The 72,089-nt window shown below is 36.6% G+C and overlaps 1 protein-coding gene across 1 annotated transcript; it reads right to left on the reverse strand.

The window, feature by feature from the left end:
- Positions 1-2,404: 2,404 nt before the first annotated feature.
- Positions 2,405-40,897, reverse strand: FAM169A (family with sequence similarity 169 member A). Its single transcript, XM_090276388.1, has 12 exons — positions 40,766-40,897; positions 39,638-39,737; positions 39,231-39,316; positions 37,107-37,278; positions 25,403-25,582; positions 15,646-15,774; positions 15,028-15,140; positions 12,270-12,309; positions 11,607-11,757; positions 8,897-9,053; positions 4,043-4,246; positions 2,405-3,179 (listed from the first exon to the last, which is right to left on the reverse strand). Exons 1-12 carry the CDS (start codon positions 40,895-40,897, stop codon positions 2,631-2,633), a joined length of 2,013 nt encoding a protein of 670 aa, XP_090132514.1. The 3' UTR covers positions 2,405-2,630.
- Between the last annotated feature and the right edge of the window lie 31,192 nt (positions 40,898-72,089).

Genomic DNA, 72,089 nt, shown 5'->3' on the forward strand with positions numbered 1-72,089 from the left:
ACACCATGATACAAGACACAATTTAAGCAGATGACTGATATTCTGTCATGCTATTTGATTTTATAAAAAAATCATAATAGACCCTCTCACCTAGAAAAGTTGTAGAGGAGCTTTATAATAAATTCTTAAATATACGTGTTTTTGTGATGTCTAGCAATTGAATAAACTTTAGAACTAAAATTTTGATAACTCCTTTATATTACACAAGGAAGTATATACGTATTTACACAAACTGAAGTGAACTCCTTTCTCCACAAATAAGACTTCTGAACAGAAAACTGCTCACAAAGGACTACAGACACTCAACAACTGGACTAGCTGGCTGAAGTCAGTTTTCTGTCCTCTTTAATTCTGGAAGTTTCTAATGCCTTGTAAAACTAAGTACCTTATTAAATCTTATTTAGTTTCATTGTTGATACATTTTGATATAAATTCTATACTCACTGAGTATAGAACTCATTTACTGAAAATGAACATGTTCCTGAATGGGAAAGTCAGGTTTTTCAAGGTGACCCAACTTTTTCTCCTCCAGCTTCTATGAATGCCAGAATAACATTCTCTGTTAGAGATAACATGTAACAAGGTTTCTTGAGTGCTGAAAAAGTTTTAAAATTGCTCCAAATGCACTTTTTTAAAGAATTAACCAAACAAGTTTTAACAAGCGTTAAGCTTATACTATTAGTTCCTAGTGATCATGTATGAATAACTAGACATTTTTTGTAAACTCACCAACTATATATTCATACATCAAGAATTGTCAGTGAGCCCTACTTAAATTACACGTTTTTAAAGAAAACAATGAATAATCCAAGTAAAAAAGTAAAATATCTAAGTGTTAGATTTTTATCTGTTATAAAAATGGAAAGGTTAAGAATTAAAGAACTTTCTAAATTTTAATCTTCAATTCCCTATTTGTGGTTTTAACAGAAATTCACAAAGTATATAAGACAAGATAAACATTTGTTAGCTGACTGGTATTACTCATACTTTTTCTTTCACTTACTTATTTAGCATTTTTTGAGAAAACAAATAGCCAAAGTGCTGTAATTTCCATTTAGCATGAAATCTGGCTTACCTTAACCAAGAATTAAAGAAAATTTGGGGATACAAGTACTCAAAATTGCAAAATGAATAGGAGGGTTTGCTATTTTGCCTGCTTGAAGATTTTAACAGGAATTTCTAAAACACCAACATCTCAAAATAAAACTTAGTAACATCACCTGACTGTGGACTAAAAAGCCTTTTAATATCAATCCTTAGCACCTCAAATAACAACAAAAAGTCCTAACATTTTTTTCATTAACGACCAAGCTTGTTCTAAAAACGATCTAAATGGTCTCAAAGCATTCTTCAACTTAAGTACACATCTGAGTACACCTAATACTTCAAAGAGTAGTATTGTTTTGAGATTCTCTTTGGATTCTAAGAACAACCATTTTGTTCATTTCTAAATAAATTACAAAAATTAACAGCTGAGGGATCTTTTTATAGCCTTTTCCTAGGCAAAGGCCTTTGCTACAGTAACACAAGTGAGCAGGCCGGCTTGTAGCCAGTCCTCAGAACAGCAAGAGAAAGCAAGACCAAAAGGACAACTAATGCCTCCAATGTTATTCAGCTCTGGTAGCTACAGGTCCTAGGGCAGCTTCTCTCCTGCCACGAAGGTCTGAGTATGGGGTGCAGTTTCGTACCTACCCGGAAATGGATGCCAAGGGCATAAGCTGAGAGGCAGGCAGTAAGGTCTTTTGACAGGAATCACTCCGTGTGTTAGGAAAATGGATGAAAGCTGAGGGGAATATAAGATTCTAGAATAAAGGCATTGGCAGGATTAAAGAGGTGTTAGGAAGGGTTCTCATACTTCTGAAGTATTCATGTTAAATAGGTGAGGATAAAAGTATAGGCCCCAACTTCAAAAAGTTTTTAAAATAATTATATTAGTACCTACATGCCAGAGTTAAATCCCTAGCAATCCTGTTAATATTAGATGTTGTGAAGAGTGAGTTGGGAAGTTTGTACCTATTCTGATATTGAGGTCAAAGGAAGAAACTGCATCTATGCAACAATGAATTCAGAGGCCACAATACCACCCTCATAAACCTTTGACCATAAATTTCTGTATTTGTGCTCTGATTTAGCTGAAAGTATATTTATTCTAATTTACTGACATTTTTGTTTAGGCATGCCTACATTGTAAAAAATGGTGATTAGTTTTGATATTTAAGCTAAAACTTCTAGAACCCTCACCAAGTTTACTATTTAAAACCCTTAGTGTAAAAGATTTCTGTGATCCTCACACAAGTAATGGAAAGCCTACTACTTTCAGGTTTTTAATTTACATTTCCTGAAATATTAATGATCAGCTATGCCCAACTACTAAAGAAAATATAGTATGATCTGATTTCCCAAAATTGAAACATGATTAATAAAAATAAAAAACTGTCATTACACAAAATAGCCTGAAAAATTAAAAACAATGGTGAATCTCAGGTCCTAAGGGGGAGAGAAAAACTGCATCATAAATAAGCTCAAATTGAAATTTTGGAATTTTTGTCCTGTGCCCCGTGCTACTTATTACCATACTTTAAAAACAACTACGTTACAAAGGAGAGGATTTATCATTTATGTTTCTTCATTCAGGCAAGCTTGGCCTTCTTCTTACCAGGTCCTTTATGCCCTTTGGCCTTTCTTCTTAAATTCCGCCTGTCTACAACAGGCACTTCCACTTCTATTTCCTCTGAGCTGCTATCCACAGTTTTTTCTGCTGATTGTGTAAACTGATCCAGTTGCTCAGAAGATGCTTCAGACTGCTCCTCTGACTGGTTTTTCTGTCCTGCATTCTGTGAAAATGGCACATCTTCAAGTTCAACCTCTATCAAAGAACTCTGAGGAAGAGCTGTAGATGTTTCCTGGGGTTCAGGTAGCCCCTCCTCACCCTGGTCTTCCAATGAGGAAGTAGTGTTGGGTGATAAATTTTCAGAGATCGATTCTTCAGAAAATTCAGCTATCACCGAGTTTGGAAAACCACTGTCAGATCGCTCTTCATTTGGGATAGTAGCAACACTGTCTGAACTCCCAAAGTGTGCCTTCTTTCTTGGAACTAGTGGCAGCTTCTCTTCTGTGTGCCCCTTTTCATCAGATGGGCCTTCGTCTAGCAACATTTCTGAGTCAGTTATATGTGAGGTCTAAAAATAAAAAACCTGGTGAACAAACTTTTGCAATATAGTTCTTATCTAAATTATTCTTAGAAACTAATATGTAATGACAATGAACTGCCTTTTAATCATTACTCATAATTTAGTCATGTATATATTCTGAATACAACCCAATTTCTTCAACATTGTCTTTTTGATAATTTGGCTACATAAAGTTCTTGTTTTAAAGATATAGTAAAAGGAACAATTTTACCTCAGAAAGTACTTTAGATATTTTGATCTTCATATCAAGATTCTTCAAAGTCAAGATTCAACTCAAAGGTTTTTACATTCTTCTTGTTACTGGAGCCAAAACCAAGAGTCCCCTGGGACTTAGACACTGCCACCCCACTAAGTGTGACTGGTTTTGTTAGATGACAAGTAAGAGCAATGGAAATTTTATTTATTTATGTAAGATGCTAATAAAATAATGCTATACATTTTTAGCCTTAAATTGAAATACTCAAAATAAAAATTAAATTTCTTTTAAAATACTCCATCAAGTTTTTCCCACTAATCTTATCTGTCTCCCTAATTAAAACATTAAAATTACTGTAAGCAATAGGTATTCAAATAGTTGGTAAATACTTTTTATCCATTTTTCTAAGCTTTTCCCTCTACAAAGTAAAACTCATTTTGTTACCATAAATCAGGTAAAAATGAATAAGGTTACAAAGATCTGAATTTATGGGATACTACTGATTGCATCTTTGTAAAATACCAATCTAGTATAAAATTTAATTTTCCTAAAGGACTGTACTTTTTAAGATGGAGGAAAATATACATACTCTACTGTCCCTGCCATGTCACCAACACTGGAATATATTAATTATAAAAAGTTATTTCCCTCTTACCTTATCCTGTGCAATAGCCTCAGAGGGTTTTGAAGATTCTACCACCAGTGGAACAAGATTTGTAGGGTCTTCGCTGGAATTAAAAGACTGCAATTTTAATTCTTCATCTAAAACTTCGCTAGTGGAGTCTTCCTCTTCAGTTATAAGAGAGGTTTTAAGACTATCATCCATTATCTCACCATTCATAGGCTCTAATTCAGATTCCTACATGATTGGGGAGGAAAAATAAGTCAGGACACAATTATGGACTAACATATTTGTTGTGCAAGGTGGATCCATTCTCAGTACCTATCTGTCATACACCAGGACTCAAGATAAATTCAACCCTATTACAGGGCAGGGGTTAAAGAACAGCCTTATTAGGCGAAAGGGGAAACTAGAGGAACCTTTTCAGTAATAAGGCACCAGAGAGAGTCTAGATGTGGTACCACCTCTTTAGAGAACACCAGCTGTCCAGCACTTGGTACCTCTGGGGTGTGTGGGAAGTTACAGTTTACCCTGCCAGAGGGAAGACACACTAGCAATCTTGTGTGAAGCTGAGTCTGCCTACAGCTTCTTGCAGGGAGACAAGAGTCCCCAATCTCAGTTCATTGTCTAGTCAACCCGGGTCATTTCTGAATAAGCCTGCTCCTTAAAACATAAAAAAGTAATCTGGTAACACAAGCCCCAATTTCTGAAAATCTTCCAATGTTTATCAATTTACAACACTTTTATTTAATGCTAATATTTCTAGTCCTAGTGATAGTCTAATAATTAGAGGTCATTTTATTACCATTTTAAAAATAAGAAAACTGATGCACTCAAGTGTACAGAAATAGAGTTGTCTGGATTATTTAGAACCCCTAAAATCATAAATAATCTATTGCATAGGGAAATTGAAATCAGGAACTTAGAAAAATTAATCTGGCCAAATAGTATTAAGAATAGTTTGCACACAGAAGATAATTATAATAAAACTCATAAACAGGACCAACTGGGGTAGGAGAAATGTTAGGAAGGAAGGAAAAAAGTAAATGAGAAAGAGCAGAAGCTTAAAAAAATATTAATTTTGGTAACTAAAAGTGAGAAGCAACAGAAGAGAAAAACTCAGTCCAGCCAGTTTTAGTTTTGCGAACATAATGAAAGATAAGAAACAAGAAAAAAGGCTCAATACAGCAGTGATAAGAATACAGATTATATTGAATTTAAAAGACATCACTCTGAACATAAATATTGAGAAGGCAAGTAGCATTATGAGACTATACTCTGCATAAATATTGAAAGTCCAGAGTTACTGGTCATCTCCTTATTGAGCCATTAGATTGGATGCATTATCAAAAGAGAGAGCATGAAAACAAAAAGAGCAGAAAGTCAAGAACTGAGTCTTTTAGAATGTCCCAAAATAAAGGGGAAAAAAGTAGAAAGCAGAACAGTCAAAATATAACTAAAACCTGAACAAAACTGCAGATAGGAGAACCAAGAAACCAAAATGCAGTAGTGTTATAAAGCCAGGGGACTAAAGACTTGAGGAAAATAGAGCAATCTAGGTGAGGAAATCCAGTGGAACTGAATCCAAGTGTCACTGGTGACCTGCAACAGTTAGTGCGCAATGCACTGCTGGACAAATGAACCAGTTACATGAAGTGTGTGCAGTCTAATAGTGTAATAAAAAAACATATATATGCTGATAAGCATCCAGGTGCACATAAATCTTTTTATTTTTAAAATGTTTTAGTTACAGTTTACATTCAATATTATTCCCAATTAGTTTCAGATGTACAGCAAAGTAGTTTTTAATCCCAGGCGAGCTGGACCCAGAGGGGACCACACCAAGACACATCATAATTAAAATGCCAAATGTGAAAGAGAATCCTAAAAGCAGCAAGAGAGAAGCGGAGAGTTGCCTACAAAGGGGTACCTATAGGACTATCAGCTGATTTCTCAAAAGATACTGCAGGCAGGAAGGGACAGGCAAGCAGTATTCAATGTGATGAAAAGCAACCTACAACCGAGATTACTCTATCCAGCAAAGTTATCATTTAGAATAGAAGGGCAGATGAAGTGCTTCCCAGACAAGGTAAAGCTAAAGGAATTCATCATCACCAAGCCATTATTACATGAAATGTCAAAGGGACTTACTTAAGAAAGAGAAGATCAAAACTAGGAACACTAAAATGACAACAAACTCTCAACTATCAACAACTGAATCTAAAAAATAAAAACAAAATCCAACTAAGCAAACCAGAATAGGAACAGAATCATAGGTATGGGGATCATTTGGAGGGTCATCAGCTGGGAGCGGGGAGGGAGAGAAATGGGGAAATGGTGCAGGGATTAAGAAGCATAATTGGTTGGTACAAAATAGACGGGGAAGTTAAGTATAATATAGGAAAGGGTGAAGCTAACGAACTTATACGCATGACCCATGGACATGAACTAATGGGGGTGGGATTGCTGGAGGGAAGTGTGGTACTGGGCAGAGGGGAGAAAAGGGGTAAAAAATTGGAACTACTGTAACAACATAATAAAATATACTTTAAAAAAAACGTGGTTTTAAACATCATGTACTTTACAGAGTGGTCCCCCTGCTGCTTCAACTACCCACCTGGCCCCATACATATTTATCACAATATTATTGACTATATTTCATATGCTATAATCTACATCTCTGTGACTATTCAGTAAGTACAAATTTGTACTGCTTAATTCATTCATCATTTTTACTTACTCCTCCTAACCCCCTCTCCTCTGGTAACTGTCAGTCTATTCTCTGTATCTATGAGTCTATCTTTATTTTGTTCATTAGATTCCACTATAAAAAAGCAATAAGTTGGTATCTGTCTTTCTCTGTTTGAATTATTTCACTTGGCACATTACCCTCTAGAACCATCCATGCTGTCGCAAAAAGATTTCATTAGTTTTTACAACCAAGTAGTACTCCATTGTGTAAACGTACCACAGCTTTTTTGTCCACTTACCTACTGACGGACACTTGGGTTGCTAAACCACCTCCTTATACCATATACAAGAATAAACACAAAATGGATTACAGACTTAAATGTAAGACCCAAAACCATTATAAAACCCCTAGAAGAAAACATAGGCAGTAAAATCTCACACATTTCTCTTAGCAATATGTTTTTTGCTATATCTCCTCAGGCAAGGGAAACAAGAAAAAATAAATGGGACTACATGAAACTAAAAAGGTTTTGCACAGCAAGGGAAACCATGAACAAAACAAAAAGACAATGCAGTGCATGGGAAAAGATATCTGCCAATGATACATCTGATGAGGGGTTAATATTCAAAATTTATAAAGAACTCAGACAACTTAATACCAAAAAACAAATACTCAATTTAAAAGTGGGCAGAAGGCCCTGGCTGCTGTGGCTCAGTGGATTAAGCGTCAGCCTGCGAGCCAAGTGTCGCTGGTTCGATTCCCAGTCAGGGCACATTACTAGGTTGCATGCCAGGTCCCCAGTTGGGGGCACGAGTGAGAGGCAACCACACAGTGATGTTTCTCTCCCTCTCTTTCTCCTTTCCCCTCTCTGATAAAAAATAAAATAAACAAAAAAATTTTTTTTAAATGGGCAGAAGACCTGAATAGATACTCCTCCAATGAAGACACACAGATTGCCAATAGACATATGAAAAGTTGCTTAATATCACTAGTCATCAGAGAAATACGAATCAAAAGTATAATAAGATACCCCCTCACACCTGTCAGAATGGCTATCATCAATAATCAACAAACAACAAGTCCTGGCAACGATGTAGAGAAAAGGGAAACCTAGTTCACTGCTGGTGGGAATGCAGACTGGTGCAGCCACTGTGGAAAAGAGTAGAGAATTTCCCAAAAAATTAAAAAGAAAACTGCTAAAACCCAGCGATTCCAGTTCTAGGACTATATCCAAAGAACCCCAAAACACTACTTTGAAAGAACGTAAGTACCCCTATGTTCATTGCAGTGTCATTTACAATAGCCAAGATACGGAAGCAACCCATAAATCTCTTTTTTTAAATATGTGCTTTATTTTCCCAGTTTTCTACAAGAAAAGAAAAAAATGCCATTTAAAAATATAGTTTCAAGAAGTAGAGGAAGCTAAATTGGTGTAAGTTAAGAAAATAAAATTGGTAATGTAGTTTCTTTAGCTACTGGCTGGACTGGGCCAACAGGTAAAGAGTTTTTAAAGAAACTTAAGCACATATGAAAGAAAAAAGAAGAAATCTGGAAAAAAGGAAAATATTAAAGATACTAAAGAAAAGGAAGAGAATGACAGGAAACAAGTAGAGAAGATAAAAGAAGACAGAGACAAATACTTGAGAAGCTGAAAAAAAATCAAGCCAGATATTCTAGTGTTTAAAAAAAAATGAAAATGAAAATTCTTTTTTCTCCAGGAATTTGTTAATCATCTATAGTCAAATATAGCTTTTTTTTTTCCCCCTGGAAACTCATTCATAAACATCTAACCAAACTTGGGTTGAAACTGATTACCTGTTGGAACTTAAGGCATTCTAACTGATTCTATAAGGTAGGCATCATTTGTTATGACTTCTTAAGTATGTTTAATTCCCAAAGCCAATTTATATTTTAAATGTACTGACTACCTTACTAAATAAACAATGTTTATTTTATCTTTGTTGTGAGGCAAACTTTTATAAACTGTTTGAAATATAAAATTATACCTGTAACGTTAGCTTCTCCTCAATTTCAGTACCTGAATTCGCTTAATATAGATATATGCTTTTTAACATTTAAATACAATTTCTACTGAGATTCTAAAGTACTTAAGTATTTTTGTCGAACAATATATGATTAAGAAAGTTACCATTTCATTTACTTCCACTCATTTTACTTAGTACGTGATCTCCTACCTTTTCACCATCTTGCTTCTCTAGGTGTGGCTGAGTTTCTGGTGCCGAACGAGCATCTTTATCACTACTTCCATCCTCAAATTCAATCATACTCTGTTCATGTTCTTCTTCCAGGAATTCTTCTGAGCTCTCTGATGTGTGTGCAGTCGACTCTAATCTAGAAAATAAAGCCATTCTTACTTGCTTTTTGAAAGATAAATATGAATTTCAAAAATCTGTTAATAAAGTTAATACTTTAGAAAATCACTAAGTTCAGTCAACAACTTTAAATTTTACGGGTACAAAACCAGTCTCTTCATCCTACAAATCTGTTCTCTGTCCTACCTTGTTCTCCATTCAATGAATAATATCACCATCTTTTAAACCATGTAAACCAGACCTTCGTTTTCCTCTGTCCACACCTGATCGCATCTCATTCTATCAGAATGTCCTAGTTTACCACAGATAGTCCAGTTTACAGCTTTTATCCCAGTACTGGCATATTATAATGCCCCTTTCTTTCTCAAAAATATGTTTGGACCATAAATGATATGGTTTAGTTCTACCTCCGAAATGTCCTTCAAATATATCCCTAACTTACTATTCCCATTTTCAGGCCCAATTCTCTCTAGAGAATTCTCATTGTACTTTCTTCCCAAATTCATCTTAATATTTGTTCATTAGTAAGGTTTTCGGAGCTGGGTTTCTAATAAACATATCTGTACTTGGGACAGCCCAGCTCAAAAAATTCTGATGGTTTTCTATAACTTAGAGAATAAAGTGTACCTCCTTTCAAAGCCTAGCATGACCAGACCCTTATATTTTTATCTCCTAGTGAATGCTATCATTTACCTTGTGTCACAGTTACCGTATCAACATTCCTCCTATCTCTGTGCATTTGCTCATGTTATTCCTGTAGTCTAGATCTGCACAATGCAATGCAGTAGGCACAAGACACATGAAATTAAAAATTCAGTTCCTCAGCTGCCCCAGCCACACTTCAAGTGCTCAATGGGCCTACTGAGTAGTGGCTGCTATAGTGGGTAGATCAGACACAGAACATTTCCTTCATTGCAGAAAGTTCTTTGGTTATTCCTGGTATAGATTCAGGTCAGCAAACTGTTCCTTTATGTTTCATGAGCCGTATGATCTCTGAATAACTACTCAACTCTGTCACTGTAAAGCAAAAGCAACCAAAATAAACATGCAAACTAATGAGGATGGATGTGTTACAATAAAATTTTATTTACAACAATAGGTGGTGAGCCAGATCTCGTCTATGGACCATAGCTTTGGACTAGAAAGTCTTCTTTTCCAACTCGACTCGTTAAGCTTCTACTTATTTTTGAAGCCCTAGCCCAAATACCAAGTATCTCCATCCTCTCAATTAGAATCAATCACACTCTTGCCTACATCCACAGCATATTGCACTTCTATTATTGCACCATCACAATCTACCTTGCAGTGCTCTCTTAACCTGTGCCACAGACAGATAGGTGTATTAGAAACCACTAGGCACTCTTCAAGGGCAAAGATGAAATTATGTTCTTTGTAGTGTCTGAGTAAGCATTCAAGCATTTACCCTTACTGTTCTGTTCTGTTTATGAAAAGCAAACAAAATGCCACATCATTCTGAGATGTTCAGTTGAAATGCAGCCCTGACCAGCGTGGCTCACTTGGTTTAGCATCAGACTGCAAAGTGAAAGGTCGCTGGTTCGATTCCTGGTCAGGGCACATGCTTGGGTTGCACCCTGGTCCCTGGTTGGGGCATGTGCAAGAGGCAGCCAATCAATGTTTCTCTCTCCTGTTGATGTTTCTCTCCCTTTCTTTCTCCTTCTCCCTTTCCCCTATCTCTAAAAATAAATAAATCTTAAAAAATAAAAATAAATAAAATGCATTGTTACATTTCCTGCTTAAAAGGATACTACATCAAAATGTTGCTTAATGAGAAAACCATAATTATCTAAACTCTTCTTATTCTTTTCACAAATTACTAGATTTAAATATTTATACTTGCCTTTAACATGAATTTTTCACAAAATAAAACATTTATATACTTAATTACACAAATGTAAAATTATTTACATAACAAAGTTAGCACAGTTACAAAATTATCTACCTAAGTAAAATAATTTCACAGCTAAAATGAAAAAGTTATGAATGGCTGACTCAGGAACAGATGGTAGGACAAGTAGGGCAAGTGTAATTTTACTATAAAATTAAGAATTTTGCTTTCTTTAAGAATGAAAGGAAGGTAAAGAATAAAGTTTTGACCCAAGTGTTCTGTTGATTAAAAGGAGCTGATTGCACTATTTATGGTTATTACTGATTTATTTTATTGCAATGACCCAGTGAAATGAATCAGTTATAATGTAAAATTGAGGGTTTTTCAATTTGATCACACCTCAGCATTTATTTGAACCTATAACTGCTGTCAAGTTCAAGGTTGGTGATAACGACACATTTGGGATAATCAATCAATTGAATATGCTCCTGGATTTTCACACCTGGGAGATTAAATCATGAGCAACTTCTCCCTACAACATTGTCAAAATGATGTCATTGGTAAGTGTAATCAATAATCTTGTAAAAGAATTCAAATACAAACTCCTACACCAAGGTCATTTGTTACACAAATACTAAATAATAGCTTCCACCTTAAATACTAAATACTAACGATATAAAAAGGAGAATAAACAAAATAACGAGAGCAAAATAAACAAGACTTTACTTGTTTACTGAAGATGTAGGTGAAGTCTGAGGCGTCTTTTCATCTTCGCCTTGAGAACTAGTAAACTCAGAATCCTGAAACCGCTTTCCGATTTTCGGCCGTTTCAGATGGCTACTTCGAGTTCGAGTGGAAACTGGTGTTTTATCGTGACCTGAGGAAAAACAGCAAAGCTACAATTAATTGATTACGTACTCAAAGGACTGCCTACTAAAATTCACAGAAATGCAAGAACTATGCTATTCACGTATATCCCCACGATTACACACTTCCTTTCTCTCACATTAGACCTAGAAACAATGTCAGTTATCTTTCTCTAAATTATGAAATAACTTTGTCAATATTCATTCCTTACATTTCCATATTACCTTGAGCTCTGTAAACTGTTTTTGTATTTTCATTTATATTCTCTCCCAATAATCTTGGGGTGTAAACAAGGTAGATGTGACTGTCCCTATTTTACAGGTAAGGAAAAGAGAAAACAGAGGCACCAAAGCTCGCCCTGTTCACACAGCAACATCAGTGTTAGTAGGTGCATTAGAACTCGCCTGCAGAGCTGGATAAGCCTTCACTTACTCTTAAGGAATACTCATACACACACACACACACACACACCTAATTCTAAGTATCTCAAACACTTCATGATAGATCAGCTGAATTTCTTACCTTCAGAAGTGCTGGCAAAGGCATCTTTCAGAGAATCAATCTAAAATAGATACAGATTAAAACCAAAAGTTTTAGATCTTTTTTTTTTCTTTCTATGGATCTACTTCATTCAATCCCAAAAGAAATATTTTAAAACGTTTTTCGAACAGTACTCTTTGCGCTCACTACTCAAGAAATAAAAAAACTGTTATAGCCTCAGTTTATTATGAGCCTAAGAACTTATCAAGCCATCTCATGTTCTAGTGGTAAACACTAGAGTTGCTGGATTCTGTCTTCAGCCACCTTCTCTTTTCAGTCAACATGCTTTCCCTTTAATTGTACCTACTACCTTCACTTCAACATCTATCTTCTGATGAATCCAAACACACAACTTAATCTCCCCAATTGCTTTCCCGATTTCCAAAGCTCTATTTCCAATGAAGTATCTCCCCAGTGGATGCTCCATCCAATTTCACATCCAACCTGTCCCAAAATGAACAATATTATTTTAATAATCTTTTCCCAATATTATTCCCTATCTTGGTTAAATGTCAGTAACAGTCAGCCATTCTAACCAGAACCATGTGATGCAGTAATGAGTTCTTCCTAAACCTCATTCAATCAACCAACCAACCACAAGGCCTGTCAATTTTGACTTTGAAGAATCTCTCAAAATTGCCCCCAAAACTAAAGCATTGGCAATCTATACTGCCAATGCTTTAGTTCAGGCCTTTATCATCTTTAACATGAACTGTTCTTACAGCCTCCTCACTGATATCCCTCGCTCTAATCACACGTCCCGTAATCCTCTCCAACCTGACGACAGTGATGCTTCCAAATTGTAAACTGCACTGCTCCTTTACTTTAATAATAATAATAATAATAATAATAATAATAATAATAATAATAATAATAATGGTTTATCACTGCCTAAAATACAAACTCTCAACCTCTCCAATACCAAATAATCTTCCATATCAAACGTGCATTTCTTTTACGTTTTATGTTTTCCCACATGCCATCCCTTGGAATGCCCTAGCAATACCTGGACAGAACTCTCACCCACACTTTAATAAGTCAGCTCAGCTCAGTTACTACTTCACTCATTCCAGTCCTTGGATAGTTATTCACTCTTTTATGTACCTGCAACCAGTACTATGTGCTCTATTAAGGCAATTATTGTCCTATAGGATATTTGGTTATTTATCTGTTCCCAATAACGAACCATCTACTTCTCTCACGCTTAACAGACCCATAATTTGTATGTCCAGCGCTTGCCACAGTACCTGTTTTATTATATAAACTGCTATTTAGTCATACACTTATCAAAACCCTACAATAACTTACACATCAAAGTGTGTTTACAGGACAAAAATAAGGGAGCAACTGTGATGAAAAAGATAAAAATCCTATGTTTGAGAAGCCTGTAGGTCAACTAGGCAAGGTTAAGATATAAATATAAAGAAAAGGTACAAAACCGAACTACATGTAATGTTTTATGTCTACAACTAGGAAAAACCAAAGAGAAATGCCATCACTTAAAGAATGAATCATGTAGTGATAATCATTTCACAATGTATATTGAAACAAAGTTGTATACCTTAAAGATATACTATTTTATCAATAATACCTCAATAAAGCTAAAAAAATACAGCATGTAGCAAAAATAAACAAAACCACTTCCTCGTGTCATTACTGACAAAGATATATTTTCCTTGAACTATTAAAATATTAAGAATACGAATTTCTTAAATGAAAGAAAATGTAACTGATGCTGCCAACCTTATGACATGGTGAGATTTTAATATATTCTCTCTAAAATGACACATTGAAAATTATTTGGCTTAATATTAAAATAAATCATTGGCCTCACTGCATGTATGGGAAGAGTAATTTTTCTACTTTCCCTGGTTTTATGCTATCTAACCAAAACTAAATGAATATGAGTATGACTGAGGAATGTGGACTGCAATATAATAGAACTGGGGTTTATTTTTAAGCCTGAAGTTCCCAATGTAGAAAAAAACTTAAAACCTCTAATATCTTACACGAGGTATATAGTTATTACTTATATTATCCTTAAAAATGTTCTAAAATTTTTCACTCACATAGTCAACAGTCATGCTAATTAAAACAGGAAATAAGAGGAACAAATAATTCCCCAAAGCACTTCTCTCTAAATGGCACATGCATTTATCATAGACATACTCAACACTCGCTAAAAATATACTCAGAAACCCATGTAAAAAACAAATATGACTGTGACAAGCACCACCACAACAAAACATCGTATTAAAATTGACTTCTAGAATTCCATCAGCAGATCTATATTTTAAGTAATATCAAATAAGTTCTAGGAAAAAGTACCCAGAAAGTCCAGTAATGGAACCTGCCCTTTTAATTACAGGTTACCTAGTATTTGCAAAATGCATTTCATTCTACAGAGGCCTAGCACACACTTATTTAAACTTAGCTTCAAACTTCCCACAATAATTTCATACATAACATCTTTGGCCTACCACTAATTCCACTTCTAGAAACTTACCTGTGCAAGGAAATAATTACATATGCAAAATGATGCATTTATAAACGTGTTCATTGCTGGACCTTTACAAATGTGAAACTTAGTAACCAATTAAAAGATGGCAGAAAACTAATACAGTAGAAATTACCTAAGTTGGTTGAATGAACAGTAACATTTGAAAAATTAAATATTGGCTAAATCTATTTTAAAGACACAGGAGAATTATTTCCTATAATAAACATACAGTGTACCTACAGTTAGCTGCATCTCACTAGACTGACTGTCTTCAGTTCTTGCTTCAAATTCTGCAACAGATGCAAGACCATATTCTCCAGACACAGGTCTTTTAGCTTCATTTGGAGAAACTGCTGTGTGTAGAAGAATTTTAAAAATTGTAACCCAATCATTAATTGGTTTTAACTATAACACTGGTCTGATTTTCACAGAAGTCCTGAAGAGCAACCTGAATGGAAGGGTGTTGAAAATCTAGATGTGGGATATCCCTTCACCAATATCTTATAATGAAACCTTGCAATTAAAAATAATCTTAAATAGTTATCTGCATTTTGTGACTCTGAGAAGAAGTGCATGAGACTGAGGACGATCTTTGATCCCAATGCCTTTTCTACGTTGTTTCAGGAATCTGTTTTTGTCTTACCCACCAATTCCTACTGGACTATTACATGCTGTTAAGACTATTCTTAGTGACTCAAATGTTCATAACTAACAAAAAAAATCATACTTTAGAAAAGAGGGTCTGTTACTAGAGGGATCACACTAGCAACCTCCACTACTATGGACTGGAAGACACACCCATCATCAGGCACTGCTATTTTTAAGCAGGACATCTGTTAAAACCACAAACATTCTTACCTGTAATTTTAAGCGTTTCTCTCTGTAATGCTCTGGTGACAGGTATTCGCTGGCACCAGTGTCCAACACCCTCAACTTCCCACAGGAGTTCATGGTCTCCTGGATATTTTTCAAAGTATTGCTTGCAAGCTGAAAAACACATTTAGAATTTTCTAGAAATCTCAGATATCAATTGCTTCAGAAAACAGAAAGAAGATGGAAAACTGCCAACTCACTTAATGGGCTAGCATAACTGATACCAAAACACCAAGGCAACTCAAGGAAAGAAAATTATATAGCCATCTCATCTACATAAAAAAAATCTAAATAGAATTCCATATTAAAGCTTTAACATTACCAAGCAATAAAAATCTTAATAAAATATGTGTTTAACCTTTTAGAGAGAAAATTACTAAATTTTATTGAGGACATTAAAAAAAACTGAATAAAAGGACTGCTAGACTTAATAGTGTAAAAACACCAATTTTCTCCAAATTATTTTGTAAATTTGATGCACTCCTAAACAAAATCCCAACACAGTTTCTTTTTCAATGGAACTTCACAAAACTTGATCCCAAATTCAAAATGAAAGAACAAAGGTTTAAGAAAGAATACTGAGATGAAGGGAAGTTCCCTTTCATCTCCTTTGTCCATTCTTCAGTTGGACTATTTGTCTCATCAATTTGTAGGCACTCTTCATATAGTAGAGATGTGAGCTCTATTAATAGCCATGATGTTACAAATGCTTTTTACAGTCTATTTCTTGGGTATGGCATTATGCTATCTTTGACACATAAATCTTTTTTTATTTTTTCAAATAAAGTTGAATGTCATTTCCTTTTTTAATAAAAGATGTATATCAAGGCCAATTTTGAAGAAAAAAATAAGAAGGACTTAGCCTAGTAGGTATCAAAAATCATTATAAAGGCACAGTAATTAGAACAAGCTGGTATTGATATAAGAATATGGCAGAAAAGGAGGAAGAAAGAGGAGGAAGTAAATGAGGAAGAAGAAAAATTAAAATACCAGGAAAGGACCACACATACACTAAAAACTTGGCATATGACAGAGGAGGTATTATATCTCATCAGAGAATAAATAAACTATTAAAATATTGATGCTAGAATAAAAATCCATATAGAAAAAAAACAGATCTTGACCTCACATCAAAATTATTCGTAAAAGTAAATTCTGGATGGATTCTAAGACCTATTATGAAAAGCAAAATATTTAAAAGGAAACATAAGAGAATACTTGTGGAACATTAAGAGTACTAAAGAATTTCTTATAAAAGATATAAAAACCATAATTCATAATAATATACTTGACTGCTAAAGTTTAAAACTTTATCAGGACTATGCAACAGAACTTTGTACAATGATGAAAAGGTCCTATACCAGCACTGTCCAAAACAACAGCCACTTAGCTACATACGGTTCCTGAGGAACTGAATTTATCATTTCTTTTAACTTTAATTACCTTAAACTTTTACCTAATTTATATTAGTGGCTGTTGCATTGGACTGGCTAGTTTTAAATTAAAAAGACACCATAAAGACACAAATTAGGAGATATTCAGAAAAAAACAAAGGATTTGTATTCCAATCATAAAAAATTCCTACAATTGAAATAGAAAGACAACAATCCTCCCTCCCCCAAACTGGCAGAGGCTATGAACAAGAAATCCACACATAATGAAACTTGAATGGTCACTAAATGATGATAAAGATGATTCAAACCTCAATAGCTGCCAAGAAAATATAAGATGAAGAAGCAAGATATCACTTTCATACCCATAATATAACAAATAACAACCAGGAGAAAAATAAGGGAAATGGACTCTACTGGTCTGAGAACAATTTTGCAACAATTAGTGAAGTAGAAAAGACATGTTATATTGATCCAATTCTACTTCTAGGCATACCCTAATGACATACATATACATAAAAACGTATTTATAATGTTCATTATAGGATCATATTTTAATAGGGTAGGGGGTACAACCTAAGTGACTATCATTAAGGTATATATGAGTAAATCATAATGTGTATACAATAAAATACTGTACAGCAGCTATAAATAAACTATAGCTATATATATATCAACATTGATAAATCTAAAAAAAAGGTCAGTAAAAAAGCATGTCAGTATATGTTCAAAATGATGTTATTTATGTAAAGTTAAAAAACCCATTAAACAAAATGATGCAGCCGCTGTAGAAAACAGTTGAACACAGAATTACCCTGTAACCCAGCAATCCCACTCTCAGGTATACAACCAAAGAATTGAAAGCAGGTGCTCAAACAGTTAGCTATCTGCACACCAATGTCCATAGCAGGATTATTCATAATAGCCAAAAGGTAAAACAACCCAAGCATCTATCAATAGATAAATGAATAATGAAATGTGATGTGCACACAATAAAAATCTACTCAGCCATAAAAAGGAATGAAACTTTGATATATGCTACAACAAGAGTGGACTTTAAACATTATGCTAAGTGAAATTAGACACTGAAGGACAAATATTCCACTTATATAAGGTACTTGAAATAGGCAATCACAGAGACAGAGAGCAGAAAAGAAGCTACCAGAGAACAGGGCAAGGGGAGAACAGAGCTTTTGCTTAAAGGATGCGGAGTTTATGTTGGGGGTGATGAAAAATTTGAGGTATAGATAGTGGCGATGGGTACACGGTATTGTGAATGTGACTAATGCCACGAATTATACATCTACAAATGATTTAAATGATAAGTACTACATTATGTATATTAATAACAAAAACATGTTTTAAAATTTTTAAATGAAAAAACATATGAAATGATGTTTTACAGCATTTATGTACATAGACATAAGTATAAAACCACTGGCAGGAAGGCTATATACCAACTTCAGGAATACAATTACCTCTGACGAAGTAAGAAGGGGAATGGGACTAGAGAGGAGCCCAAAGAGAACCTCCAATGTAACTACATTGTTTCATTTTATTTAGTTCTCCCAGAAATAAATGAAAACAAATATGGCAAAATCCCAGTGTTTGTTCATCTGTATAATGGATACATGGACATGAAGATACCATTCTCTCATATTTTCCTATATGTTTAAAACCATTTCTCATGTTTCCTGATTTTAGTTTTCATAACTATTAGGAAGGGAAAAGTTAGAGAAAAACCAACACAACAGGCCAAACTGAGTCCTCTGTCTGAATCAAAATTACTATAATAGTAGAGAATTCCTTACATAAGTCGTCTGAGGTCCAAAGCAAGTACTTAACAAAAGAGGACACAAGTTGAAAGTCCTAATTCAAATGTGTCTAGCTGGAGAGTCAGTCAGAAAAAGAGACCTCTTACACCTATACCTGTAACAGCTAAGTGATACAGACGGTGATGTGCCCACAATAAAGAACATCCATCAACTAGGCAGCACTGGCTATTGGAGACTTCTTTCATTTCCGACATTTTACATGCAGCACTAAGACATTCACCCTTGCCATGTAATTCTTTTAAAGCCGAAGTTTTACTAGTATCTTCTCCGTAGATACTCCCCAATGCTAACAGTATCCAAACGATTTTAACATTCTTTGCCTCCGAGAATCTTCTGACAGCCAGACTAAGAGGTGAGCCAGACTGAGGACTGTGACAGCAAAAATATTCACAGAATTTATCCACAAGGAACCCAGTCAGAAATGGTGTTAAAATAAAAACCTAAAGAAATATAATGTAAGGTATAAAGTAGTTAAGTAGCAAAAGAACACTAGAGGTACAGCACTACAACATTTAGAGAAGAAAAAATAAATTTTGCTGGGCAGAGATCAAGCAAGGCTTTCAGTCTAGGCCCTGACAAAGGGGCAGATTCTAGGAAACTCAAGAAAATTAACTACAGAGTTATGACACACGTAGTGATGCAGCTGGGTACAAAATTTATATATACCTCAATACCCTTCATGTATATAATTAACCACCACGTAAAGGAAATAATGAAAGAATATATCACATTTACAATGGAAACACAAAATGATAAAATTCCCAAAAATACTCATTTTTTTTCCTTAAGTTAACTTTAGGAACTGTATGGAGAAAATGTACATGCTAACTGATTTGATCATATAATTATACACATTATACATACAATTATAATACTGTTGGACAGAAAAAAGTAATCTTGAAAGTGGATTCTGAAGGCCATACTAGAAAATACACAAAGTCAAAAATATTAAATGAAAAGACTAGTCTTTCCAGATATTCAAAAGCTAAAATAAATAAAGCACTTAAGTATGTTACCAAACAGCAATTGAGATCCTGCTGCCTGCTGCCACCCTCCAGGTAAAATTCCAGAGGTAAAGCTTTGGTGATGAAGAAAAAAAGTGTCTTTATTCAAAAGCAGTCAAGTACTTAAGTCTATCAAGTCACAGCTTTCATCACTTAAGCCTATCAATTAAGGCTAAACTCTTAACACCTGAGTTCTCCGAGCATTCCCGTTAGTTTCCATAGCGTTAGTTTACAAACTAAAACAACATAATACACAAAAGCTCCACAATTTTGGAAGAACAGCATGCTTCTGCTTCAGAGCCTGTTCCCTTTAGAACACCCAAAGAATAAACCCTGCCATCCTCTGCCAGGCCAGCCCGATCGTGGGCAGTGCCTGGAGTTCCTTCCCACCCAAAATACTGTCTGTTGGGAAATGCAGGCAGCTGCAGCACAATCAATCATCCAGGCATCATGGAGGAAGAGAAGCCCGAGAGCGGGCTTGAGAGCAACCTGACAGAGGACCAGCTCAGGAACCAGAAAAGCTCGTGAGCCAAAGAGCCAGTCAGCTTCTCCGCCAATCCTGTCCTTGACTGCTTTCCACTGCCTGGACAAACTCCTCCTAGGGCCCCTCCTTCTTCTCCCCAGCGATCTTAATCAGATCTCTCTGTACCAGTACGGAACTTAAAGAAAAAATTAATAGAAATAAACAAGATGAAAAACATATACAAATATAAATACACACAAATTTAATGTATGATATATTAATAGATTAAGGGTTAGCAAACTTTTTCTTAAAGGGACAGATAATATATGCTTGCAGGCCATATGGACACTGTCAAAACTAACCAACTCTAACATTTCAGTGCAAAAGAAGCCATAAACAGTATGTAAATGAATGAGCATGGCTGTGTTCCAATAAAACTTTATTTACTAAAAATGTTAACAGACCAGTGGACCATGGTTTACTGACTCCTGATATAGATACAAATTCAAATCAATGCAAACTAATTATTCAAAAAAATCATATCATGGCAACAAGATGTCAGATAAAATAAACCTGGATCTATACTTCACATGGTACACACCAGGATAAACTACAAATAAGATTCACAAGATCTTATTTGTTCCATGTCTCTAGGTATGCATTCTATAGTTCTGTGTAAATCAACTTCCCATAGTTAGCTAAGCATCTACCTTAGGCTGAGGCCAAGCCCAAACATACTTGGCACTCATTACCCATCTGTGGAACGAACAAATTATCTATTTCTTAAAAAGGCTTACAATGTAGAACACTATTATCGCTCCTAAAACATTAAAAAATTTTCATGGAAACAAGTGAAGGTCATCAAAGAACTTTTGGACAGATCACAATATCACAGAACTATTAATTAACTAAGTTGAGAGCGAAAATCAAATGGAAATCCAAGCCCTTCAAATATAATAAGCATTGCACAGGAGAAAGAAGAGCAAAAAAACAGAAAATGATGGAAAAGCCACATAAGTCTAAAAATTTCTATTCTCAACATATTCCTTTATTTTCACATTTCAAAGGGTATTCACAAAATTATACAAATACATCAATAAATCACTGTCAGAAAAGTTCCTAACTGAAGGAAAAGAGTTGACTTCAAGGCTTTATGCAAAGACAGAGATTAGCTGACATGCGCCTGCAATTCATGTACTTTTCAATTTATTTATGATTAGGATCCTAGAAAAGAGTAAGTATTAAGAGACTCTTCCTGCAGTGGATATGTTTACATTCCTCCCCAAATTTAGTAAAGCAATAATTAGACTTTAAGGAAAAAATCTATTTTCAGATTATCAAAGGGCATACGGGGTTCATTTCATTCTCATGTATGGGTCTAGAGAAAAACTATGATTCAAAATGGGGATGCCATGCTTGGCTCTTGTTTTCTAGATTTTTAAATATTAAAAAGAGGGAGGAAGCTTAGAAAATATAGTTTTAGTGGAAATAAACACCTGTCATTAAAGTAAAATCAATAGTACATTGTATTTTATAAAAGCTTTCAAATAAATTACTTTCTAGGATTAAATTTTTCTACATTAAGAAAAAAGTAGGAGGACTTCCGGCCAAGATGGAGGCTTAGACGGACACGCTAGGTCTCCCTCTACAACTATAGAGGAATACAACTACTTCAAAACAAAGGATAACTAGAAATTCCAGAAAATAAAACTACACGGTAGTCCAACATATGAAGTTATAAACCAGCGGTGCCATTTGGGCAGGTAAGAGTTAAAGTGGGCAGTGCTGTTTGCGGTGGCACCCCGAGCGGCGGGCGGCAAGGAGTCCCGGTGGCCAAGCCCCTGGCGGTGCGCGACTCCGGAGCTGGGGAGAGCGGCCGCCGCATCGCCTTGAACAGTGAGGCCCAGGGGGGCGGGAGGACGGATCCCGGTCTCCTAGCTGAATAACTGTGTGAATCCATCTTGGACCCCCGCCCCCAAAGAAAGCACCACAGGGCTGCGAAATAGGTCGCAGACAGGCGCCGGTCGCTGACTTGTGACGCGTACACAGGCACTGCCCCCGACAGCCGGCCCAAGAAAACAAAAAGTATCTGTCAAAATGAGGCAGGCAACTTTAGAAATACCGGTAACACAACTCACCAGACAGCAGATAGAGAACCTGACAGATGAACAGATAAGAAACCTGTCAGAGGCTCAGTTCTGGGCCATTGTTATCAGGTGGCTTACAGAATTCACAAAAGAGCAGGAAAAAGATATGAAAGAAGCGAAAAACTTTCATAACGAAAGGAACAAAACCACATACGAGACAGAAGGAAAGGAAATAAAATCCAGAGTTCATTTCAACAAACTGGAATATGGAGAAGGAACAAGCAGTCAACCAATGCAGCGAGAGGTAATGGGAAGCAACAATGAAAGGATCAGAAACCTCTGGGACAGCTATAAAAGGCCCAACATAAGAATCATTGGTTTGCCAGAGAATGAGGAAGATGAACTAGAACTTGAAAAATTGAGTGAAAATATAATAAAGGAGAACTTCCCAGACTTGGGAAAGGGAATAGACCTGCAGGTCCAGGAAGCAAGGAGAGTTCCCAAGAAACTGGACCCAGGGAGAACCACTCCAAGACACATTATAATCAAAATGTCAAAAATTAAAGATAAAGAGAGAATCTTAAAAGCAGCAAGAGAGAAGAAAAGAATTATGTACAAAGGGGTCCCAATTAGACTATCAGCTGACTTCTCAAGGGAAACCCTACAGGCAAGAAGGGACTGGCAAGAAATATTCAAAGTAATGAAAATCCAAAACCTACAACCACGAATACTCTATCCAGCGAAATTGTCATTCAGAATAGAAGGACAGAGAAAGTGTTTCCAGGACAAAATAAAACTGAAAGAGTTCATTAGATCCAAACCACTGTTATATGAGATGTTAAAGGGACTGGTTTAAAAAAAAAACAGAAGCTAGGGAGATGAAACAAAGGCAAACTAAATAGGCAACGAGAGGGGAAGAGGAACTGTGGGTACGGGAAGCATATTGGGGGGAGGTCAACAGGGAGGGGGAATGGGGAAAGGGAGGGAGATGATATAGGAATTGGGGATCAAGGTAGGAGGGAATGGAATAGACGGAGAGAGGTTGGGAGGAACTGTATGCACAACTAATGGACATAATCTAAAAGGGGGGGACAACTGGAGGGAGGGGGGCCACCGGGTGGAGGGGAGCAGAGGGAAGGGAAATTGGCACAAATGTAATAATTTAATCAATAAAACACATTAAATCTGAAAAAAAAAAAAAAAAAGAAAAAAGTAGTTGTATGGACTTTATAAAAGTTCAAATATAAATCCACTAATAGTTTTTAAAACATCTCCACATGGTATAGCCATACAATGGAATACTAGACAGCATTCAAAATGGATAGAGCTATGTGAATCCAAACTAATGAAACTCATAAACATAAAGATGAGTAAAGCAAGCAAACTACAGAAGAATTCATATAGTACCTTTCATTTACATAGTTTTTAAATATTTAAAATAATGACACATTGTTGGAAAATATATACATATGTATTAAAAGTCTAAGAAATGCATTAAGAAAATAAATGTGAGCTCTTCTACAGATAAGAGTGACCTGCCAAACTTCTCTAAATGTGACCACTTATTCATTGACTCGACAATTATTAACTGAATGCCTATAATGTTCTAAGTTTTGTACTAAATATTAGAGATACATTCAAAACATGCATATCATTATTTTTAAAAAGCTGTCTCCAGTTATTAAGAACCTCGCATATATATAGTCTTATAAAAATTAAAACACACACAAAAAAGAAAACACATGACAATTGAGGACCATGCTTACTTCTAGGAAGGGAATAAGCTAACGGGGTAGGAGTACAGCTGCGCTGGCAATGATCCATTTCTCATGGATGGTACATGCTGGTAGTACCTGAGTATTAACCGTACTTTTTATACCTTTGTGTATGTCTAAAAAATATATATATTTTTAATGTAAAAGCTACCACAAATAACCCAAATCAAAAGTGGTCAAATAACCTAAATAGACATTTCTTCAAAAAACATGTACAAATGGCCAATAAGCACATGAAAATATGTTCAACATCAAATGCAAATTAACCCTATGACAGGCCATTTCTCATCCACTTGGATGACTATTATAAAAAAGGTAGATAATAACAAGTGTTAGTGAGGATATGGAGAAACTGTAACCCTCATACATTGATTATGGGAGTGTAAAATGGTGCAGGTGCTTTGGAAAACAGTTTGGCAATTCCTCAAAATGTTAAACATAGTCACCATATGACCCAACAATTCCACCCAAATCTAGGTAGACGAGTACACCAAGCGGATGTCCACACAAAAACTACACAAATGTTCAAAGCAGCATTATTCATAATAACTAAAATGTAGAAACAACTTAAAAGTCCATCAGTTGATGATGGATAAACAAAATATGGCATATCCATACAATGGAATGTTATTCAGCCATAAAAAGGAATGAAACACTGATTCATGCTACAACATACATGAATCTTGAAAACATGCAAAATGGAAGAAGCTAGACACAAAGGGCTTATAACATAATCAAATCACATGAGTCCACTTATATGAAATATCCAGAACAGATAAATCTAAACAGACAGAAAACAAGAGAAGTGGCTGCCGGGGAATGGAGAAATGGGGGAGTGGAGACTGACTGCTAGTTGGTGCGGTTTCTTTCTGGGATGATGAAAATGTTCTGAAATTAGATAGTGGTTACAGTTGCAGAACTATGAATACACTCCACTTCACAGAACTGTACACTTTAAAAGGGTGAATTTTACAGTATATAAATTATAGTTGAATTTTTTTAAAGCTACCATATCTCCTAAAAAGCCTGTATACTTGAAATAAGGACATATTTTCTAAACTAAGCCTTAGGGTGTCAAAGAATCAAAATTTATTTAACACTGACACAGGCACACTTAAAATATTCTGCAGAAATAAGTCAAAAGCGATACTGAGACAAGTTTTGCATTTTTAACTTAATCCATTTACCTGTGTACATTAGCGAGGACAGCGGATACCGCAAACCAAGTGCATCTTCTGTAAAGGAATCAACAAAGTCCTCCAGCATATGCAGCCCAAAATCTTTGCCTTGATATTTCTTTCTTATGAACATTGTATCAAGAACTGGCAGTTGATAGCTTTGGGTAACAAATGAGGTACATACGCTTCCTGTAATCATAACAACAGAAAGCCAACAATTTTTTACATGAAAAGACCATTTATGTATATACTTTTAGAAAACATGAGTGAACAGTCTTTCTAAAAATGGTTGGTTTTTTCAATGGACAAAAAAAACGGTGCTGAAATAAAACTAACCAAAAGTAACTTCACATGGTGATCTGATCATATATTCCACACTGGACAGGTCATGGTGGGTAGTCACACCCAATACATACACTTCCTTAGTAAAAGGTCTATCTTTGCCTTAACCAAGCCCTATCCATTGTTTTTGTGCATCTTCATTAACATAGCTTTTTAAAAAATATGTTTATTGATTTTAGAGGGAGAAGAAGAGAGAAACACTGGTAAAAGAGAAAAACATCGATGCCTCCCGTATGCACCCCAACCAGGGATCAAACCTGCCTCAAACCTGCCCTGACTGGGAAGCGAACCCCAAACCTTTTGGTGAACGGAATGACGCTCCAACCAACTAAGCCACACTGGCAAGGGCATTAACATACCCATTCTTTTAAATACCTCATTTTGAGAATCCTTGGGAGCCTAACCACCCTCAAGAGAGCACATAATCTTAACCATCCTATAACCCAATCCCCACCTTGCTTTTTACCATCTTCTTTTAATCTTCCTTACATTACCACCTTAATTCCAAATGCATAAAAGAAGCTGACAACTGTCATTCTGGGACACATTACTCTCTGCTGAGATCTTGCTTCCCTGCCTTGTCATCAGTTTGGTTCAAATAAACTCTCATAAAAAGAATTCTCTACAGGCTGGGACGTTTCTTATGTCAACGTTTACTACATCAAGAATAATGTTTAAGAAATGAATAAATGTTATAATATAAAATGCTTTCCAGCTGCCATAACACATCATTATGTACATGTGATAACGAGAAGAGCTATGTATTTTGTTTGCCAACAATATAATCTACTACATGACAAATAATTACAAGCATTTTATGAGCTATATACTTGTACATGCATCACTGTCTATAGACTTGTACAACTCTAAAACTAATCAACTATTACATTTTCAAATTAAAAGAGTATTTGATGATTGTACATAGTTAATAATACACGAAGTAATTCCAATTTTAGTACCTGAACATTCATCTTTTCTCTTTACTTTTCCCCTCATGAGTACTGTCTCATTTTTATCTACTTAATGATGGCAAAAAAGTGAATTAGTTCTCTTAATTTTTAAGGACTCTGAATTAGGACTGATTGGAAACATCTGTCTTAGAAATGTCTAAGTCAGCAATCTTTTTGTTGTGAATATACTTTTCAAAATATCCTGTATGTTTAAGGTTAAATAGGAGAAATAATTAGAAGTAGTATTTAAATAGACTTCTCTTCATTACAGAGCTGTACTGATCTGTCTTTTAAGAACCTTGAATGGGGTTCTGACCCTCCAAATAGATGTCTTAAATTGTTTAATATGTCTTAAGATAGTTTATAAATTGAGGGCAACATGGTGGGGCATCTCACTTTCTATTAATTTTAGTATTAATTCACAATTAGTTATTAGTCAATATTCTACTCTTTGTGCCTCAAATAATTATTTTTCTCAGATTATTCATGATTTTGGACAATTCTAATAATGTAATTTAAGGAATAAACAAAACTCCAGGTAACAAACACCTCACAAATTGACATATCATTTGATAAGCTGGTTGATACAACAGAACTTTTTTTTAGTTCAACCAAGTAAACTGAACTATTTGTGATTAAGTGGGAGAATTTCAAAAAATGCTTGCAATGGTCTCCATTATCATCAGGTAATTTAAATTTAGAATAAGTAAACACAAATATATATACATAGAGCTTAACTGCTGACATTCAGTTATGATATTTCTAAGGGTCAAAATATTTTATATAGTAACTATCAAAGGTAGATCTTAAGTGTTATCACCACAAAAGAGAGAAAATTAGCTTGATTTTGGCAACTACTTCACAATGTACACCAAATCATCAAGTTGTACACCTTAGATACAATTTTTAATTGTCAATTATACTCAATAAAGCTAAAATAAATTTCAAGTATGAGTCTAATAGTCTCACCAACAAGCTACTGTGACCATATCAGTTTTAAATGCCTTGAAATCAGGGGTTTCTCACAGTTGCAGCTAGTAGTGATCATGAAATCAAAAGACATTAAGTAGTAGGGACAAAGCAAAGATGAAGAGAAAGCACTATCTAGTTCTCATTCTCAATACAAAATCTGAGGATCTCTGGCTGTTTACGATGATGCATGCTTCAGGTTCCTTACAAAAATATACTAATTATATAAAGAAAGTTTCCCACAAGTTTATTTTTTTCTGTTTTCACACAAACATTTCTTCTAGTAGAAAAAAGGTAATTTCCAGCATCTAGCAGTGTTAAAGCGGTCAATTTATGGAACTATTCAATACACAGTAATGTTCACAAAGTTTAAAATTTTTGTACTATTTACTCACAATACACAATATACAGAGTGAGGCAAAAGTAAGTTTACAGTTGTTCATATGGAAACTATTACAATAATTAATAAGTAATAATACAAGAATAAACTCTGATTTTCATGTACTCACAACTGTAAACCTACTTTTGCCCCACCCTGTACATATTCATTTCCAAAAACTATACTAATTCTCTTCCTTTGCCTGCACCTTAAATATTTATACTTTGTATAAGGGTTATCCAAAGGCAATCAAACAAAGGGCAAAACTTTCCATGTTATCAGAGATCTTCAGACACATCAACAGCTATAGACAAGAGCACAATTACCTAGTACAGCAAAACTACAACCGCTGCCTTAGGTGAAGTTTTCATTAAATTAAATTAATTAAATGAAATTAAATTTAGCATTGCACATGGTAATTGAATATTTGTACTTCTCAAAGTTCCATCTTTGACCACCTTTTCTTTCTATCTACTCTCTGTAGCTAATTCCACCTACTCCCAAGGCATCTACCATTTATCCAAATGCTGATGATCACTAATCCTTAATATCTGTAATGCCTGAGACTCACTCCAAGATCAAGAATGGAAGAGCTCATATAAACATAACAAAAACTACACAATCATCTCAATAAATAGAGAAAATGTATTTGATAAAATACAACACCTTTCATGACAAAAATAGTGTCCTCAAGGCGATAGAGCTCTATAAAAAACCCAAAGCTAACAACACAACGGTGAAAGGCTGGATGTTTCACCCTAAGATTAGGAACAAGACAAAAATGTTCACTCTTCTCTTCTCACTTCTATTGAACATAGTACTGGAGCTTCTACCCAGGGTAATTAGCCAAGAAAAGAAAACAGAAGATACCAATTTGCAAAGAAAAAAGTAAAATTATTTTCACAGATGACATGACCTTATATATAGAAAACCTTAAGGAATCTACTTAAAATTATTAAAAGTGATATAGAAGTTTAGCAAGGTTGCAGGATCAATACACAAAAATCAACTGTATTTATACACATCAGCAACGAACAATCTGAAAATGAAATTAAAACAATTCTATTCACAATACCATAAACAGATAATAAAATGCTTAGGAGTAAATTTAACAAAAGATGTGCAAAACTTGTACACTGAACTACAAACATTGTTAAGAGCAATTAAGGAACACCTTATCAAATGAAAAAAATCCCATATTCATCAATCAGAATACTTAACATTGTACAGATTCAAAATCCCAGATGGATTTTTTGCAGAAGTTGAGAAGGTAATCATAAAATTGATATGGAAATACAAAGGACTACAACAGGAACTCAGTCAGGTTCCTTCTATCTTATGGCTTCCCCATCCCCTAGGTTCTCAGAGTCCTTTGCATTTAGTAGACAAATTAGGAAAAGGAAGGTATCTTAGAACACTTGACCTGATGTCATACATATCATTTACTTCATTACTTTGGGGAGAACTAACCACACAGCCCCACACAGTTGTGCAAGTGACTAGAAAAATATAACCTCTGGCTGGGCAGCTGTCGGCCAATGACTAGAATACAGAAGAGGAAGCACAAACACTTGGTGGACAGCCAGCGGCTTCAACTAACTTTCCCCTTTTTTTAATTTCCCAACAGATCAGCACTGCCTTTTTAACTGAGTATATGTGCTGTGGAAGTGAGCACACTTCCTTTTTAACTTTCAGGAAATCAATGATCACATCTCAGTAAGCAGTACCTTTTGCTGGCAGACTCCCTCCACAGGTATGTTTGGTTTCCTCAGGCTGTTTTCAGTAACTTATGGCCTCACATCAACATTCACAAACACACATACTCATTTTATACAAGCCTTTTGACTGATCCCATCCACAGTTTTAAAAATGTTTTCTTCTGTGTTCCACATAAATACCTGCATCTCCCCCATGTGGTCCAACTTACATTTCTAACTATGTACTATCCCTACGTATATGTCCCATGGGCACATTGAACTTTACGTATATCAAACTAAACTCAAGAATTACCAAATCCACTCCTGTATTCCCAATCTTAGTTAATAGCTTCCCACCTAAGCCCCCAAGCCAAAATCCTCAGATTCATCACTGGTTACTTCCCCTCACTTCCAACACACAGACAATGGAGTCGCCACATAAAAATCTCCCTCAATTCGTTTCCTTCTCAATCCCTGCTACCTGGAGTACTAAAATAGCTCTTTAGATTGACTTTAGAATACAATTTTCCTACCCATCACTAGTGTTACAAAAATTATCCCCCTAATATATTCAATCATGTAACCTCTACCTAATATTGATAGCTTCATTGCCAATAAGATAAAATTCCAAAGTTTAATATGGCATTTAAGACCTTTCACAAGTGAACCTTCATCGTCCCCTCTTCCCACTCCACAATGCCTACCTTTTAGCCCCACCAGCTCAGTCAGGGTGGTTTTCCAAACTCATTTTCATGACTCTGTGATTTCTCTCATGTATTTACATTTCAGTCATATTTACTAAGAATGTTCCTCTTCCTTCCCCTCTTCTTTGACTGACATCCTACACACACTACAAAGGCACTTTTAAATATCACTTTCTCAGTGACACCTTCAAGGCAAAATTAACTGATCCATTCTTCAATGACGACTATGTTGAAATCTCAAATACAGCACTTACCAAATTGAATTACGATTAATTGTTGATTCACTACAGTTTCTGTCACCCACAAGATTTTTGCTACTTTGAGGCCTCAAGAAATGACCTCCATCTTTGGTCTCCACTGAGTATGGAGTCAGCCCTACCACCCCCATGAACAGAACGCTTATTTAGAAAGCATGTGCTTTTTTAGATGGCTAGAACGTCACCAGAAAACAAAGTAGCCACCTCATTTCCCAATGACACATTTCAGGTAGCCACAGTGTAGTGTGGGACGCCCCCATGCTTTTGTTCATACCTGTAAAAAAGGATTACCCTAGACAGACTCAAGGGCCTAAAATGTGATCTCAATCATTCTTCACCACAAACTTCTTCTATATTTTGCTTTTAGCTCTACTAGCAATACTTATTTTATATTAGTTATGTTTTCTGTAAAATAATCTTAGGGCCAGAAATATGATTTTTAATGAACAGAAAGTGAGTGGTCTGTCCAAAAAAGGAGGGAAGATCATAAATAAGCACTGAGTACAACAGTTTGAAAGTTGTAAGAAAGGCTGACTACCAAATGAAGAGAAAAAAATGTTCCCATTATAAATTATTTCAAATGGAGATTACAAAAATATGAATAAAAAATGTCTCCTAGTATTGATCATATATCCCTTTGGTAGTGTGTCAACAAACTGATTTACAGTAAGTGTTTAGATTGGGCTTCCCCCATAATCTTCTTTGATTGTGCTTTCCCAAAATATGGGTCTTCAAACAAGATAAAGGTGGTTCCAGTAGAAGCCAAATAATAATAATAATTTCCAAAAGAGGAGCTAGTAATAGTATCCTCAATTTTGTCTTTTTTTTTTTCCCCCTCCTTTTATTGATTCCAGAGAGAGGGGAAGGGAGGGAGAAAGAACGGGAGAGAACCATCAATGTGGGAGAGAAAGATCACTGGTTGCCCCCTGCAAGCTCCCTAACCAAGAACCGAACCTGCAACCCAGGCATGTGCACTGACCAGGAATTGAACCAGCAAACTTTCAGTTTGCAGGATGACACCCAACCAATTGAGCCACACTGGCCAGGGCCTCAATTTTGCCTTTTTCTCTCAGTTTGTCTACATCAAAATATGATACCTGTTGTATACATATTTTTATCTTTTTTATTTCCTGACATAAGGCAAACATTTACAAAACTTCCACTGAATTAAGAAGTGGGTTTCTCATTTTATTTTGTTTTTCATAAGGTATAAGCTTTTTTTCATTAGCAGTTTTGTAGTCTGAACAGCTCTTGACAGGTTGATCTGATCACTATAGCTCCCACAAGGGTTTATAAATTCAGCTAGTTTTGTGACAGACATTAATAAGACTCTAGGAATAGTTCTGTATTTTAAAATGCTGAATGCTTGTTTTTAATCTAAGTTTTACATGTACACTGTTTATAGTACAACAGCTCTATACAATCTTCTGGGAAGAAAGCAGTCCTTTGACTGCCCCTCCCCCCCTGCCTTCACCCCATCCAAACACACCAGCACACTGTCTGTTCCCCAGAAACTACCACTTCGAAATCATTTAACTGACATTTTTGGTTTTTACTTTTAGATCTCTTAATAACTTGCTACTTCTTGACTTTTGCACTTCAGGCATAATCAACTCACTTTCCAGTATGGAAAATGAGAATTTAGCTCTTACATACATTCACACACTCTAATTCCAACTCCACCATAAACACATTTCCTAAACATGCTCCCTAGCACTACCCTCATTTAGCAATTTGTAATTTTGATTAGATCAATTCTCACTGTTTACATTGTGTGTGTGTGTGTGTGTGTGTGTGTGTGTGTATATATGTATGTACTTTTGACAACTAAGCCATGTAATAGGATCGTTTATCTCTTCCTGAACTTTCTGATTTGCCTTAAAAATGGTTTGTCACTACTCATTACTGGCCTCCAATCCCTGAAAGTCTTCCATAACTGTATAAATCTTGTAAGTTCAAGCACATCAGGTATTCCATATTCTTGAATCAATGTCCCAGAATTTTTCTGACCTGTTACAATTTAGACTAGTCAATCTCTAGAAAAGTGTTGTCTAGAACTTTCCCTAATGATGAAATTGTTCTAGATATATTCTGTTCAATGTGGTAGCCACTAGCCACATTATAAATAGCTAGTATGAGAAACTGAATTTTTTAATTTATTTAATTTTAATTGAAATAGCCAGTCAGAGCGAGTGACTACCAACCTGAACATAAGTGCTCTGGAACTATTATATAACTACAATTTTGGAATCTACTTTCCTTAGTTTCCTGTTCAGTCATCCTCCTTTCTGGATTTACTTCCTTATTTTAGGAGAGCATAAACTCTGCGTACTAGATTCCTGAAAATGCTGCATGAGAGATTTTTTTTTTTAATTAACCATCTAAAAATGTCCTTCTTTTACTCTCATACTTCATTGGTCATTTGAGCACAGAATTACACTGGAAATCATGTTCAGTATTACTGTTGAGAAATATAATCACTCTGATTCTTGATCCTTTGTATAAATTGTTCACTGACTGAGGCTTACGAAGTTCATAATAATCTGAAAGTTCATAATAATCTATCTCAGTGTGGGTCTATTATAATTCATCATGATGGATGCCCAATGGGCCTTTTTAAACTGGAAATGCATGTTCTGTAGTTCTGAGAAATTCTCTTTAATTATTTCATTGGTGATTTCTTCCCCTCCAATTTCTCTGTTTTCTCCTGAAATACCTGTTATTTAGACCATTCCTCTAATATCTATCTTTTCTTTCCTATTTTCCATCATTCAGGGTTTATTGTTGCTGTTGTTGCTCTCCTTTCTGATCAACTTCTTCAATGTTTAATACATCATTTCATGAATGTAATAACTGAAGCTCTGTGTACATGGTGATAATTACTGATAATAAGATTCACAGAGGGATGATGTCGCCAAAACTTTTCCCAAGGATACCACTTATGCTGGTATATTTTTAAAAAGTTTTTCTTGGCCAAGTTAAATAACTCAAAGGCAATTTTTTCCTCACGTAGCCATTAAATAATTTTGAAATACCATGTATTCACATATCTTTGTTAACATCTAAAATTTTCATTTTAAGTTGTAATAATTACAAAGGATATGATCTCTAGCATATCAACTTTTTAAAATTCTTTATTTTAAAAATAATTTTAGACTCACAGAACCAAAGTACTGTTACCAAAATCAGGAAATCAATACTGATAAAATACCATTAACTAAACTATAGACCTTTTACCAATTTTATCAGTTTTTCCACTGATGTCCTTTTTCTGTTTTAGGATCCAATCCAGGATTCCGCAATGCATTTATTTTAATGTCTCCTTAATTTCTGGTCTTTGATAATTCCTCCATCTTTCCTTGTCTTTCCTGATCTTGATACTTTTCAAAATTACTGATCAGTTATACTGTAACATAACCTTCAACTTGGCTTTGTCTAATGTTTTCTCATAATAAAATTGAAGTTATGCATTTTAGGCGAAAATACCACAGATATCATATATCATGTTATGCCTTTCTCAGTACATCATAAATCCGGGGTTCATGATATTAATGTCTTACTCTGGTGATGTTAACGCTGATCAGTTAGTTAAACATGATGTCTGCCAGGATTCTCTATGTAAATTTACTAGTTTTCCCTTTCCTATTAACAAACAACATTGACTTAAAGAAAAACAAAAACTATTACATCCATCTTTTAAATGTAGCAAATAGACCCTAAAAACTTTTATCAATTTCATAACTGTTATCACCTATTGAATAATTTCTTTACTATTGAACTAACCATTCAACACTTAAAAATTTTACACTGTTCCATTTCTCCTTGAACTTCTATTTCTATATTTTTTCTACAGAACGTTATCTTGTGAGATAGATCTCTATACTTGAAAGTTTATTAATTATCCAATCATTATTCTCTGTAAAAATATATCTGTATATAAATATAAATTTTTAAGTTTCTTGTGACCATAAGGTTCTAAGTATCAACCCAAAAGAAATTTTGAATTATCATTGTAATTAATTTTAGTACATGATGGATCAAAACACATGTATTATTACATATCTGAAAAACTAATTATCAAGCAAAAAAATAAAATTTTACTCAAAATACATTTCTTAATGAAATAGGGCGCTTACCTTTTTCACTTATGTGTCCACGAATGAATACTATTTATTATCAGAATGAGATAAGGTTCAACATTAATCCTACGTATTCTTAATTTTTTATTTTAATAGATAAAACTGTTTAATAATCGTATACAAGATCAGAAAATCTTTTGATATAATGATGTTACTCTACCTGTGAGCTCCCTCATGCCAGATATCACACAATAACCTAGTGTAAAAACTATTTTTAATAATCTTACATCTACCTAACCCCAAAACAAACAGTAAGTCCCTCACAGTGATCTCTTACTTCAGGCAAAAAAGAATTTACAGTTTCTTGAATTTCACTGTACTGTAATAGGATTTACCTCATAAACAAAGCCTCCTTTTATTCATCAAGGCTACTTTTATATCCCAATTATTATCCCCTATACTAATTTGCTATTTAATTTTAAAAATCATCAATAAATGATTGCATAAGGCTTTAATTCAACTAGAACTTTATTTTATAAAAATTTTATCTTTTTGCTGACAGTTTTTTCCCCTGATACGTAAGGAATAGTTCTATCACAAAGTGTTTTAGTATTTGTTTTGAACAATTTTTCCAAAATATTTTACGTCTGGGTTTTCTTTGTCAAAAAAAAAAAAAAAATTTCAGACTAAGTTTAATGGTTAATGAATCCAAGGCTAGTATAAGCACATCTAATTCCTTTGTTATCTGGTAGGTGAGAGACAGAGCATAAAGCAGGAAAGAACAAAGATCAATAGCAAGGATCTAAGGCAATTAGCAAAGAAGTATCTAAGGTGCTAAGAGTGATAGAAAGGTAGAGCTTGGAAGCTGCAGGGTGTAAAATTGAGTTAACTACCAGAAAAAGCAAAAATAAAGGCCAGGTCTCAGAGGAATGGAGGAGTTCCAAATGCACAGCAAACAAAGTGGAACACACTCCTGGAATCAAATACTGATCAGAAATACTAAAAGGGGAATGCTATGCCCTTTAGCTGTGTGTCTTTCATCTAAAGCAAGATGTAAACAAAAAAGTACAAACTAATACGTTCTCAAAATATCTATGCTAGTTTCAGAAAGGAAACTCCCCTGGAGCCAGTGTGAAAAGCGAAAAGCCTCCAATTTCCATAGGAATTATCTTGTATAAAATAAGGCATAAAGAAATTGAACAACATCCCAGCCCTAAACTTATTAAAACATTTTAAAAACAACACAGTGGTGCCTTTTATGTAATGCAGCAGTAAGCTTCCATTTAACAAACAGTATTATTCTGGCCCCGTATAATAATCTCTTTCTGGAGTTACATAAATTATTGATTCTATTTCAAATTCATACAAGAATAAAATAGACTATTAAAGGAGAACCAAAGTATTTACTAAACAGCAAAATCATTTTATACTCTAGATCACAATTTTTTATTCTTGAGAAAAAGTGACCTTCCTTTTATTGACTCCATGAATAATCTCATCATAAATGTGTACTAATTATGTGATCAAAAAATTGGTCACAACTGTTCATTCAAGTCAGCAGTGAATTTGATATGATCTTTGCAGTGGATCTGACCAGAAAAGCTAAGTTGGGAAGGTTTGAAATGCAAAAAAAGACAGAAAAATAATGTGAGCATCCAATGTGAAAGGTCTTTTGGTCAAGGTACAGAACAGGACCAACGTTGTTACTTGGTTATTTACACATAGGGAGTAAGCAGGTTAGAGCTTTCTGGCTCTGGTAGATCTAGAGAGCAAACGAACAGGAAAACAGGTAAAACAAGACGTAGCTGCACCAGTATCTTAGGCGTAGGTTCTTAAATCCAAACATTAGAAGATTTACAATTTCAAAACTGTTTGGATTCTCCAAATACATATTAAAGTACTTTGTTTCTCATGGTAATGAGCAAAGCTGCCTATTCTGTCAGGCCAAATCAGCTGCACTAAGCAGAAAAGTACTATGATTTGGTCCACAGGTAAACAAGAGTTTAAAGGAAGCCAGTAATAGTTTTAGCAGAATCACAGTAAACAACCTTTAAATAAAGGGAAGGACATAGGAGAAAATGGACAAATTTGGAGCTCGCTCTCTCCACACGTGTGGAGACATCTTCCTTTCTGTCAAATATTAGTTTTTATTTTGTTTTTCAAAAGATCTTCCTAACAATCCTCTTACTGAATAACAGGATGAAAGTATTCCCAAAAAAATACTAAGTAAAATCACCTCAATTTGCACTCAAGAGTCATTTAAAAGGGATATTGATACAGTTGGGGTCTGAAAAGGTTTCCATTATACACAATTTAAATAACTTTTAAAGACTCACCTGTAGGCTTAACTGAATAAAACCCAATGGCCTCTCCTTTCTTCCACAGAATCTTAGCATAATCAGTACTGCTATGACACAGGAATGGGATCTCATTTCTCTCCATTTCCTGTTTTCTATAAATAATTCGATTCAGAACATACAGAACCACTCTCTCCCCAAGAGTTCTCACCTACAAAGAGAGTCAAACACCAGGCACAGCAGTTATAATGTGCATCAATCCAGAGATGCTCTTTACCTTGCTCCCTGCTTCATACTTCAGACTGGCATTCAAAGAACTTTGAATACATTCAGAATGACTTGTAAACATTTTATTATCACAGATAAGTCTAATCATTCATGCTAATAACAATCCATTTCTATACACACGTTATGCATGAACACTACCTCTCAGCAAAATTCTAAGCAGTGCACCAATGCCAGCATCTCCTCTTCAGCACTCATAGTGTTTCCTTTCTGCTTCCAGTTGCCCAGATAAGGGGTCTCGACCACCCTAAATGCTGCCTCCACTACCTCCACTGCTTCAATCCTTTTTCACCCCATTTCAGCCTTCACATTGGGAAAAAAGAGAGAAGAGGCTTCATGCATCCCCTGAAGACCTGAAGAACAATTACCTCACTTGATGAGCAAAGCCATAATAATGCTCCTGGGAAAGGAATCTGTCACATCTTTTCCAGTTAAAGTGTTCATTTAACAGTTGTGTTTTTGCTAACTATAAGGAAAATACCGTCCCCCTGCCAAACGCCACACACACACACATATACACACCCCTCTGTCAGACCAGTGATGACAGTGGCACCAGGGATGTCTAGTGAAAACACACCTGGGTCAATCACAAAATGGAAACTGAGCCTCACTTCTTACATGCAGGGCTACATGGTTACAGGGAGCCCCCCTTACCAACTTTCTGACATCAAACAGTGGGATTTTCCCAACAGACATCTTTCACTGCTAAAAACAAGAGTTCTAGCCATAAAGTCCCTGTTCTCCAAAGTCTACTTAAAGAAAAACAAGAGGTAGGTATGTGGAAAGAGAAAGTATTAACTGTATACACACTACTCTCAAAATCATCCCTCGTAGGAAATCTCCAGTACCAGACAACACATGAAAAGGCAAAGTTCTTTAGCTTGTAAGGCTACCTATTCCTCCCTTGGAAGAGCTTTGATCAGCATTAAATTCTTCTTCATATTGAACTAAAATCTATTTCCGAAGATAAGCTTTGATATTCTGGAGCCACATAGCCTACAACTACCTGAAGAGAGCCATAACAGTCCCCTAAATTTCATACCGATGCTAAACAACTAAAGGAAAAGACTGGTCAAATGCAATTTTAGGGTACTTTCGCCATTCCAGTCCCCTTCCTTGAAAACTGCCCCAGATCCCTAGTTATCTGTATTCATGATGAGTATACAGATATTACAGATATAAACAATGAAGATATTGCTAAGTCAATGGGGCTTTTCTGCATAAACGTAAGGCTTTTAAATTACTTTTTTGCCTACATTCATTTACTTCTAATTAACTAACGCCCACTCTTGTTTATGTGTACTGCTGTTTCAGTTAATTTTCTGAACCTATGGATATTACATTTATCCCCGTTTATTTTCATTATGTTAGATCCTTTGTTTCTTGATTCTACCCTTCACAGACTGGGTCTCCCATTTAGCACTGTGGCATGCAGAACTGATACTCATGCCATCTATGTCTTCCCTAAGTAATTGACAGAACAGTGACCAGCACAGAAAAAAGGACCATTTTGCAGTACATTACTGAGAACCTCCTGAAATGGCCCTACTGATAAACAAGTTCCCTGGTCAGTGTCTCGTAGAGACAGAGCATCTAAGCAACCACACACAGAGAACTAGCCTCTTCTCTAGTCAATAAGAAAATCAGAAGCTGAAGTGGATATGGGTAACTGCATTTCAACTAAACCATAGATATCCATTCTTCCTCACCTGATTCTCACATACATTTAGAACAATGAAACTCTATGAGTTTAATATAAATCTGTTATAGTAAAATGGAAAAAAAGAGTCCAATAACTTCAAAAACTACCACTGTTTATGGGAAACATACTTGTGAAATGGCCTAAGAAAGACTTTTAAAATTACAAGATCTTATTACCTGCTTAAGCCCCTCTCTAGAAGGGACAGATGTTTTCACAATATCATCAATAGCCCACCACTGATCAGCAAGGTAAAGTGCCACAGCTAAAATAGAATAAATGATTATTAACATGTCAGTGTTAAGTCTTAAAGTATATAATATTACTATTTGTTAAGGTTTATATAGACACTCTTAAGTATATCCATGCTTTATAATACACAATGTAGCACCATTTATGCCATTTTTATTTTACTCATTTAAGCATTTAACTGCAAGCAATTAAGAACTGTGTTTTCCTGAATTTACAGTTTTAAACAAGTTTTCTTTCTAAAAATTATTTCATGTAGCTGCCTTTCAATAAATTTCTAATTGTTTGGAGAAAAACTCCTTCATTTTAAAGATTAAGCAAAAAAAAAGAGAGAGACCTGTGAGTGAGTCCTCAGGTGAAAAAAGAGCAAGAATTTTCTGGGTCTGATCTCCACCATAAAGAGGAACAAAGCCTACACTTGACAGGCTAATAGGAATCTGAAATGACAATTGATTAAAGATTAATGAAAAGTCTGTTAAGAAAATATAGGACAAAAGCACCATGATTCTACCAAAATATTAACTTATCCTACATTAATGCTAATTATATAACTTCATTTCATAGAAAATATTTCTAGTCTCAAAAAAATAAATAAATCAGAATTTCCTTTTGCAGGAATCTTATCTTTGGGTAAAAATGAATGTTTATTTCAATAACTATTACTGTAAAAACAAAAGAATGATATGGCCCATAAAGTTATTTAAAAACAACTACAGTTTATCATCTGTTATTTAGACTATTAGGGGAATTCTGTTTTCTAGTAAAAGGTACCAGATAGGTAAATATTTTACCTAATTTTTGAGATACATACTTTAACATTTCTCTGCCTTCATTAACCCAACATTAATTCCCCATTTACAGATAATACTACAATTCAGAGAATTATAACATATTGTACTTGAAGAGACTTTAAAGAATCTTTTAAACAAACATAATTTTCCAAAAGAAAAATCTGAGGCCTAGAGAAATTAGAGATTTTTACCTACCATCAAGTTCACAGTAGAATTCTGATGATTCCAAGTTTAATGATCTATTACAATATATCACAGCTGATTAATGAGAAATTTTGATTTTAATATTTTAAAAAAGGGAAGATTTGTGACACAAAAATGTGTGATTTAGTGTTTTGCTGCATTTATTTTAAAATATTTTACTATCACAAATTCCAGATATAAAGAAAATTTGAGTTAGCTCAAATATGATAACCAGTCTTAGCAAAACTGGCAAACTACTTAATCTTAAAGGCACAACACAAATATTAAGCAATAACCTGTAGTTTCTTTTTAAAACGTGATCATGCTACTGTACTAACCAATCAATATTTATCCATTTTACTGATGTCTTCTGATACCCATTTCAAAAGTGATTAGTTAACACTTTAAAATGATAAAAAAATAAAAGGATATTGATTTCATGTATGAATTCAACTGAAAAGATGGATAAAAATCACTGCAGAGCACCTTACCGTAATATTGAGAAGAGAAAAACGCTCAGGATTTTCAGGGTCACCACACCTTAGATCTGACATATAATCTTCAGCAGAATTTTCCAATTCCTCGTGACTGCAATTATCCAGCATATCCACGGGGAATGCCATCCTCTTTAACAAACAACATGGGACAAAATGTTTCAGAATATGAAACGCTATCTTCCTTTTCTCATAGAAAAAACTTGTTATTGTAATACTTCAACATTTTATTGTAAGGAAAGGTCTTTTCCACTGTGACAAGTCAGCCTACAACTTGGCCTGCTGATTTAACAATGCATGTCAAAAAGAAAATTTTTAGACATTATTCATTTGAATTAAAAAAAAAAAGGAATTAATGGTGATTCTTTAAATGATATAAATACATTTATACAGGTATGAGATATATGTACATATTTGCATATAAACACAGACACATAAATATATCCTCATACACCTGTCAACATTACAAGTCACTATAAAAGGACAGAAGGTAATTTTTGGAATAATAGGAATGTTCTATAACTGCATCATGGGGATGGTTGCTCCACCTTAGGAATTTATTTTAAAAAAAAGAAAACACTGAATTGACTGTTGCAATGGGTAAATGTTATAATATGTAAATTTCTCTCAGATACATATAGCTGTTTAAAAAAGAAAGCCAGCACCTTAATGGGAAAAAGCTAGACATGTTCCCACTAAAGTCAGGAAAAATGACCCCGTAACTGAATACCATTGTAGAGGTACTTGCCAATGCAATTAAACTAGAGACATAACAATTGGGTATGGGTGTATGTGGGGGAAACACTCTCTCCATCAATTTGCAAGTAATATATTTAATCAAAAAATCCAAAAGAATCAATGGAAAAACTATTCCAAATACGAAAACGCTGTAAAACAGCAGGATATACAGCTGCACACAGAAACCAAGCCCTCATATATACAACAGAAACCAGTAAAAAGAAATCATAAATGAAGAAAATGAAGTAAAAACAGAAAACTCCATTTATACAACAGCAAAATTTTTAAAATGCAGAAAACTCCATTTATACAACAGCAAAAATTTTTAAATGGGCTTAAATTTAAAAACAATAAACAACACAAAACCTATATAAGGAATACAACATTCCTGCAAGAAACAAAGTGAACAGGAAAGATAAATCATGTCCTTGGAAAGGAGGGTTCATAAAGGTGGCAGCACCCCCTAAAACAATCTATTAATTTAATGCACTCCAAATGACAATACTTTTAAGGTTTTATTTTTTTCCTGAAGTAAGACAAGTTGATTATAAAATTAATTTGAAAGAATAAATTAGAAAGAAAAGCTAGAAAAATCCTGAAAAGGCAGGGCGATGACTGGAGAAAGGTACAAACCCCGTCAGATATTAAAACATGTTACTAAACTTCTATAATTAAAACAATGTGATATGAATACAGACCAATGGAACAAGATATAGAAATATACCCAAATGCCTGTACATATTTACAAGTACATGATTAAGGCGCTATCTCAGAGAGTGGGAGAAAGAACTTTTTAATAAGTATTGTTTCACTGGTCTCTATTACAGTGTTTAAATGAGACATAAAATTTGCCCACTTTTGAACTCCTTATATCTGATATCAAGCAGTATATACTGTGCCACCTAACATTATTTCTCTGAGAAACAGAAGTCTTGTTGCATCTTTCTTTTTATTGCTGATATTCATTCCACCATATACAAATAAAATTTACCCATTCTACAGCCAGCTAAGGGGTATCTGCACTGTTACGAGCATTCCTGCTTGAGTATTTTGGTGAATATGTCTGTATACTAATTTGTGTTAGGTCTGTATACCCACACCGACCTATCTATCTAAAAGTAAGGGAAGCAGATATATGAATCTTGATGTGACATGAAAAGAAAAAAATCAGACTCAAATCTAATCAAGCCATTAGACAAATATGTCAAATGACATCTTCAGTATGCAGCCAAATTTAGAATAACCCAGTTTCTTCAATAAATATACAGCATGGAGTTTAAAGAAAAGAATGGAAATTCGTGTGAATTAAAAGCCACTTGGAGCACTTGAGATCTTGCTCCCCACCACTATGCTCAGTGCTCAGACAGACTCTTACAAAAATTCTCCACAAGTGTGGGTGTTTCTTACATTGAAATTTACTTCACAGTACGGTAGAATTCTGAAAAAGCTCACCCAGGACAACCCTGCAGGCTCCAACCTGATGCTAGGTACAAGCAAGGGCCCATTGTGCTCCACCAGCTCCCCACTACACTTTGGGTAAACTTGGATGAGTTTCTCTCATAATTGCAGGCCTCCTTGCTTTAAGTAGCAGGACCCTGGCTTTATTTGAGCTGTTCCTAGAAAATCCTTGATGTAGATAAGGTTTGAGATAACCTCGGGAAATAAGAAAAACGGGCTGCTCCTTTTCATTTGTTTTTACTTCAACTGCTTACTGAGAGTCTGAACAAAACATCTGCTACATGGAAGACTGAACTCTAGCTCTAAAGGATCGAGGACGTGTGCTTTCCCAACCCAAACAGCCAGTAGGATGATGACACTTGTTCAGATCCGAGGTGGCAGAGATGGGTGCTATGAGGCACCCACTGCAGTAGTGCAGCCATCCCAGAGAAGCCAGCAGGAGCCCTGGGAGGGGTTCACCCTGAGAGGGGTCCGAGAAAGGGGGCATGCCTTGGAAAGTGTTATGGTTCTGGTGACTTCCCATGAACTTTCACTGGGGTTGCTCAAGTATTCTCAGCTGACTAAGGGAAAAAAAAAAAAAAGACTTGAGACACAGCAACCAGATGTACAATACTGTGGAGAGTACTCTGATTTGTGTACTCTAGAAAATTTCCATGATAAAAGTTAAATAAAAAATAAACAGCTCTGGCTGGTGTGGCTCAGCAGATTGAGTGCTGGCCTGAGAACCAAAAGGTCACTCGTTCAATTCCCAGTCAGGGCACATGCCTGGGTTGTGTGCCAGGTCCCCAATTAGGGGCGCACGTGAGGCAACAGATCGATGTTTCTCTCACACATTGATGTTTCTCTCTCTCTTTCTCTTTCCCTTCCTCTCCCTCTAAAAATAAATAAGGTCTTTAAAAAAATAAAAATAAATAAACATGATTGCCCTGGCCAGGTGGCTCAGTTGGTTGCAACATCGTCCTGTACACCAAAAGGCTGCAGGTTTGATTCCTGGTCAGGGCACAGGCCTAGGTTGCAGGTTGGATCCCCAGATGGCGCATATGGAAGGCAACAGATCAATGTTTCTCTCTCACAGTCATATTTACCCAGAATAAAAACTGCAGAGCTCAACTGCTGTATTTATCAATTACCTCTTCAATTTTGATTTTTTTAAAATTATAAAAAGGCTAAAGAAAAACAGAAAATAAAAATTAGTTTTCTCTTAAGTAATTTTTAAGAGAAGAATTTTATCACGTCAAATCTGTTTTATCACAACAAATGTATTAGCAGGCAAAAAAATGAAAATAAAATGGAAATTTGAGATACACACATAAAACACAGGACATGTAAAAGTTATATATGTTTAAATATATTTTTCTGAATTTTGAAGATATGATGATAATGAGGAAGTTATTTTTTACCATCATCTGAAATCTTGGTTCTTAGGACTTTAAAACTTGGTGACTGGGAACCTAATTTTATACAAATATGTATATTTTTAATAAAAAAATTTTTTTAATTTAAAAAATCAAAACCTAGAAATAGAACAACTCAAATAGCCCAACTGTTAGTAAATATGAATGTCTAAATAAAAGGAGAAAGCAAGAAAAAAGTGTTAAGCTATTTATGAAAGCAGTACCACAGGACTTCCAGATAACATAAAAAGAAGGAAAAGAACTATGTATTTCAAGAGAAATCAACCAGGAGCTTATGTAAATAAGATGTTACAGTTTAGAAAAGAATCATAAAATAAAACAGTTAACTTTATTGTGAAGAAAGCTTATTTGTTATTTTGGACAAATCTTTATATCTCTATCACAGTCAATATATAAAAGCAAACTAAGGAATAGAACATTATGTTCTAAAGTCAGATCTAACAATTCTAATGAAAATTAAAATTTTAGATGAAACAAAAACACAAAACAGTCAAGAGCAGATGAAAAAAAGCATAATCAGGACACTAGTTAACAGTTTTAACTGTTTTCCTGTCTTATAGCCAAGATTCTAGCTTTGTGTCTAAGTAAAACATTAAAAACATTTAATATACCATACCACTGACTAGATGAAGCTCAAAAAGGATTAAAATCATAGTATTCCCCTTAAACCAACCCAAAAGACTCTCTTGAATAAGCTATCAAAACAAGATATGAATGAAACACATTTAAAAATTCCATTTGATAAGAGTAATCATGACCTAAAGGATGAAATGTAAATTAATATATTAAGACTACTGCCAAAAACTTGGTCTACAAAAGCACGGTTGATTACAATCACATAAAAATAATATGGCATTCTAGACAAAGAATACAGAATGCACATATAAGGAAAAAGAGCCTGATAGAACAGCAAATTGATGGGTTCTTTTCTTTCTTCTTAACCTGTTACTATGACATGGTTCTCAAAAGATTTTAAATGCTGTCATGCTTAAATAACATTTTCTTTTTTTAGTCTTATTTATTATTTAGCTTTATTCATACTGAATCAAGAACGCAATAGTATAGCCCAGAATAAGACAATATTAGGCTAGTGAGCAATCTTAGAGGTCAGTTTCCCACCTGATGTGCTTAGCATAAGAGTCCTGTGTCTGGCCTGTCCTGCTAGTTTGCAGCAGTGACATAGGAACATGAGCTGGGTCTCCCTACGCCGCTGTTCCTCCTTCCTCTAACCTGCTGTTGGCTGAGCTTTCATAATCTGCATATCACTAGCAACATTTTTTCCAGTGTGCCAAGTGTCTATATCTCTATTTAATATTTTCCTCAATTCGCTTTTTTTAACACACACCTCTCATCCCGTTCCCTTCCCCTACTTTTTAATTTGGTAGAACATACACATAAAACTTACCATTTTAACCATTTCTAAGTTGACACTTCAGTAGCAGTATGTGCATTCACACTGTTGTACAACCTTCACCACTCCCCTTCCAGAACTAGGTACTCACTGAACAGAAACTCCCCATTTCCTCTCTCCCCCAGCCCCTAACAGCCACCATTCTACTTTCTGTCTCTATATATATCAAAATCTCAATTCACTTTTTTAGAAACATTGCATTCTTCTTAAACTATAAAATCTATGAAACCACAGATTTGATATATTATACATTTTCCTAATCAGCATTATGATTTCTAAGTACCATAATTCAAATGTTCACCTCTCCTAGCCCTGGCCAGTGTGGCTCAGTTGGTTGGAACGTCTTCCTATAAGCCAAAAGGTTGAAAGTTCGATTCCTGGTCAGGGCACATGCCTAGGTTGCAGTCAGGACACATATGAGAGGCAACAGATCTATGTTTCTCTCTCGCATCCATGTTTCTTTTCCTCACTCTCTCCCTCCCTTTCCCTCTCTCTAAAATCAATAACCATGTCCTCAGGTGAGGATTAAGAGAAAAAAAAAAAAACCTCTCCAAAATCACCAGTAATACGTCAGCAAACTTTAGAAAACACTATCTACGTGGGATTGCTTACCATAAGACAATACTACTACAGATAAAAAGCAAGTAGAATAGAACTAAATTAAAAAGTGTAAAACAGAAATTCATTATTTCATTCTTAAACCTTCTTAGATTAAGGTTTTTCCATAGAAAAATAATCACTTCTGGGCTTATTTTTATTAGTAAAAGATTATTCATACACACACACACACACACAAATCCTGTGTTCTTGAAGTCCAATAATTTAAATACTCTGAAGTTTACATAAAGGAGCATTACTAGAGGGAAAACATTTCACTTAGAAGTTCTGATTTCTGAGTAGTTTAAAGCCTAATATACCATCACAGTTTAACATGAAATTTTAAAATATTTCCCTAAATTCAAAGGCTCATACACACAATGCCCCTTCTAAAATATTTTTTACAAATCTGTGTGTAAATCCATTACTTTTATTACTAGTCACTCTCAATGCTCAATTTATTGGCTAAGTAATCACCTCTTAGTATTTAAAGAAAGGTGTGAGAAACGCTCACAATAAAAACTGGGACACAGGACTTGAGCAGTAAAGCGAGGCCTTTATTCACGAGTCTGCAGAGCCGGGCGCACCCTCACAGCCAGGAGAATGTGCGCGCCAAGTAGACAAAGGAAACTGGTTTTATAGTCTTAGCTTCCCCACCCTGAAATTGCCACCCTAAAGTGATTATCTTTTCCACCCTAAAGTGATTATCTTCCTTGCCCTAAAGTGAGAGCGATTAGCTTCCCCGCCCTAAGGCGATTAGCTCCCCCTCCCCTCTCCTTCTTCCCCGTTTCTCCATTACTGGTTACTCCGAAGTTACAATCTAACACTGTTATCTAAATGCCCCTTCTGTGGTTTGTAGATATGCCAGTGCTGTCAGCTCCCTTCTCAGAGATCCTCTAATTACATTTGCCCTTTGTTACTAATGACTTTTTACTGGTTTGGGAGTCACTATGTCCTTGTTTCTAACAAAGGTGAAAGAACTTGATATTATTATGGGTCAGTAACAGCAGCATATAACATATGATCACTGAGAAGTGACTATATACCAGACTTTAAAGAGATTGTTGCATATAATATATAATGAAGTACTTCTATCAGCCATACCCTAGGGATGAAGAAGTGGAGCTTTACAGATGAAAAGACTTGACCAACAGCATTTCAGTAGTGGGGTTAGAAGAATAGGGCTCCAAACAATCATATATACTCTCCAACATAATTATTTTACATAATTTGCAAAATCAAATATTGTAATATTTATCATGGTTTTATGAAATTTCCTTTCACAAAAATATTATAAGAATTACCTTGTTATTAAGTATTCTATTCATGTATTACAACAAAAAGAGCAATGAAATTGGAATCCTATGACCTTGGTTCCTGGGCCAGCTCAACCACTGAGTATGGAGCTCTCTGACCTTAAGGCAAGTTACTCACCCCTTTCAGGCTCCTGTATTCTCATTCGTAATGAGATGCAATTGAACAGAATAATCCTAAGGACCTTTTCATCCCTAAAATTTTAAATTATTTATTTTTTTAAATATTGGTTAATTTAAGAGTGCATAAATTAGTAGCCCTGTGGTGGTTCTGCTACAGTTTAGAGGACACAGAAGGACAGTATAGTTCCGGAAAAGATTACAGGTGGCTCTGATAAATCACTCACTTCTCCCTTTTTTTGTTGTTTTTAAGCTTCTGTTCTATGTTACATAACAGTAAAGCTGTCAGATCAAATTTTGTCAAGTACTTAATGCTCTGCCAAGAGATAAACCAAAAGGCCTAACTAGATTCTCTACATGAATGAGAAAGCTTAGTGTCGCCTTAAATGAACTAACTCATCAAAAAATGTATGCAGAATGGACAATGAAGTGTAAAAAGTGTTCAAATTAATTCAGAGGTTAAGCAAAGGGTATGCTTATTAATCCTGGCTAACGTGTATAAAAATATAATACCCAGGCTTCTTACATAAGAGCTCTAAGATGTCCACCAGCTATTTGACATTCATCTTTTAATAATTTCACTTTTCCTAAAAAATTATATAACTACGTGAAAGCATGATTGCTCTTAATAAGAAAATGTAAGAGTTAGACTTCCAGCCAAGATGGAGGCATAGGTAGACACACTTTGCCTCCTTGCACAACCATCAGGATTACAACTCCCTCAAAACAAAAAAACAACCAGAACTGCCAAAAAATTGAACTGTATGGAAGTCTGACAACCAAAGATTTAAAGAAGAAATATTCATCCAAACAGGTAGGAGGGGTGGAGACAGGGAGCCTGTGCGAAGAGGATGCGGTGTGGCGGCAGCAGCAGTAGCAAAGCAGCAGCAGAGGCCAGTAGAACAATGGGTCCCATTCATGTGGGGAAGATATAAACTGGGAGGGGCACTTGGGGAGCAATCCCAGCCCCAGGCTAGACCATGCAGATCACAGTTGTGACACCAGCAAAGTAAAGCCTCATAGCTTCTGGCTGTGAAAACCAGTGGGGACTCAGGCAGCGGAAGAAACTTCCTGTCTCTCAGGAGAGTCCATTTAAAGGGCCCCCATAAAATTCAAAGACAAAGAGAGAATCCTAAAGACAGCAAGAAAAAAACAGCAAATAACATACAAGGAATCTCCAATAAGGCTATCAACTGATTTCTAAAGGGCCCCCACAGTCCTAGAATGTAGCAAACCCATCCACTCCAGGAACCATCAACAGGAAAACATCTAAAGAGGCGCCAGTTGCATATGGGAAGTGAGTGAAGGGACTGGAAAAGGGGCAAGTGCCAAGCAAGCGGCACTGTTCCCTCTCTGACCCCTCCTTCACATACAGCACCACAAAGCAGTGAAATGGGGTCACCTCACACTAACAAAAACCTAAGGCTCTGCCCCTTACAACATAATAGGTGCGACAGCTCTACCTAAGACACAGAGGCAAACATGGGAGGCTACCAAACTGAGGAGACAAAGAAGTATGGCCCAAATGAAAGAACAGATCAAAACTCCAGAAAAAGAACTAAGCAAAAAGGAGATAGCCAACCTATCAGACACAGAGTTCGAAACACTGGTGATAATGATCAGAGTAATGACTGAGTATGGCAAATGTTTAAGGAAAGATATGAAGGCTACACCAAGTGAAATAAAGAAAAAGCCACATGGAACACTAGTGAAGGGAAGGAAGCCGGGGTTCAAATCAATGAATTTGAATATAAGGAAGAAATAAACAGCCAACCAGTACAGAATGAAGAAACAAGAATTGAAAAAAAAATGAAGAGAGAATAAGAAGACTCTGGGACACCTCCAAAAGTGCCAACATCCAAATCATAGGGATGCCAGAAGGAGAAGACAAAGAGCAAGAAATTGAAAACTTATTTGAAAAAAATTAAAGAAAACTTTCCTAATTTGCGGAGGAAACAGATATACAAGTCCAGGAAGCACAGAGTTCCAAACAAGCTAAACCCAAAGAAGATCCACCAAGACACATCATAATTAAAATGCCAAAGGTTAAAGATAAGAGAGAATTTTAAAAGCAGCAAGAGAAAAGCAGAGTTACCTACAAAGGAGTTCCCATAAGACTATTACCTGATTTCTCAAAAGAAACTTTGCAGGCTAGAAGGGACTGGCAAGAAGCATTTAATGTAGTGAAAAGCAAGGACCTACAACCAAGATTACTCTATCAAGCAAAGCTATCATTTAGAATAAAAGGGCAGATAAAGTGATTCCCAGACAAGGTAAAGCTAAAGGAGTTCATCATCACCAAGCCCTTATTATATGAAATATTAAGGGACTTATTTAAGAAAAAGATCAAAACTATGAACAGTAAAATTACAACAAACTCGCAACTATCAACAAATGAATCTAAAAAACAAAAAAAAACTAAGCAAACAACTAGAACAGGAACAGAATCATGAAGATCATTTGGAGGGTTATCAGCAGGGAGGGGGAAGAGAGAGAATAGGGGAAAAGGTGCAGGGATTAAGAAGCATAATTGGTAGGTACAAAATAGGGCGATTTTAAGGATAGTAAAGGCTGGTTCAATTCCCAGTCAGGGCACATGACTAGGTTGCACATCAGGTCCCCAGTTGGGGGTGCAAGTGAGAGGCAACCACACATAGATGTTTCTCTCCCTCTCTTTCTCCTTTCCCCTCTCTCTAAAAAATAAAAAAACAAATTAATTTTTTTTAATAGTAAAGGAATTGGAGAAATTAAATTTATATGCATGACCCATGGACATGAACTAAAGGGGGTGGGATTGCTGGAGGGAAGGGTATACCAGGCAGAGGGGAGCAAAGAGGAAAAAGATTGGGACAGCTATAATAGCATAATCAATAAAATATACTTAAAAAATGAAAACATTAGAGTTAGAAAAATAATCCCTATTATTGTGATTTATTTTCTACTTAATGTTAATTACTAGATGTGGACCATACTCTTAAAATGGGAGAATATATTTTATAACTTTGGTCCCTAAAGTATTTCAAGATTCTTATAGGTTGTTGCTATTATTGAGGGGTTTTAGAGAAAAGGGAAGATTACAAAATAAGAATTTTAGAGCTGAAAAACTTCTTAGAGAAAAAATAATTATCTCAACCAATCCAAGTCATGATCCTAACTCTCCTGATTGGTTCCTCAACACCAAAAATAGGTTAGGTATCCGGGCAACAAAACTGTCAATGCTGTCAACCTTGTACACAAAAAAAGCCTGTTTCTGAACTTTATTATGATTCTTCTCTTGATTCTTCCCTTTTCTTTTCTCTCTAACATCATTTCCCTCTCTTACTAACCTAGTCCCTGTACTACATGAGCTCAAATGATGTCTTTTTTTTTTAATGTTTATTTGTTTGTTTGTTTATTTTTAGAGAGGGGGAAAGGAGAAAGAGGGAGAAAAACATCAGTTTGGTTGCCTCTCACTTGAGCCCCCAACTGGGGACTTGACGGGCAACCTGGTCATGTGCCCTGACTGGGAATCGAACCGGCAACACTTGGCTCGCAGGCCGACGCTCAATCCACTGAGCCACAGCAGCCAGGGCCCAAATGATCTCTTTATCTTACTTACCTTTGTATTCTTCAATCCCTCCTATTCTACACAAGGCCCTAAATCCTAAATTAATCTCTCTCCACACTTACCACTGAGTTTTCAAGGACAACAAAAATGAAACCACTGAACAGACTGCTACAATTATCAAATGTCAGTTAGGCTCAATACTGCTGAAAAATCCCTTTCAGTCCTCTGGGAAATGAAAAAGATTTGATTTCATACAGTTAAGGACTGCCTACAAGATTATGAGTAACGGAGCAGAAAGTTAAATGGGGTTCATACCTGTTGCCTGTTTTTATTCCAAGTAGAAGTCAAAATTATCTCCTGAAGTAAAAACCATTGAGCCAACAGTGGTATATATACTTCATGACCCAGATTGCTGAACACTTAAGTTTATATTTCACAGAAGCAGTTTACCCAAAGTTACCCTTCAAATATCTGAGGAGTAAATATGCAAACAAAACCTTAGGAAAGCCAAACTAAGAACTATTTAAATGAATACACCATAAAATTTTGTCCTTCATTTCAACATTAGACCATCTAAAACTCTTTTTTTTTAAACCTCACACCAAGATATGCTTATTGATTTTAGAGAGGGGAAGGAAGGGAGAGAAAAATATCAATGTAAGAGAAACATCAATCAGTTGCCTCTCATAGGTGCCCTGATCAAGGACTGGACCCAAAACGTAGGTATGTGCCCTGACCAGGAATCAAGTCCATGACCTCTTGGTCTACAGGACAACGCTCCGACCGACTGAGCCACACTGACCAGGGCCATTTATAATTGTTTTTTATAACTCAGAATGTTCTATGATAACAGACCTACCATTTATTTACTTGCACCAGGTATTATGCTCAACACTCTATAAGATTGTCTCATTTATTCCTCAAAATGACCCCATGGGGCAGATTTCTTAAACACATTCTCACAATGAAGAGCCTTCCTTGGGTATGGAGAGCTTAAGTAAGTTCACCTGCTAGCAAGTGGCAGTCAGGCTCTAACCCTAACCAATCTGTCTCCAAAGGGATTTAACCTGCTGGTCAGGTTCCCAGGTCAGGACAAAAGCCAATATAATCCATGATGCATCTGATCACACAATTGTCATACTGTTCAGTTACTCCTTTTTTAAATCTTGCAATATCCTCTCTTCAGACTTTAGATGACTGTTCTAATCACTAGGATCCATTTTCTTCATAATTGTTCAATGGTTACTATAAATACAAAGCGAATTGTTTTAAAGTTTAAAAAAATAAAAGAGAAACATAAAAACTGACAAAGCAACATGCCTACCACCAAATACTTATTTGAGAAATTACTACAAAATAGAGCAAAGAAAAATATGAAATTCATTAAGTTGCTTTATAGTTTTTAAATTACCTACTGCTGAAGGACAGAAACAAAGAAAGCCTTGAAATTTAGATACTGGACTCAATATAAACCATGAGCGAATTTTTTAAAAGGCAAAATAATTCCGAAATATGGCTTTGTTGTTAGGGTTCTGACTATCAAGACCCAGAAATGAAAAGAACCCCTGCACTGTCTGTGGGTCAGACAGCATCCGCGGTTTTTTATTCCATTCAGATGGTCACACTTTAAGAAAAACCACACTGGGAAACTGCAATGCCTCCAACAGAGAACAACCAGATGGCAAAGAACCAGAAATCCATGGTACAGTAGATAAGAAACAGGAATTGAGAGAAATTAGTGAGGGAAAGTCTTGTTGAGGAAGGGAGGCAAGAAAGCTACCCTTCAAATATCTGAGAAGTAAATATGCAGATAAAATCTTAAGACTTATTCTGCGTATCACTGAAGGTTAAAAGAAATGGGCCTTTCAAACAATAAGTTCTAACCACAAATAATTACACTGAATGAAAACAGTCCAGTCAACTAGCAGGTCAGAGCACTGTCAGTTACAGCTGGTACCTCCCAACTCAGGACAAGAAAAACATCTCTCTGCCCCAGTGTAAGTTCAGGCTCAAGGACTTTCCTTGTCTCCACCCAAGCCAATATCACAGAAGCGCCAACACAGTGGTGATTTGTATATGAAACTGTAAAACCATATGAATCATTTTATCAAAGAAAACTATGTTGTTGTTTTTTTGCTATTCTGAGACACTGCTCAGATTCAAAAAGTTATTATTTTAACAAAATTTATTCAGTATTATGTCAAATTCTTCTTTCATGGTTTAGAAAATATTTATTAATAAATCTCGGCCTTGAAATTAATTTCAAGTATTTTAGATATGTTTTGTATTCCAAAGCCAAATATCAAGACTTCTAATATGTGATTGCTTTTTGGCTAAATTTAGTCATATTTTCCTGTCACGAGCATAAATAATTAATAGAATTCAGAACCAGATCTAAAATTAAGATAGGTTCTTAATATGGGATCCCCAAAGGCTTATATATAAAGAGGCTATTTGAAATACATTCAGTTTTTCAAAAAAAAAAAAAAAAACATTTCCCCTATATTAATGCACTAACAAAATCCAAACATTTCCTTAATTTCTAACTAGAACTCTACCAATTCAACTCAGTGTGGTTGTACTTTATTTCATGCAGAGCAAAAACTCTTGATTGACAAGTGGAAAGTAAATCACAATTCATCTTAAAAATGGAAAGTAAGTTATTGCTTTTAAATGTACCTCAACAAAGCATTACACATGGATGGGTGTGGGGAGAAGATAATAAAATGAAGAAAATGAGGAGGAACACTGAACAAGATACTAAAAATTATCCTAATTTCATTGATGATAATATTAATAGCTTACCTTTATATACATTATCACACTTAATTCTGCCAACAACATTTTCAGGCAGGCTGTATAATAGGAGAATAGTTGATCCTTGAACAATATGGTTTTGAACTAAGAGGATCCACTTTCTTTTCCTTTTCTTTTTCTTCTTTAATCCTCACCTGAGCAATTTTTCATTGCTTTTGGAGAGAGAGGAAGGGAGAAAGCAAAGGAAAAAAGACAAATATCGATGCAAGAGAGAAACACTGATTGGTCGCCTCCCTTACAGTGCCCCAGACCAGGGACCATATGCCCTCCCCCACCAGGAACCGAAAGCACAACCCTTGGGCTACAGAACCATGCTCCAAACAACTGAGCCACCCGGACTAGGACAAGAGGATTCACTTTTTTCCAATAAATTCTCATACTGTTTTTAACTGGCAGTTGGGAATCAAGGATGCATAGGGCTGACCATATACACTGTTCTGCACAATTTTATATAGGGGATATGCGTCTGCAGCTTTTGGTATCCTAGGGGGTGCTTGAACCAATCCCTAGCAGATACAAGTGAGAACTGAGTTCTGGAGGAGTCAAAAGTTATACTCAGATTTTCAACTGCACAGCGGTTGGCACCCCTAAGCTCCACATTGTTCAAGGATCAGCTGTACTCTTTTACAAATAAGGAAGGAAACTAGGCCTAGAGAGATTAAGTACCTTAAAATTCAGGCAGCTAGAAACAGCAAAGCTAGGGTTCAAACCTATGTTATGTCTACTTGTCTTGAATAGCTGAACTACACTGCCTCTGAATAACTACTGTTAATTTAAGAATCAGAATAAGTTCATCTGGAATATCAGGAGCCGATCCAAACTTGAAAGCATTAGCATATATCGCATATGTGCAAAAGACTTTAGACTATAAAATTCTTTTTAGTACCATTTATCATTCATCAATCGTTGTGTAACAAAGTCAAATTTGACTTTTTCTCTGCTCCTATTCATTATTAAATGGGATTCTTCCCTTATCAACTACACTGATATTACTCCTCTTCAGGCCTCAATAACCTCTCAACTCCCAAATTCAATTAATTATTTTCGTTCTCACCCCTCTTGATCTTGTGACAGACCAGACCCAACTGACCACGTTCTACAGCTTAGAAGTTCCTCTCCTTCATTGGCAACACTCTCTTCCCAATTCCACTTTTTAGTTTCTTTCCCTCCTCACTTTCTTTCAACAACTGAACCCTCTCCTCTGCACAACCCATAAATGTAGGAGTTCCCTCTACATGCAACCTGGTACTTCTCTAAAAAATGTCGTTTACTAAATGAATCTGTTTCCAATTCATAATTATACAAATCTTTGTGCATTTATATCTTATGGAATCTTTAATATTTAACCCACAATACTTCACTAAACTACAAACTTCATGAGGGTGGCGTATTTGTTTTTGTGCCTCATAACATATACCAGACATTTAGTGTTTGATGGATAAAAGCTATCACCTTTGGTGTAGCCTAAAACTAACATCTCATTGGAAGAGGTAGTAACTAAACTGACACTTTTTTTCAAAAACAAAGTATGTGATAACAAAAACAAAGTACGGGATAAGTCACAAACTTTCTGGACCAAAGAATAGGATGGGCTAGATGAGTAGATTCCTTCTAAGGAGCAGATAAACCTGGTCTAAGGTCTCATATGCCAACTGACTGGCGTGGCTCAGTTGGCTGGATGTCACGCTGTGAAGTAAAAGGTCACCAGTTCATTTCCCAATTTGGGCACATGCCTGGGTTGTGAGTTCGGTCCCCAGTTGGGCATGTACGTGAGACAACCCATTGATGTTTCTCTCTCACATCAATGTTTCTCTCCCTCTCTTTTTCCCTACCTTTCCCCTCTCTAAAAACAAACAAACAAATAAATAATAAAGTTCAATGTGTCCAGTAATTATTGTATGATGTCTTTAGCAAATTATCAGCTTTTTCCTGATTTTTTAAAAATCATCACATCTTTTCCTTAATAAATTCAACCTGAGTAATTTCAGTGTTGTTGGAAAGGACTGGGAAATACCTTTACTACCAATGGAGCATACCAAATTTAGAGCTTTAATTTCAGGGTTAAATATACAAAGGACCAGAAGCCTAATGGTGTGTGAAAAGAAAATTATCTTAAAACACAATAATCACACAACTCCTTTTTTCTATTTAGAATCAAAAAATCTTAGAAATGGAAAGAAATATGAAGGTTTTGTTTACCTTCTTACCCAACTAACAGTCCTTTCTACAGAATCCTTGGTATTATTAAACCTCTGCCCAATACTCAATTCTCTTATGTTCTTATTTCTTTAAAAAGTAATTTTTTGCATTTTTAGGTAAATGACTTAACATAACACACGTAAGGCTTTAAAAGAGTTAGGTAGGAGCTAATGCATAAATATACTAAGATATTTTTCTTTTCAATTTCTCAACCACTGGTAAAATAATGTTCAAAATCTTAAGCTACATTAAAGATAAAAAGTACATCAAGATCACTTCCAAAGGCAATTAAATACAACAGTACCAATTCAATGAACCTCTCTGGCATGTGTATTAACAGAATCAATGTAAAGATGGAGGAATTGTGTTTGACTCAGCAGTAAACCTGCTGGAAAAAACAATCTCATTCTCAATGGACCTAGGATAGGTCCAATTAGGGCACCTTCGATCCCTAGCAGGCAATCTTTGCTAACTTAAATTCCATATAACAAGCCTCATCTCTCAATGTCCACGGTCCCTTTCACCCCCATAATCCTTCCCACAGAACATGTCATTAATGAGAGGCATAACATTTCTGCAAAAGATAGTACATGATGTGGAATCACTTATTCACAGAATTAGTAGAAGAGTCTTCAACTAATCAAAAAAAAGTGCATAGTAATTTAATAAGACACTGTAATTTTACTCAAAAGCATATAATTATAAAATACTTTATTTTCTCCAAATCAGTTCCAGTCTTTGTTTGATGTATAATGTACCTTTATTACAGAAATGATACCATTTGTAATTATTCGAATCCTATTTCAAATGTCAAAGTAATTCAGAACTTTTTAGAACCTAAAATCCACAGGTAAAGCATTTTAGGTTCTAAAATCACTCATGCAGAAGGACAATGTTGCTACTCATCTAAGATATTTCTAATTTCTCTAAAACGATCTCGTCATAAATTCAAAGAAAGTACACTATGACAGCTACAAGCTTTCTGTAAAAGACTGATATTTTATCTTCATTTGCTCTGGAAGTCTTCACAATTACACTTTTCCCAGGTTCCTCTCACTATCTCATTCCCCTGTACTCTTCCCCTTCACCCTCTACTGAAAAAAACAAAAACCCAAGACCTTAGTCTGGTCCATATTAGTCACCAAAAATCTTTCCTCTTGTAGGAGTAAAACAAAATATAGTTCACAGAGATAACCTGTACACCTCATGGCCAATAAATAACTACAAGCAGATGATACACTCCACATCAAATCCAGACCCATTTTGGTGAATTCCCTCCAGGGCCCAAACATGTGTATGTATTATGCAACAGCCACCATTCCAGATTTTAATCCCTGTCTGTGATGCAGTGACAAAATACAAATGGTATGAGTATAATCCACTAGGTATTTAAGTACAGTTACGAGATAAATTAAAGCGAGAATTAAAGAATTCTCCGGAACGTTGAAAAATGACAAACTGTGTAACAGTTCAGAATCATAATTACAACTTTTCATTCTGGAAGCCTTTTAGTAACCTGTCCCCGCAGCCCCAACTCTCAAAAATCCTCATATGCAATCATTTCAACCAAGGTTTTGAAAGGATCTCCCAAAGAGGGGAAGGGGCGGGCATCAGGTGGTTATCCTAAAATCTACTCCTCATAAGATACCCATACCAATTTCCAGAAGCTGAAAAGCGAGTAAGATGCTTCAACATTTCTCCCAAAGGACAATAACCGGAATAAAGATATGCCAGATCCCCGAGCCATAAACAATCCAGTGCTTCACCTATCCATCTCCTGGGGCAGAGGCCTCGAAAAACTGCATAATGGGCAGCTAAAAATTAGAACAAAACTGCAATGAGCTGCATTCTGGAAGTGAATCTACACGATTCTACTCCAAAAGTAATTAAAGGTCTGGGAGGTGGTCACAGCACCCTCGGAGGCCACCTCCGTGGATGAACCCGCGCCTAAAAGCTTAAGTTCTACACCTGACCCGGTCGGCTTCTCACCAAGCCAAGGAATCAACGCCAGTGGAAAGGCTCCAGGTGGGGAGCCGTGGAAAGGAGAAGATTCAGCAAGCACAGCCGGGAAACGGGACGGATCGGAGGCCAGTGAAGGGAAGAGAAGGAGGCATTCTCTCATACAAAATGGTGGCGCCTACGCGGAGGCGTGCGCACCTGGGGGCGCGCAACACGCCCCTCGGGGTCCCGGCCGGCCGCCGGCAGCTGCACGCGCGTCCCCAGCCCGGCAGCCGGCGTGGGCCTGCACCGCGGCCAAGCCCACAGCTGACTGCCGGCGTCGCCGCCCTCCGGGGCGCGGGGCTAGGGCTGGGGCCCAAGGGGAGCCTCGGCCTCAGCCTGCGGCCCCCCGCCGGGGACGGGCAGCATACTCACCTCGGACGTGCCCGCGGAGCCCGGGAGAGGCGGAGCCCCGGGAATGAATGGAGCCGGTGACTGCCCACTGGCGACCCCAAGCCGGTCCCGGGCCGCGCCCCTCGCGGCTGGCAGGGCGGGTTAAGACCACCTTCCCCTTCGCCCCGGACGCCCAGCTCCTGGTCGGCCGCAGCCCACCGTGCCCTCCGCCGGCGTGACGCACTCGCGCCGCAGCGCCTCGAGCCTTTACAGCCGCGCGGCGCCGCGCCCACCGCGAATCCCCCCACCCGCCCGCGCCTTGCGGCCCCTCCTCGGCGCCAGGGACGGCACCCTGCCTCCCTCCGGGTCTGGCCGCCGGGCAGGTGCGGGCTCGGCCAACCGGGGGCCGCCACACGGCACCAGCCTCGCCCCCACCGCCCCCTCTGTCCGCCCCGGCAGCCGTCACAAGGCACAGCGCGACGCCTCAGCTCAGTATTAGAGAGTGACCTTGGCTTACATACAAAAATAGGTACGGGTAAGCTGCGGGGAGGACGACGAGAATTTGCGTATCCCTTTAAAGTCAACATTTGCAGAATCCCGTCTGCCCACCCCGGCCCGGCGCGGCCCCTCCGGAAATTTACCCAGGGTGGGCGAGACCATCCCGGCCTTGGGACAAGGATGCGGAGGGCCTGGCCGAGCACCGCGAGCCTCCGCCCTGCCACCTCCTTCCTAAACCCACTGCCACCTAGGAAGATGTAAGGAAGGGAAGTCCAGCGCTCCGTTCAAAATCTGAACAAGCCTGAGAGCCTGGACTTCCATCTTGAGATAACAAGAACCCACCAAATTCCTGTGTTCACCTTTTCTCTTCCAGAATCTAGAACACTCGAACTAACCCTGACCCAGAAGGACGCCGGCTCCACCCTCCTTTCCTCCCCTCTCTCTCCCGACCCTTCATCCGCCTTAGCGCCCAGAGCCCTCTGCTAATTACACTCCCACAGGCAGAAGATTTAAAGCTTGGTAGATTTCTTAGGAGTAATGCATGTCATGGTTCAAATTATGTTTAATAAATGTATTGAGTAAGAGTATTGTATGTAAGAAAGTATAAGACTTCCTTTTATAGTGCATAAACTCTGGAAAATAAACTCAGCTCATCCAATAAACAAATTGCTTCTTTCATTTCTCGTAAATATTTAGCAGTCACAATAACAACATTTCACAAACCTACTTCAAAGAATACTTGCTGATAGAGGTATATTTCACTAAGTTTTTTTTTTTTTAAATCAGATAGGTTTTTCTATCTCTAGTTGCTCCTTAGAGCAACTGTTATTGTTCAATTTGTAATATCTAATTAGCAGAAATCTTAAATGTTATACATTAAACATTTAACATTAACATTAACAATGAACTAACTAGGCTTAATTGAGGAGGAATTTTTAATATAGTTAGGTTTTATCCAAGCAAACCTTGAAAGGAGGGAGAGAGGGATAGGGAAATTCAAGAGTTAAAGATTTTAGCTTCAGTCATAGTTGATCGTCGTCGGCAGCCGTCCGTCTCGAGAGACGATGGTGTAGCTTCTTAAGAGTCTATCTGCACGGCCGAGAATTGCTGTGCAGTCCGACTCGGGAGTGACATGGTATCTGTCTCCTCCCGTGTTGAATCGACATCTTGCGATGATGCTGAAGCTACAGAGCCTGGGCAGGGTGATATGGAGGGCCAGCTGTTGCCCATGCAGCAGACCCCCCCTCTCTTCGCAGCTGAAGGATCCAAGGGAAAGACAGAGTCAATACAGCTTGGGTTCAGGTGCGCCGCAGGAGTTGCCGGTGTTGACTACAACGTCGAACCGCCTTAGGGACTCCGGCTCCGGATTTTCTGTCGGGGTTTACTCCCTTAGCCTTTCCCCTGAAGAGGTATGCCGCAAGGCAGCGGAGGTTTTTTGGAGTCAGAGTTTTCCTTCTCTGATGTACCCTGACTGGAAGATCGAACCAGCGACACTTAGCTCGCAGGCCGACGCTCAATCCACTGAGCTAAACCAGCCAGGGCTAGTCATAGTTGATAGGCTTACATGATTAATGCATGCGGAAAGCTGTTATTCCTGGAACTAGAATGCATGACCAGTGACTCCAGAGAGTCACAAGGAGATTCAACCTTGTGCCACAGGGCATCTTCAAGCCATGTAGATGGTATTTGAGTCATTGTGTTCCAGGGAGGGAACATCTGCCACTCAGATAAAGAATTATTGATCAACAAATAAAGTACAGTGGTACCTCCGTACTCATCCTTCATTCATTCCAAAACGCATTGGGACTACAGAAACTGACGAGTACCGAATGATGAAACATTTTCTCTTGCGGGTTGGTGTCATGACTCATACAAGTTCTAGGAAGTGTAACGAGTCCCAAGCAAGCCCTGTCAAAATGTCACAAGTACAGGGTTGGCTGAGATCTGAAGCAGACAAGTACCAAGTTATGACTAATAGGAAAATCTCAGCCTCACTGCAACTCTTATACAATTAAGTGCTTTTCAAAACCCCTTACCTACCCTTTCCTTCTCCCTATAAAAACATCAGCTTGAGGTGAGATGTTAAGACAGTTTTTGAGGGTATAAAACACACCTCAGAGCACCAGCATCTGAACAAAGCACCCGTAAAGATTCAATCCTTGTCTCTACTTACTGATTCTGGTAGTGACAGGCAGCAAGAACACCAACTTTTCCGGTTTTGGAAGGAAGGAAGGAAGGAATGGAGGAAATTAAATAGCTTATATTTCTAGAGTTGTATATAAGTAGGAGCCCCCAGGGTAATCCCAAATAATTTCTACTTTGGGAAGATGCATGAGTTTTTTAAAATTTGTTTTCTTGTTTGTTTTTGGCTGCCAGATACTACAGGGGTTGAAGGCTTAGGCCTCAGTGTAAAGCTAATCAATACAACTTGCTTATAATGTTTGAAATGCATGAGTATGATTGGCTTTTAGCTATTGTGTTAGTCCTTGGGTACTTATGCCTGAGAGGCCTGTCTCCCATTTGTCTGGCCACTGCGTTAGAAATCAGGACTCCACCCACCCAGCTAAGAGAGGGTCCCATGGCCCCTATCCAGGTCGTTAAACCTGGGTATGTTCCTGTGGCAAGGATCCTACTTGCTGAGACCTACTGAAAAACTGCTATCTTCTACCTATATGAGGAGTGTCCCATGAGAACACTCTGGCTTCATTCTCTTTTTACTACTTGCAACTTGATGCGGCTTTACATGTTTAAGGAAGCAAAACCATTTATGTCCCTCTTTGTCTGAGATACATTAAATCTTGGGTGTTTACCCATACGCCGGGGATCCATGAGCTTTTCGTGGGCAAAAAAACTAAAGAAAAAAAAAATGCCTTTATCAGATTAATACATGCTGGAAGTCACTACCAAAATATTTTGAAATATGCTTGGAGCCTTTTGTCTGAAAAGTTTTGTCTTAAAAAATAAAAAACCGAAGTGAGAGGCAACAAGCTTTTATTTGAAATCAAAGAATAGGTATTCCAGAAGTACTGATTCAAGCAGAAATTCAAACAATGTTTCAATTATGGGGTGAGGGCAAAGGGTTTTTCATGAGAAAAGGAAAAGAAATCATTACATGAATAGAAAGAAGGAATTTCTGTTGGTACTATTAGTTATTGATGCTAAAAAATATCATTAATTACCAGACCTCATAGTCCTCAGGAGGCCTGCTTTCTTGTTATTTGCGAGCAAGTTGTTTGAGATACAATGTTGCTTTAGGTCCTGTCAAAGGCTATTTTGCACAGTCAAACATTCCAGAGGTTCAAGGAGTAAGAGGTGCAGTGCAGTTCCTCAGGAATGGCTGCCCCAACTCCTTTTTTAAAATGGCTGTAATTATGCCCATTTTTCACAAAGTAACGGTTATTGCTTTGTTTTCCGATGTTGCATATGCTTGCTTTAATTATTATTTTGTTAACTTATAAGCAGAGAGAAACATGTTAAACATTCTCCTTGCATTTTCAGTATTATATGCCACAACACTGGATTTTGGAGGTTGTGGCACAAATGACCCAGAAAAGAGCCCTTAAATAGCAGTGGAAAAGAGGAATTCCTAATGGCTAAATGATGGCTGGTTTTGACTGGTACTTTACTAACTTCTTTGTGGAAATTAACTCATTTAATCCTTATAACCATCCTTTGAGGTACATACCAATGTTATCCCCAGTTCACTTAAGAGAAGATTAAGGCACACAGAGAAACTAATTAATTTGTCCATAGTCACACAAATAACAATCCTGGTGGTTTGACTCAACACCAGTATTCTATACCACCTCCCATGGGCATAAAATTGTATGCCATGTGATTGAATTTTGCTTTTGAAGCCCTAAAACATACCAAGTACCCAGTGACTTCATGTTGAAATGGTTTCTTATACCTAGTATTATTTTCCTGGACATGAAGAAAGAATTAAACACTAAGAAAGAAAACTTGTAAGACTTCCTCTGAAATATATTTAGCAAAATTATATAACATATTAGTTTTTGAAAACCAAAAAAGAAACCTTTCACATCTTTTAGGGGTAATTGCTCTTCAAATGGTTTTTTGTATTTGTTTTTTGTTTGTTTGTTTTGGTTCTAGAGCACAATTATATGAATATTTATTTAGTGAATGGAAGAAATACATTTCCTTAGAAAAGATTCATCACCATCTTTGACCCTCCATTAGACTTAACTGGATAGAACTAGGTTCCAATATATATAGTATATGTTTTAAATTCATAAAATCACAATGAGAAAGTTTTAATGACTGTGGTAGCCCAGGTACTTCTAGATCTGAAGTATTAGCCAATTAGTTAACTAATTAGCTAATAATATCAGTTGTAGTAATGGGGAAGTGAGAAAGCATTCTTTTTTCCTTGCACTAGAAGAAGTAAAAGGACTCCATATCCTGGAATGCTTTATTTCTTCCTCTTGTATATAAAATATATCACAGGAATGCTTTTTGGATTAAACGTAATATTCATGGGGTTTTCTTCATCAAACATACTTTTATCTGCAGATTTCAAATTCCTGAGTGATACTATGAACTTTTTTAAAAGTACCTGAAGTACCTGTAGAACAAGAGAAATAACAGGTTTGAGAAGCCAGGTTACATTTGTTTCTCCTAGTTTGGTTTGGTTTCATATGAGGTACAAGTTTAAGGACATAGTACTTGGTAAGTTTAATTTGGGTTTAAGAGAAATAACATGTTTTTTTTTTTTTTTAATATTACTAATGAAAAATTACGTACATATTATAATACATCCATAGCAGATACTTCAAGTTGCCTAGTCAATATCCATTCCATCCTCTTATTTGACAGACCCAATTTTGTTCAGGGTGGTAATGTGCCCAACTAAAACTATTTCCTCCAGGCTCCCCTTGCAGATGGGATATCCATATGTTCATTTTGGCCAATGAGATGTAAGTAAAGATTATTCAGTATAGAGTCCAGGAAAGCTTTTGTTTTTCTGATTTAAAAAAAAAGTACAAACTTGGCTATCCCTTTGCCTTTTGCCATTTGTACTGTTTTATTCCCTCATGCTGGAAGAACAACTTAATTTTGGAATCAGCCATCTTGTAACCATGCACTGATAGTGAGAATGAAAACCACGTATCAAGTGTGTCAGAACCAAGATTAGGAACCTGGGACAATGATGACTTCATGGAGCTGCATATCAATTCCAGACTGTCTACTCCAGTCCTCTAGAGCTCTTACTTGCTAACAAATGCAATCCTAACTGAAATTCTAAGTTGAAAACTGTCTCCTTGAGATAGCTACAAAATAAGAACATCTGTTTTCTTGTATATACACTTGAATGTATACTATACTATAGAAATAATATTTGTTGATTTTGCTGCTGTCTTAAGTAATTGCACTTTGCAGAAGTCAGTGCTTTCTGTGATTTGCCTCCTAATATTCAACGAAGAAAACACCAATTCCTAATTATTAAAACAATATCTTATATTTATTCATACAGTGCATTTGATTTTACATGTCCACACATCACCTCAGTAAGTCTCTAATGTCACTGTGAAAAAAGGATGGTAAGTAGCTGTAGTAGCCTAGGAACAAGTGATGAGCCAAAGTTACCACCACACCTCGTACATAAAGAATATACAGAAAAATATAATTATTTTGCATTTTTAATGAAAAACAAATAGAAGAATTGGGACATAGAGAGGGATTCTAAAGTTAGAATAAATAGTATGTACTTTTTTTTTTTTTTTGATTTTTCAATTACAGTTGTCCCCTTTTCCCCTAATTTCTCTCCCCCACCCAACCCACCCCCTCTCCCGCAATCAGAAGCAACCTGCCAAGACATATCAAAAGTAATGAAAATGTAAATATGCTACCCACAGTACTTACTACTCCTAAAATTTTTCTGGAGGAAACTTTTAGGAAGAAGAAAAAAGTTATGTGTGTGAAGATGTCACTGAAGCATTTTTTTGTTTGTTTTTTTTTAAAGAAAGCCAAAATTGCCCTTCCTGATGTGGCTCAGTTGGTTGGAGCATTGTCCTGCAACATTCTCAGTCAGGGCACATGCCTGGGTTGTAGGTTCAATCCCCAGTCAGGGAGCCTACAAGAGGCAATTGATCAATGTTTCTCTCTCTCTTTCTTTCTCTCACCCAAATATATAAATCCCATGAATGTCTACTAAAAAATAGGTATATTGTTATTATTAATCAAAGAAATACAAAAATTTTCCCTATCTTATTGCAGGCAATTAGATGTATTATTTTTAACTGCTAATAGCAACTGGCAAGGCTTATTGAAATAGCTGCACACTCTATACTAGGTTGGCATACAAAATGGAACACCCATCTAGAGGCAGTGTATCAAGATCACTGTTGTCTTTGTTGTTGTATTAGATTTATTAAACACATGCCAGACATTGTACTAAATATTTTACTTAAATTGCCTTGTTTAATACTCACAGTATCTATTTGAGATACGTACTACGTCCTCATTCCAAATGTTACAGAGGGGGAGAGGGAATGGGGAGAGAGACTCAAGAGGCTCCCTTCCCTGCAAAACACAAAGTCTAGCAAGAGACAAACACATATAGTGGAAATGAGATAGCAAGTTTATTATTTATGAAATACATATGAGCACAAAGCTGCAAGCAGGCACCCAGCTAGTCTAAATGCCCCATGTATAGAGGAAAGAAAGTTGTTAGTAAGTTTGTTAGTAAGTTAGTGAATTTGTTCTATACAATAGAGCCAAGGCTACAGGTGGGTACCTAGCCAATCTAAGAACACCGACTATTGGGGTTCAGGGGTTATATACCTCAGCTGGCTTCTAGGTTCCCCCTTCTAAGTCTTGGGAATAATGTGCAGCTACAAAGGCTTTCTCAGTTAGTAAAGACTCTTTGTCTTAGTGAACTAGTTACAGAGGTCCCCCTTTCCCAGCATAGGCCCCCCTCTCCCTTCTGTACAATTTCCATTTGTGATGTTCAGAACACTGGGCAATCTTAGTAAGTGTGTTACAGAAACCCCTTTTCTCGGCACAGTCTCAAGGACTCTCCTCTCCCCCTGTGCTTGGCAATCTTATCAAACTGAGCTCAGGACTGCTGAGTTAATTGGTGAGACCTGTTTTCCTTTTGCTTCTAGCCTTTTGTATTAAGTTCTTTGCTAAATTGTAATGGTGACACCCTGCCTTTATTTCCCTCTGGCCACTGGATCCTAGCTGCTACCTAATGCAAAGATGAGGAAACTGAGGTTTAAAGAGGTGAAGAAATTGACCCAAGGTGGTGGAGCAGGAATCTGATCATTGTTTTGAATTACTCTAGACTTCAGAAACTAGACTACAGACTTTACTGCTTCTCAACTCATATATAACCAGCTTCTGGAAAATATGTATATTAACACCTTCTCACCCAATATTTATGTTTATGTATTTATTCACTTAGCATACATCTTTTGAAATGTCTGTCACTATGATAGGTAGATCCTGTGATGTGATAATGTGGTGCATGAGACAGGCAGAGACAACAGGAAGTGTGGCTGTAGACTCTAGAACAATGGTTTTCTGGCAAAACTGAGAAGACTGCTAGGGCTTTCCACAGCATGTGAAATGTCAAGAAACGGGGCTAGAGAACCTGGAGAAACAGGCAGGACCTGTTTCTAAAAGTTATCATTTTAAGAAGTACTGGTCAGCCATGGTAAGGAGTATGGACTCAATCACAAAAGCACTGGAGAGCTATTTAAGGAGGCTAAGTTTCAGCGTCACATGGCCACATTTGCATATTAGCAAATTCTCTCAGGCTGCCATGTGGAAAATAAATTGAAGAAAATTAGACTGGAGGCAGCAAGCCAATTATGGAGCCAATTAGTTAATCTAGGTGAGAGGTGACAATCTGGTCTAGAGGTCACAGTGAGGATGAAGAGAAGTAAATGAATTCTAAAGCTCAAAGGTGGAAAGCAGCATCAGCTGGATTTGGCAAAATGTGCAAAGTGAGGGAGAAGACAAGCAGGACTCCCCGGTTTCTGTCTTGAACAACTTGGTAGATGGTGGTGCTGCTTACTGAAATAAGAATCACTACAGAACGAGGATTGGGGAGTTAAAATCACATACGCCATTTTAACTATGTTGAGTTTTATGCACTGTGAGACACCCAAGCAGGGACATCTAAAGTAGTGAGGTCTTTACAAACAGGATTTCAAGGGAGCTATCTAGACCAAAGGTATAGATAGAGGGTCATTAGCATAAGGATGGAAATGGAAGTCATGGAATGAATGAGCTTGTTTACAGAGAATGAGAAAAAAACACAGGCACCGCCAAAATGAAATAGGGACCATAAGAAAATTCTGTCTGGGAAGCAGAGACACGGCCAGAGAGGAGGGGGTGGGGTGGGTGGTGTCATAAAAGGCAAGAGAAAGAGAAGAGGAGTCATCAGTGGAGTTAAATACTCCCTTCAGAATGTATCCAAAGTAACTACTTAAGCATGGACACAAAGATTTGCCTGCAAGATTATTTCAGTAATATTGGTGGTGGAGAAAGGGCAGGGAAGCCCGACAATATAGTTAAATAAATATTGGTACGTCCCTACAATAGAATGTTGTATAGTCTTTAAGTCACATTTCTGAACCGTATTTAATGACATGGAGAAATTTTAAGTAGAAAGACATTTGTTTAAAAAGTATGGTCCCACTTTTGCTTCAAAAATTGTTTAGTAATACTGATATATTCAGAGAATATATATACCATAAGGATTATATGGAAATGTTAACACCAAAAGTTGGAAAATAGATTAGAAAGAGGCAAGACTGGGTACTAGGACAACTGGAGAGTATTTTGTCTTTTGTTTATTTATTTTTTCTCATTTTCCATGATAAACATACAGTTCTTTCATAATAAAAAAAATTAGTGGGCTTTTGGTTAAGAAATTTATGGCATATAACCCATAATATGCTGTGATTAAATAGTAAATTTATAGGACCCAGGTAACAATGTGAGAAAATATGTGTGCTAGAACATTAAGTTGTAACACGATTTCATACTTTTTATAAAGAATTAGGTCAAGAACTGGTAGAAGAACTATCAAAGCTAAACAAAGCCACACACTAGTTAAAAGACAGATACTAAGCAACTGCCACAGCAGGGGAAAGTGCTGAGCTCCATTCTGATTTGTGCAGTGGCGACTGGGTGTTTTAAAAGAGATTGAGGGGAGTGGGGAAGAGGAGCAAGAGGAGGAGGTTTGAGCAGAATTAGAAAAGGGAAAAGTTACAAAGAGCAGGTAAGAGGGTTAGTTAACCTCTGCTAACTGGAATTTATCCAAGTTAGGTTTCTACCTCTCCACAGAGACAGAAGACAGAATCCCTATCCTTCAAAGGAATGGCTTCCAGGTCTTAGAGAAAGACATTTCTGGGTTGTAGGAGATACATATACAGTTCTAAGGGACAGAGGAAGAATTTACAGTTGTAAGTTATTGTAGTTGTTGTTTTTAATAAATGCTTTAGAAAAGGGAGGTCAAGAGCCTTTGGTCTGGTGTTGGCTAGAACAAATGGCAGTAGTTCTGGCAGCCTTGAGCTTTTCCAGACAGGAACATCGGGAGGCAATGTCGTCCAGGGCCTTAGGGTTCTAGAAACCATGCTAGAGTTCTGCCAAGTCTTTTGGGGAAGGGGTTTGGATGGAGTTACTCATGCCTAGAGTTTCTGCAGTTCTCAGGAGCAACATGTCCAAGTTCAAAAAGTGAAAATGGATCCAGGAGATGCTGCGTAGGTCCTCTTTCTGCACAACTGGGTAAAGACCTCTGCCTCTTCAGTCTCATAACTAACGAGTTCCTGTACTTTGATCCTTGCCCTCTGCCCTAGCAGAGTCAACTCACCAATGAAGGGAGGTCTTGGTGACACGTGCCATGTTATCCTTGTTGCATGGTGTCCACACACAGCAGGCTCTGCACAAGGCCACCCAGCAGGCGAGGCATAAGAAAAGGTGGAGATCCTGCCTGGGCTCTGTGTGTCAAGTCAAGCACCATAACTCTAGGCTTCATGAGCCAGAGGGCGGGGCACCTTTTTTAAATTATTTGAAGGAGTACCTTTCTAACCAAAGTATCCGTATACACTAAGGTGTCCTAACTATATTAGGTGAGGGATCTTTGACGCTGAAAAGCACATCCAGAATAATTTGAGATCCACTCTTAATGAGGTCCTATAACAAGACATAATTCGTTTTAAATGAAAATTGTTTATAGTGCTTCTTACTAAAGATAGAGCAGCATTATAATCACATACACAGACCCCCATACACCCTCTTACCCCCCAGTCCAATACCCCCACCCCCACCACCAACTTCATTTACTGATTTAGAAAAATAGCACAAAGCAGAAGGCAGCAACATTACCCATTAGCTTTCTTCATGTCAGTTTAGTTACCTGAACAAGGGATTTGATTCACAGCTAAATTCTGTCCTGCAGATAATGCTAAAACTAAAAATGTTTGCAAAATAAAAATATGCATATGGAAGCAACAAATGTTGTAATCAAGAGAACATAAAGCCCATCAGTAGTCAAGTGGTTAAAAAAGCTACACAGCCATAAAGAAGAAGGAACTCCTACCTTTTGCAATGGCATGGATGGACCTGGAGATTATTATGCTTAGTGAAAAAAGCCAGTTAGAGAAAGACAAATACCATATCAACTCATTTATAAGTGGAATTTAATGAACAAAAGAAACTGATGAACAAAATAGAAACAGAGGCATGCACACGTGGAACAGACTGTCAGCTGTAAGAGGGGTGGGGAGAAGGGGGACAGGAGGAAAGAAGGTGAAGGGGGCAGCCAAAGAACCTGTGTGCATAACCACAGACACAGACAACAGTGTGGTGATGGCCAGAGAAAAGGGCAGGCAGGGGCTGGGTGGAGGTGGGCAAATGGGGCGTGGGGATGGGGACATCTATAATAGCATCAGCAATAAATATAAAGTTAAAGAATAAAAATAAAAATAGATTTATATTTTAACCCCCCAAAATAAAATGGGGATGGAAAGAGACATGATTTCGGGTGAACACACAATACAATACACAGATGCTGTATTATAGACTTGTACACCTTAAACCTATATCATTTTATTCATTGATGGAACCCCAACAAATTTAATTTTTTAAAAAGGGAGAGAACATAAAGCAAAGACTCCTTTATTTCACCTTCAAAACTAAAAATCAGACAAAAATCCTGTGAAACTCTGAATACTCCAGCTCCACTAGGATAACTAGATTAGAAAAAAAAAAAAAGGATCAAGCAAAACACTGATTTGTTTTATATTGAAAAAGAACAAAAAAGAGATGAACTTTCAGTCCAAACAAAGGCACATCCGGCTTTGAAAGGCACGTCCAGCCAAGGCTTAGAAGAGGGACAGTCTTCTGCTTCCCCCACGTCAAGGCTGAAACAATGCACACTGTCTCCCAATTTTTCAGCCTGGCCTTGGTTTGAAAATGCTGCAGTGGAACTGATTAGAGCTGGGTGGGGGATGGGTTGGACTGCGGCCTTCCGTGTGGCCCTAGCTCCCTGGGCTCGCGCTCCTGCACTGCTTCTCCAGCTTCAGAGTTTAAAAGAATGCGGAGTGCTGACTCTCTTCCCTCTAAAGATTCCAATACAGGAGCCAAAGAATCTGCATTTTACATCAGCACCAAAGGTACGATCTTTATCAAAACTCTTGATAAATGGTGAGATTATTAATGAACACAACAGAGAAACTGAGATGACACAAGGGGAGTGTCATTCATCTACGGCAAAATAAAAGGATTTAAACTTCTGATTTTTTTAGTTTTGTATTAAGGTATAACGTTCGCAGGAAAGTTTATAAGGTCTCTAATATTAATTATACAGTTCAATGAATTTTTAATGAGTGGACACCTAGGTAACTACCAGCCAAATCAAGGTATGGAACATTTCTCCCTGACTGGGGTGGCTCAGTGGGTTGGGTGGCGTCCTGCAAAGCACAAGGTCATGGGTTTGATTCCTGCTCAGGGCACAGGCCTGGGTTGCAGGGCAGTTCCCCAGTTGGGGGCGTGTGAGAGGCAATGGATCCATCGATGTTTCTCTCGCACATCAATGTTTCTCTCCCTCTCTTTCTCCCTCCCTTCCGCTCTAAAAATATATAAGTAGAATCTAAGATATGCAATATTTCCAAAACACAAGTAGGCTCCCTCATTCCTCCTCCCTGTCAATACCTCTCCCCAAAGGTAATGGTTATTTTGACATTGCACATCATGGATTTGCCTGTTTTTGAATTTCATGTAAATGGAATTACATAGTATGACCTCTTTTGTGTCTGGCCTCCTCTGCTTAACATTGTGTGTGTGAGACTCTGTTGAGTACAGAAGTTACTTCTTTTTTATTTGTGTAGTATCCTGTTATATAAAAATGCCATGATTTATTTGCCCCTTCTCCTATTGATGGGTACCAATTATTTCAAGATTCTTTGGCATTTCCATATGAATTTTAGGATCAACTTGTCCATTTCTGCAAAAAGAGGCAGTTAGTTGGGTTCTTGTTAGTGGTGATTGCACTGAGTCTGTAGATCAACTTAGAAGGTCTTGCCATCTTAACAATATTAGTCTTCCAATACATAAATACTGGATGTCTTTTCATTTATTTAGATCTTTACTTTTTTAAAACAATGTGTTATAATTTTGAGTGTACAAATCTTGTACTTCCTTAAATTTATTCCTGTTTTATTCTCTCTAATGCTATTGTATATGAAATTGTTTTCTTAATTTAATTTTCATATTGTTCATTGCTAGTATATAAAATCAACTGGTTTTTGTATATTAATCTTATATTTTGCTACCTTGATTAACTTGTTTATCCATTCTAATAATTTTGATGGATTATTTAGTGTAATCTGTATACAAGATCACA

Source organism: Furipterus horrens, unplaced genomic scaffold, assembly GCF_987537825.1.
Source record: "Furipterus horrens unplaced genomic scaffold, mFurHor1.1.pri manual_scaffold_5, whole genome shotgun sequence".
Taxonomy (NCBI): Eukaryota; Metazoa; Chordata; class Mammalia; order Chiroptera; family Furipteridae; genus Furipterus; species Furipterus horrens.

Bases quoted from the DNA above. Each gene is read 5' to 3' on its own strand.
- FAM169A (XM_090276388.1), bottom strand. From the start codon at position 40,897: ATGGCATTCCCCGTGGATATGCTGGATAATTGCAGTCACGAGGAATTG. The intron at 39,738-40,765 runs GTAAGGTGCTCT...TTGTCATTTCAG, and splicing joins TTTCTCTTCTCAATATTACG to ATTCCTATTAGCCTGTCAAG. The intron at 12,310-15,027 runs GTAGGTACACTG...TATCTATTTTAG, and splicing joins CTAGTGAGATGCAGCTAACT to ATTGATTCTCTGAAAGATGC.